Source organism: Ixodes scapularis, unplaced genomic scaffold (assembly GCF_016920785.2).
Source record: "Ixodes scapularis isolate PalLabHiFi unplaced genomic scaffold, ASM1692078v2 PGA_scaffold5__190_contigs__length_132052651, whole genome shotgun sequence".
Classification (NCBI taxonomy): Eukaryota; Metazoa; Arthropoda; class Arachnida; order Ixodida; family Ixodidae; genus Ixodes; species Ixodes scapularis.
In genome coordinates, this window is record NW_024609880.1 from 114,825,859 (window position 1) to 114,897,947 (window position 72,089).

Sequence of the window (72,089 nt, forward strand, 5' to 3'; positions counted from 1 at the left end):
TTAAAACGGACGAATGATTTAGAAGAAAAGATTTAAACTTTGACCTGCATGGTTACTGCGACCGAATCTCGGTTAGAAGCGAAGGCTGAAGCACTTCAAAATCATGTACACGCCCTAGAACAAAAGATCGACGATCTAGAAAACAGGGAACACAGAAACAACCTAATTATATATGGCTTAAAACGAAAAAGTAAACGACAATTCGGATATCCTTAGTGATGTGGTACTAAAAGAAGTATTCGAGTATAAGTTAGGGGTTACTGTAACTAATATAGAACGTGTCCGTCGCCTCGGGGAACCAAAAATTAGCTCGCAGCGTCCTGTGTTATTAAGACTTACGGATTATCGTGAAGAACAACTTATACTTCAAAATGGAAGAAAAATAAAAGGCACCCGTATCTCAATGGGGGAAGATTCTTCTTTCCATGTTCGTTTTGTCAGAAGGCTTCTCTGGAAAAGTTCACCCTCAAAAAGAAATAACGGGGAAAGAGTTTCACTATCGTACGATAAGCTAAGAATAAACAAGCTCTACATCTGGGATTTCAACGAAAATGACAAGGTTAAGTTGGGTTCGGAAAGCCAAGAGAAAAGCCATCAGGACACTAGTTCCACAGCATGACGGTTCTTGCCGGAACAAAAGGAGTTGAAACTGATATGCCTCAATGCAATGAGCGCCGCAAATAAAGCTAAACAACTTGAAGCTGTTATTTTGTCCTACGACCTACACGTCAAAATGATAACTGAAACCTGGTAACATGGTGACATTCCAAACTCAGAAGTGGTACCCCCAAACTATAGATTCATACGAAGGGACAGGCGCTGTCGCGGAGGGGGGGGGGGGGGGGGACGCTATTGTACCGTTTTATGAAATCAATCGAAGACTTTGAAAGTGTTTGGTGTCAAATAAATATTTTTAGAACATGGCTGACACTTAGAACTGCATACAGAAAACCCGGCTCGACACCGGATGATTTAAAACCTATCCTAGTATATTTGCTAGCTACTACCAACAAGTCTAGTAGAATAGTTATCGGAGGAGATTTCAGTGCACCCGACGTAAGCTGGCCGGAGGAGGGCGCGGCCTGTCCAGGAACTAAACTATCTCAAGTGCTCGTAGACATTGCATTTGGTCGGTGTCATCGTCAAACTGCCGAAGAACCTACGCGAATTGCTGAAAGACCAAGCAGCTTGCTGGATCTCCTGTTCGTTAGCAAACATTTGGATCATTGTAGTGTTACTGTACATAAGGGAATATCTGATCACAAACTGGTGTGTCTTAAGTACGATATGAATGTTTGCCAAAAGATTCAGCTCAAGTAAAGCAGTATTATGACTACGAAAGGGCAAATGACGAGTCTGTTATTGATTATCTGGAAGAGTATCTAGACGGGTTTGAAGGTCACAATAGTGTATATGAACTGTGGTTGAATTTTAAAAGTAGTACTCAGCACTGCATCCTAAACTTTATACCGAAGAAAACTAAAACGACAAAACGCCACAGTCCATGAATTACAAGAGATATTTTGCAGGCAAAACATAAACTAAAGAGGCTTGGAAAGCGTCCTTCGCCTGCTATCTGTGAGCAGAGTGACAAGTTAAAAACATTGATAAAGCTAGCCAAGGAAATATATTTTACAAATTCTGGGCCAGAATTTATTTCATACTCCCCTGGCACTATTTGGCGTTATCTCATTCCTTCACGGACTAACATACGTGAGTTACACCTTAATAACACCGTTGTGCACGACAGGGCCATAATGTCGTCTGAATTCAATCACTATTTTCAGTCTGTATGTAGGATAGATTGCACTGAATTCCGCAGCATTCCCAACGATAAAGGGTGTAACGTGAGTGGTTTTGTATCAGAATAAGGTATCGTATCCTTATTGTTATCAATTAATGCTCGAAAATAGCCGAGATAAGATACTGTACCAAATGAATTTCTAAAAAGATACGCTAAATGGGTTCCGAAATACTTAACAATTATATTCTTCATTTTACCCCGAGACTGTGTTTTACCGGACGATTGGTTATTAGAAAGAGTTGTGCGCGTGAAAGAGAGTGGTAAAAGTGGTTCAATTGATAATTATCGCCCTATTTCTTTGACCTGTACGTTATGTAAGCTACTAGAGAATATTGGAAAATAAGCAGCTTGTTTCTTTTCTGGAGGACAAAGGCATCCTAAGTTCCAATGAACATGGTTTTCGGAAAGAGTATTCAACAACAACCCAACTACTTGAATGCTATCATGAGATTTCTGGTTATATTCATAATCGTCTGCAAATGGATGCCATTTTTATAGATCTGTCTAAAGCGTTCGATTGAGTCCCACATTTTAAAATAATTTATGTTTTAATTGACTACGGTGTTCCTTCATTGATTATAGGATGGATTAGCGCAAATCTCAGTAATCGCCGGCAGTTCGTCGATATAAATGGCACCTATTTTGGTATTGTTGAAAGTATACTCAGGGGTTCCACAGGGCTCCGTGTTGGGTCCCTTGCTTTTCAAACAGTTTTTTTTTTCTTTCTGGAGTAACGGGCCCATGAAAGTAAAAATGTGTGCCGATAATTCTATTATATATGCTCAAATTTTGTCTTTTAACGATCAGATAGAAGTAAATGATATTTGATATCGTATCTCCTCATGGTGTAGTGAAAAGAATATGACAGCAAGCACCCAGAAAACGCAATACATGCACTTGAAGAATAAGAAAAATATATTTTACTTTGAGTACGAGCTTCACTCTGTCAGGCTCACTAAAGTTGACAGCTATTAATACTTAAGTGTGATTATCACTAGCGATCTCAAATAGAACAAGCATATGGATTATGCACCAATAAAGGCCACTAAAAACTGGTATTTACGAAGGAAACTGTATAAGACACCTCCCTCGGTTAAGCATGTTGCCTACGATGCTCTTGAACGATCAACACTGGAGTAGGCTTCCGAGGTGTGGGATCCCTGGCAGGCCACGCTTTCTAATAAGCTTGAAAAGGTTCGATCGCTTGCGGTGCGTACAATATTTTATAGTTTCAGGACTACGACGTCTGTAACGGAGCTAAAAAAGCAGGCAGATATGCAGCCCTTGAAAAAAAGGAGAATATGCAAACGCCTGAAATCATTTTATCAGATTTACAATCATCTTCTAAATATCGACTACTCTAAATATGTAACACCCAAAGCCACCGTTCAGAGTGCTTACATCACCCGAAAGTGCTCGAACCCGTTCCCGCCCGCATAAATATGTATAAACAATCTTTTTGTTTCTTTTTTGTGCGGGGTATAGATTTTTGGAATAAACGTCCGGGTGCTGTTGTTGCTCTCGAGTCGATTTCTGACTTCGAAAAGCTCTACGTGTGTTGTTTGAATTAAAAAAAAAGAAAAAGAAAAGATGATATACTTTTGTGTCTTTGGCTCGCCTCTCTAAGCGGATCTGTAACGCCGGCTTTTTTTATTGTGTGCGTGTGCGATGTACAGAGTTCAGTGTACATTCCTTGTTTTGTAATATCCACTCCTGATTTGGCCCTTAACAGGGCTGGCAGTACTGTGAAATAAATAAAATAAAAATAAATAAAATAAAACGTTTCAGCTAGAGATGGGCCCTCTGGATGTGCATATAGGACACCTGTGCTTCTAGGAACCATGGGTCAATGTCCCAAAGCTATCCAGCTTTTTCTGGAGTTCCACATGACTGCGTACTTGATCCGACTTTGTCCTCGTTTCATGTTAACGACATGACGCAAAACAGGAACACCCTACTTGATCATATGCAGACGACACGTCCACTGTCGCCCGCATCACTTCTCCTGACTACATCAAGGCTACATCAAGGGCGCCATTTTGTGTCCAAGTAGGAGGCCCAAAATGAAAAGATATTATGAGATTTTTTTGTTTAGTATGTTTAAACTAGAAGCTGGATATTAGCTGCAATACTTTTTTTCTTTGTTCTCATGTAACTAATAATTAAATATCATATTTTCAAATCCTTTTTTTTGCGTATTAATTCAATGACAATATTTATGGTTGATACAGAAACGGCCTTAGTGAGAGCCAGAAAAAGCAATGTGGGCAAAAGCGCTCGCCACTTCCGAAATAGCTACGAGTTCAATCGCCCTCATGTTCTCAAGATATAGAAAAATAGAAAATTAATTTTTGTTGCTCCTGAGAATTTTTTTTCTTTTTATAGATGAGGGCTCTTCATGCTTTCAACGCTCGCCTCGTGGGCGACGCACGCCGGCGTTAGCCAGCGAGGCGTTAAAGGTGTGAGACGCCGCCGCAAGATCTTCAACACTAGTTATAAAACACGTTCTATTCAGTTGCAGTGGATGTTATCCTCACTTCCATGCATCTGCATCCTCTTTATGTCACGTAATGATACTGGCGTTTTAATCTTAGGTCCGTTCACATATTTGCAACCGAGCAGGATCGGCTGAGACAAGACCTGTTGTTAAGCCTCTAGCGACGGCGTAAGAACCAATCTGCTGCTGCGGAGCGGGTGCGAAGCCGTCGCAAGATGCTTAAATGCCGATCTTGTCTCAGCTGATCCTGCTTGGTTGCAAATGTGTGAGCGGGCCATTACTCTACCTCTGCCCAGGCAACTACCGACGAACGCAGGCCTGCATCGTCTGCTTCCCGAATATGGGAATGCATACAGCGCGTCGGCCTTGTTTGTCGTATTTCGAGATAGAAGAACTATTCAAATCGGACAGCTATTCACCGATGCAAAACGATAACAGTGACTGGCAACATAAGACAGTTGCCGTCTGGTTCGTTTAAGTTTATAGGCACAAATTCTTCATGCTTTAATTTTCTTTCGGTTATTTATTGTCTGCCATTTTTTCGTCCGTGACAATATACAATTTCGCTGCTTTTTACTGCGTTAGAACTTAAACTGTAAAATTACACGAAATCATATTTTAATGAATATAAAGATGCTGGTGGAAAACATGTTTTTTTTTTCTATAAGCGAATATGCCAAATCTATGCCAAATTAAAAATTCTTTTCAATTTAAAAGGAAAATACACAAAGACAAAAATGCGTAATTACGGTTTCCATAAAAAGTATTTTTTTTGCTTCACTTGAACGTACAAACCACATAAAAGTAGAAAAGTAACTTAATGCATTTTTTATATCGAATATAAGAATCTTTCAATCATCAGGATCGGTTTAAAATCGACAGGAAATATCGCCACCTACACGCCGCGATCTTAAAATCTCATTAAATGTGTATGGTCGTGCCACGTGACCTTGTGAATGTTTAATCTATAGCCTCCTTTGTGCAAGGTGACAGCGATCTGTATCTTCGGAGTCCTATTATGCATGAAATGCGGTATTCGCGAAACAATCGTTTAAATTTCTTTAGAACAAATTAAACAGTCATTTCGGAAAATGAAAAAGAACCTAATTTTTATTAATTTCTCCGCCAAATCTAGTGGGTCAACTGAAGTGGTGTATAGGTAACGTGACGTCAATTTCCCCGTTAAATTCAGTGCGGGAAATTAATTCTTCTGTAGGTCTCATGACGTCAGGTCACGTGACATCACGTTTCCCGCTAAATTTAGCGGGGAAGCTGATTAGTGTTTAGGCCACGTTACAGGAGTTTCGCTGCTAAATTTAGCGGGAAATAGTCGGACGAACGGACGGACGGCCAAAACATTTGGCAATGGGGGTTTTCGTTAAAAAGCATTTCGTGCTATAAGATGATGCTTCAATCTCTTTAATGTCCAACATTGCGCGACGACTCAAACAATTGAGTGAGTGGGAGTTGTGCCTATAGAAGGCGTCAATCAGACGACGCCATTATCCGCATTCCACTGCTGCACCTAAATCATGTCAAGTCCAGCAACGCTAAAATACCTCAGGATTTTGGATCTCCGGAGAATCAGTTGACGTGTCTGTTTACGCACGGAATCTCGTAAACAGCAGAAGAGTTAACATGAACCAGGCGCCGTGCCTTCCATCTCCAGCTGCCGTGCGGAAGGGAAGGTTGGGCGCGGCTGCCCTCGGTTCAATCCCCACACGTTCCGGCGTATCGGCGTGCCGTCGCGTACCACTACTGCGTGAGGCACGTTAAAAACATGCGCAGCACGGGTACCGCACTGGCTAGTTTTTCATCTCCAGCGGGAATACCTCCTGGGCCGGCTTCCGATACTGAGTTTCTGCTTAAGTCCAGGCCACGGTGGAAGAAACACATTTAGGTGATGACTCTGTCCGACGTGGCGGCCACATTATGTTCGGTACACCGAGCGCGCTTCACTCGCACGGGAATAGATGGCGCTTAAGTATGGGATCTCTTTCAAGGTGTGGGATCCCACCAAGTGGCCCCGCCGATTACTACTGGATTGGCTCGGCTGCTCGGTTTAACACAATAACATGACTAGTGTCTCCCTTTCGCGAGATCCGTTGTGTCAACTCTGGCATTTGAGTGAGCCTGCGAGTCGTGCGAGCAGACACGCGGTAGTCCCAGGCATCGTCTGCTATTTCACCACCGTATATCGTCGTCTGCAATGTCAGTGAGACGCGGACACGAAAGCTGAAATTCCATCTGCTATTCTGCCCTCCTCCCAAAACTTCTGCAACGCTCCCAGGACGCGACCATGAAAGTGGCATTCAGCGTTTCATCAGGCAGAAGCTAAGGTCCAATACAGGCGTCTGTCAACTTCTGTCGATGTGCTGTAAAAAGTGATCGGAAGTAGTAAAAAAAGCAACAAAATAAAAATGCAGTCATTCCAGTTTTTCTGGTCTTGTTATTTTTTCTCTTGGCACCCGCGAGAAAGGTGATTGAGCATCATGACCAAGGAGGTGCTTAGTGCGATAAACTGACATCTCAAAGTGACCCCCAACCGGCCGCCGCCATGTTGCACATTTTTTACCACTAGACACGTGACCTTATAGTTTTGTGTCTAGGTTTTAACAAAGTACCGCGTGCAGATAATTGCTTATTGATCTTTAAGAGCAGTCCCGACGAGATAAGTTGTGTTTCTTTTGTTTTAAGTACGAAATGTGATTTTACGACTATAACTCGGGAACGCGACAGAACAGCACACGACAAAACAGCACGCGACAAAACAGCACGGTCAAAACAACACGCGTCAAAACAGCACAACGCGAAAACAGCATGGCCGCAAAACAGCGGTCGTCAAAATTGCACGCGACAAAACAGCACAGCGTCAAAACGGCAGAGCGACAAAAGAGCACGTGCCAAAACAGCACGGCGTCAAACAGCATGGCGTCAAACAGCACCGCGTCAAACAGCACAGCGGCAAAACAGCGCTCATGCTGCAACTTTGAGCGCGCTCTTCACCCTCTCTGCGCGAATAATTTCGAACCTCCTTGACCCGTTCATTTATTGTCGCTAGGTTATATAAAAAAAAAATATATATTGCCTATTTCAGTGTCTGCCAAACTCCGCAACCCTAACTGTAATATAGCGTCAAATTTGGTTCTCATGAAAGTGGTGACAAGTTTTTCTTTTCGACAAGGAAGAGTGCACTGAAAGTCAATTACCCTGCGGCGATTTTACGGATTACTACATATAGCGCATTATTTGCTTTACTTTTTTAAGAGAAAAATTATATATTTTGGTTTTGATAAAGCGGCGACCAGTTAGCCTCTTCCACAAGTTGCCCATCGACGGATAGCCCTATTACGAATTGACGTATTCGAGAAATTGGCCGTCGGCGAGTTGGCTTTCGACGAATTGGCCTAGACCCTCCATTCCTTCACAGTGCCTACCTTGACACATACATTTTTTAATTCCATACGCTATATTTAGTGTTCATCGTTTTCGGCTTAAACCGAATAAAACCGGCAAACTTACACCAAATTCATTTTTCCGAATTCGGTTTTTACTGAAAAAGGTCAGTATTTTCGAGGGCGTTTGGAGGGGTGCGTGGGTGGGTGGGGGAGGTTGGGGGGGGGGGGGGGGGTGACTCATTACTGACCGTATGACCACTTCCTTTCGCACTTTTCATCTTGTCTTCGAGGTCAGTTCGCTGTTTCAACAAAACTCCGAGGGTGCAGGTGTCTTCAGGACGAAATCTGAGTTTTTGCACCTGATAAAGATTTGTGTGCCGCATTCTTTCTTCAAAGAAGAGAGTTTAATTATTAACTGAAGAATGATGATCAAGGGCGTCCGTGAATGCCGCACATTTTTTTAACAGCTCTAGCTTTCGTCTACTAGAGGAGGGCATAAATACGATTGTTTTCTTGTCGTTTCTGTGGTCGGCGCGAATCAACCACCTCTCGCAGCCGTGAAAATGGGGAAAAAACACGCGGAGTACAATGCTTGCCAATTTCTGGATTTTTATATTTTCCTCTCCGACCGCAGTGGTGGTGAAGATCATGTCCGTCCTGTGTACAAATACGAGCACACGACGATAACGTCCGTTCACGATGGGGCCCAGTGCGTCTTGCAGAACAGATCGTGTCGGCTGCCACAAATTGCAACAAATAAAAAAAAAACAGCACGTGGTTTACTCACTATACATTTTAAACAAACGCTTTTAAAATCTATTGCATTATTGTCAGTATACTGGTTTTCGTCAATAAACCAAAAACAACCGAAAAGTGTATGGGTCTACAAATATACATCGCAATAAACTGAAAACTTCTGTTTTGAATTAGAACGAAAAAAGTACGCCGAATTTCAATATAATAAAAACCGAAAAGGCCAAACCCTAGCTATATTGTACGAGTGCTTTATTTTATTTACGAATTATCGGATGCAATTTTTCAATAAAATACTCAAAGGTAACGTGAAAATAACGACCCGTTCCACTTTTAGATATCTAAAGGGAACGCGTTCCATTTGAACCATTGGAACTTGTAACGGAAACTCGTTCCAAGACTTAGAAGGAACGAGAAACGCGCTTTCGTTCTTGTGTTGGAGGGACGTGCACAACACCAACCCCTCGGCGTTCCTTAACTTCCCAGTGCTAGTTCACTGGACGACTATAATCTGCGTCAGCTATTTTGTGCCACATTGCCAAAGCTAGCGCAGCTTCCAATGTGCAGCAGTCCCGCACTGCTGCGAGAGGAGCACGCGGCTTTGTCTTTTGCGCCTCATTTGCATGCGCTTGGGCAATTTGCTTTGAAAGCGCTGGAGCGCACTGTGGAGGCTAGGCTAGCTTTGACGATGTAGCACAAAATAGTTGACCTCGAGTATATAGACGCTTTCAGACAGCTGTGCATGGGAGCCGCAATAACCGACCTTCAGGATTAAAACGGCGAAAAAAACTATTCATACCAACTCGTCCAGGCTGCAGGTTTAGCTTCAGTTTTTGTTTTCCTCTTATTCCTTTCTCATCAGTTCATCATTGCCACAACAGGACAGGTTATTGCCACTTTAACTTCTACTGTGCCCTTCCCCCCAGCATAGGCCTTCGTGGAGTCTCGTCAACGCTCACTTCAGTGGCTCGGCATCTCGGTAAAGACAAGAGAAGGTCGGCTATGGCGGCTCAATCGGGCGCGGATATCCGTTCACCCTTAAGGTGAGACTAGGAGCTCCGCCTTCAGCCCTTGCTAACGCAAGTGTGAACGCGCAGACACGCGCAACCAAGCACTGCGGAAGCTATTCTAGTCTCAGCCCAAGGCTGAACGGAGTATAGCTGGTCACGCTTCTAAGCAGAAGCTATTGTGGCCAGTGCAAGGCGTGTTCTTGCACAGCGTGGTATTGTTTGCAACTTCGGAAGCTCACCCGTAAACAGACACATGCAGTCGGTGAGCGCGCTAAAATTCGAAACATATCAATATGTTTAAATTGCTGGGCTCAGTGCCGTAAAAGGCTGACAGCCCTTTACGGACGCGTTTTGCAGGCTGCATGGCCGAATCGGCGACCGGATATGACGTAGTCATTCACTTTCAAATGTTTGCGGCTCGCACATCAGCTGGCTAAAGAGTGATGTATCTTGTTTTGAGCCGCCTACTCAATGGACGCGGTTACGCTAAAAATTGCTAAACAACGATCGGATGAGCTTGAAAACGCCACCACCGACCGCCGTATACACCGTGCATGCGAAGCGTGTCATGTTTTATCTCTCTTTACGACAGCAATGCCACTCAAACGCAAAAAAAAAAAAGTCGGAGTTTCTATATTTAAAGTGTGAAGGGCGCGCACTTCCAAAATCACGTTAATTACGGGAAAAACAAAACAAAAACAAACAAACGCGACAGTGATTTAAGGATTAAAGCATTAAAACAGAAGAGGCATGCGTAGAAAAAACAGATCCAAAAAAGGTGCATAGACGGAAGGGGGCAGCCCTACCGGCTCCCCTTGGGACCGACCGTAAATTAGTGAAGCTTTTCGCGTCTTCGTTCATCGTCCTTCGCCCCCCCCCCCCCCCCCCCCTTTCTCTCTTTCTCTCTCTCTCTTTTTCTTCTCGATATATTGAAATTTGATATTCCAGAAGATCTTGGGACGGAAACTAACAAAATAAAGAGAGGTAAAAAAAAGTCGAAGGGATATAATGAAGGAAAATACGATAAGGAGGACGGTCATCGTCGACTGCGGCAGTGGGGAGGGCGGTCAGGCGGGCCCGAGGCGTCGTAAATCGGGAAAACGAGAGCGGGAGAGATCGACCGACGCGGCTGCGCGCTCTACGGGAAGCATGAACTGACCTGGGACGCTGTGGTCCGCCGTCCCCTGCCTCGGTCTTCGTTGATACTTCGTGCTGCCGATGTTGGAAGCGCAGAGGAAACGACAGCCCGAACAGAAATTGTGCTGCAGATACAAGTTTCATCGACGGCACTTACTGAGCAGTTGAACAAGTTGGCAGACAGTCATGATGACATTGAAAAACACTCCCGGAAAAATAATCTTATTTTCTATGGTATTCTCGAGGAGGATAATGAAACTTGGGCAATGTCAGAAAAGAAGGTTCTGCATTTGTGCGATACTGTGCTCGGCATCAAACTTGAGAATTCACATGTGGAACGCGTTCATCGTCTGGGCAGATTGAGAGCAAAAAAATGCAGGCCAATCATTGTAAATCTTTAATTGTTTAAAACGAAACGAAGTATACTATCCCTGACGTCTTAGCTAAAAGATAGCGGAATATCTATCAGAAACGAATTGGATCTTAAAACGTGCGACATGAAAGAAACTAGCTTCTAAAATTCGCCAGGACACAAAAACAGGCATTTTCAACTACGCTACAAGAAACTAATTATGTTCAACACAACATATTACTATGACCACATTAACCAGAGCGGAAAAGAAAAAAAAAACAATAATGAAGCAACAAGTTCAAACTTCCCGGATCGTGTTTAAGAAGATAACAGCTGTGAACAAACTTGATGCAGTCCTCGTGAATTTCCGTTGCATAAAAAATAAAATCAATGCCTTTGTGGCGCTTATCAATGTGACAAGGCCCAGCATTGTACTTGGCTCATAGTCATGGCTTGTCGACTCAATCAGTGATGCAGAAGTTTTTCCAACTGACTATGGTGTTGATCGACGGGAAAAGGAATGGGCATGGTGGCGGCGTATTCGTGTCAAAGAAACACACAGACAGCGCCCTGTCTGTGGGTTTCTTCGTTCTGGTCTTATGCCTTTTTTCGAGCTGTTCGCACCAAATTTAACAGTGTGTACCACCAACTAGCCCAACCAGATGCCTTGTTGATTAATGACAGTCTGCAAAGTACAGCCATGGACTTTTCGCGATTTCTGTCTGAATCTGTGTGGTGCAGGGGGATGTTTCGAAATGGTGAATTCCGCACTGTTGGATCTTTCCACAGACCGCCTGCATCTAGAGACGGTTCAATTCTTTGTTTATCAAATGCACTTTCAAGAATTTCTTATAACAACCTTGTGGTGGAGGGAGATGAACTATACAGATATTAACTGGGTTTAAGGGTTTCGAAATAGTACAACCTTATCCACGCCTTACAATACGTTTACTGACTTTGTTTTTAGCGTTTCCTGATACCAACAAGTCAAATTTCCTACACGCTTAGACTATAAAAGAAACAGCACGCCGGTCCGGATCTTTAGGTACGAACCTTCGATTATGTAATCAATTTTAGCTCTTACTGGTATCAGCGATCAGAAGTAGTAGTTGGAAAAATAATATGCACAAAGGAAGTAACAGTACGAACAAGTCGAGAAAAGTTTATTTCTACCATCAAGGTATGACTACTCGGCGGTGGCAGACGAACTCTTTGATTATTTCCCTTATTTGAAAGAATCCTGTTATCACTATGATGTGAAAACACTATGGGATATGTTCAAAACTAAATTGAAAGCTCCAATTGATATTCATATTACCTCCGAGAAATTTCAGCGATAGAAAACGAGATGACAAGCCATGGATGAATAGAAAATTACGAACAGTCATTAAGAAGAAAAGGTGTGTGTACGTAAATATAGCCGAAATGGAAAACAGAGCTCCCTGTTCCGTCTAAAGGAGCTGACAGCACCTTCCAAAAGTAAAGTGTCACACTTTAAAAATAATTTTATATCTTCTCTTGATGACAAGTTAAAACATAACCAGAAGGAATTTCGGAGATAGGCGAGAAGCTAAAAGAAAATGAAAAAAATGATGGCACAGGCATTCCATGTATCAGTGATTCAGGACGGTTAGTAGATCGTAATGCTAACAAAGCAAGCCTGTTTAATTGCTATTATGAATCCGTATTTTGGCCACCTACAGCGGGTCACCTTCCTCATACTCCCGCACGTCTAAACGACAGTATGTTGGATATCAAACTTTGTTAGGATGGAATTCTTAATTCACTCAAGAAAATTGATGTACACAAGGCTACTGGGCCTGGAGGACTACCTTGCTGTATATTAAGAGTGTTCCGGCATTTCTTTAGTTTTTTGTTCATTCCATTTGATAGTTAGTTTTGTTGTCTTGTGGAAAACTGCACGTTGTTCCAGCTCATAAAAGAGATAAAAAAGAGGGTACAAAACTACAGGCCAATCTCTCTTTTTTTTATATGTGCTAGAACGTTTCGGACATATAATCTGCAGTCACCTGATAAAACATCTCGACGGAAACAACTTTCTTATTCCTTATCAGGCTTTCGAAATAGTTTATCGTGCGATACTCAGTTGATAAACTTTTACCACGATATTTCTTCTTTTTTCGATAACGGCGTACAAGGAGACTGCTTTTTGAAGACTTTGGAGTGGTGTGGTAGTTGCATCACAACAATGCTTCAGGAAACACTGCCGTATCAGTGCCACAAGTTTTAAGCACAAATGGCACGACACCGCTTCTCCACCTCCCGTATTCACCGGACCTCGCCCCGTGTCACTTTTTTCTGCACGCCGGTATGAAGGAAGTCTTGAAAGGAAACCGTTTTGGGAATGTGGAACGTCCTCCAAATTAGACATTGCAAAAAACGAGGAATGATTTTGAAGTGCGTGGGAAAAAAAATCACAACCTGCCGCTAGATCCTCAGCAGACGGCGGCGGTATGTAAACTGACTCGGAAAGGGTGCCGCTAAGCGCTGCTAGGCGGAAGCTGGTACTACGAACGCCCCCACCCTCTTGGAACTCATTCCGGTTACTTTTGCGTCGCCTCTTATACTTTTTGTATTGTTGAAACCTTGGTTCTATGGCCCAGTATCTTGCTTGGTGTAAATCATATCCCTTTTTGTGTTATACATATTTTCAGATATTTTTAGAATGGTGAAAGGACTGCAGTGCTGCATGTCTTGATTAGGTATTATGTTTGTAATGCATACATAACATAGATTTTTGGTTAAATGTTAAAAGTTTATTGGTTTGTTTCATATTAAAAAGGTGGCAACAAGAAGGTGGGTTCGAATCCTTGCTGGTCATCGTAACGAGAGGTCTTCGATAGGGATGCCCCCTCTCCCCATTCCTCTCTACATGTTCTATATGGGTCTAGATTGCAGGAGCGCCTGATCCAGTCAAAGCTTGAATTTTCAATGACAGATATGGAAGGAGGATCAGAGGTGAGGTGGATGCTACCGGGCCTCACCTACGCTAATGACATTGTATCGAATGCGTAAGGGTCGAGCATCTTAAGAGATTCCTATGGATATGCGAGAATGAGGCGGCCACGCTGGACCTTAAAGGGGCGCGAAAATGAAATTTGGCTCTTATTTTTTTGTTTGCATATGAACTATGTTGTGGCGGCAGCACAGAAGCATTAGTGGAGACTGTTGTTTTTTGACGGCAGGCAGAAAAGTAAAGACAACTAATTTTAAAACGAATGAACAGAGATCAAGATTGCGCCAGGTTGGCGGTCTGTGAAGCTTCATTGGAATGCCGCCACGTCATCGGCCTCTAGGAAACAGCGCCAGTTCGCGGCATAACTCTTTCGTGTAGTTTTTTAGTCTTCAATCTGACCTGGCGGAGAATGCTAACGAGTCTACAAAGTTAGATATGTTAACTTGCACAGTACTTGTGCAACATGCATTCGCACCATCAGGATGGCCCTTCTTGAACCAGACGATATAATGACGCTTGAACAAGACGATATAATGATCAGTGTGTCTAGTGTGCGGCGGAGCAGACGAAATCACTCGGAACATCATACTGTCGTGCGCCGGATTGCAACCGGCTGCACCAGCGCAAGGGTGCGTCGATGCAGGAGGCACGTGCAACGCGTAGCCCTTGGGAAGATCATGGCGGCACAGCGCAGCACCACAGCACTGAGCTAGATTTCAGACGCCATGTTCTTCCCAGAAGTGGCGCGGCACGTGTCCCGAGCACTTCCACAACAATGAATGGCGCCACTTTTTCCCGGGATGGAGGGGCTTTACAGCAGATTAAACTAACCGCATAGGCTCCGCTTGCAGAGCCAGGGTATCGCGTTTTTTTTTCTTTCGCCACCAACTCTGTATTGGTGGTGAGAGCGATTTCGTGCACCGAGCTAGAACCGAAATTTGTGCAGGAAAGCGACCTTGCAGGCGCCGAGTTTCGGGCGGTTCATGTTTCTCGGTTTACGTTTGCGAAATATACATCCTACACTAAAATAGAATGAACTGGAAGGCTCCATGACCATTCACCATTATGTTTAGCTGCTGGACGCAATACAACCGGGTTGTTTTATAATGCGAGTGATGTTTTAAAACTTGTTTTCCAAGTCTGAGTAGAAGACGACACGAAGGACGATCGCGTAGCTCGCGCATCTGGGGCTTTCGCAGAAGCGACGGTCGCTTCCCGTAGTGCGGCATTGGATCCAACATGGCCGCCCGGGAAGTACCATTTCGGTACTCTGCTCCGCAAGACAGAGCACAGTTACTTTACAGCAGACTATAGAGTAACCGTATATTGCGGCGCCTTGCGGTGCAATCTATGGCTCTGCAGCAGATTAAAGCCCCTCTATCCCGGTAAACGTGGCGCCATTCATTGTTGTAGAAATGCTCGAGGCACGTGCCACGCGCCACTTCTGGGAAATTCATGGCGTTTGAAATCTAGTTCAGTTACAGTGTACTGGAATACTTGGGTAGTGTTATGACCGAAGGGGCTCGCCTGAAGCGCGTGGTATTAATCGCAACAGGTGTCGCGTCCGGCGCCTTATCCGGAAGGTCTGCGCATGCGCGGCTGCACGCGCGAAAATATGAATCTTTGGTGCCGCTTTGGTGGAGTGCACGTAGGATTTCTGATACAGCTACAACCTGCCAGCGGTCGTACCGCGGCATCAATTACGCTGCGGCACGATCGTTAGCAACATGACGCTTCAATGTATTGGACGGTACAAGCTACATTGCCCTTCTTTTACATAAAAACAATTGCGACTTTAAAGAAGTGGTTGCGGTTTGTCGGATGGTGAGCATTTTAAATGAAATGCCCATTTCCTTGGTTGCAAATGCCGAACATTAGACATTTGAAAGGGATATCTAAAACTCGGAAGCGGTTTTTTTTTTTCCTATCTTATTTTATAACGGAACGAAACGGCACATACTAAAGTTCGAGATTGTTTTAGTGTGTGTTTAGTACCCCAGGTTAACTTCTCTGTCTTCTTTTCTGCCCGTCTTCTTTTTCTTGACCTTAATCAGCTCGCTTCACTTGTCACTCATTCTTGTGTCCATTTATGTGACGAACCACCCAAGCGACGGTCGCAAAGGGGTGAGAATCTTCTATTTCTTCGTGGCTGCCACGACCATCCGAGAATCACCCGACGTTCACTTGTAAGAAATGGCTTATAAGCCGTGACTAGTTTTATCACGTGTTTTAACATTTAACTTAAGTTTAAAAACTGAGACAATGTGGGCTGAACAAGTAATGCTTTATAAGATTCAAAGAAAACAAGAAACTATTTCACATCATTTTTAGCAGAAAACATGAGCACACGTAGATCAGACAAGGAAAAAGTTGTAATAGTTTACAGCACGGCGTCGAAATAATGGCTACAATGTGCAGCGCATACATGGTTACAATATGCAGCGCATTATCCTCTTGAGGGTAAACCATCTGAAACCTACACGCTCAGAACAATACATTTAACCGACAGCTGCTTTCTGACAACCAGGTAAGTCTCGCCTGAGCTGGGTATTCGAAGGGAAACACCCATGGTTCCACAGGGGGCGTATGTGGTTCACGCAGGCAGTCAGGGTGTTTTTGTTTTATTCTTTACAGAACTTTACATATTTTACAAAAAAAGAATGTGGCAGATATGTGGATACCGTCTTTCGTTATATCTGTAGGGTTCGGTGGACAATGAATGGATGAATAACCGTTGCAATGTTTAATAATGAACCAAGATCTGTTAGTTAACTTGTTTATTAACGGCTTAATTGGCCATGGTGCAATTGCAGTTTTAAAATGAGTCATTATTAAAGGCAAATACAATTTCGACAATTCGCGAAAAGGCAACGAGGTTCGCAAAATAATCGTAAAAGTTTGCCTTTCTTCGCTTGTTTCAGAAACCGCGTTATGAAAATAATACGTAGAATAGTAACTTAGTCGTCTTGATGTGTGGCGCCGGCGAGTCCACCGAAGAAACGCTGTCGAGTTAGTGACGAGGGGACAGAAACAACCTGCGTCATTCTTCTACGCATCAATATCAGCACAACCTCATTTGCGCTTTCAGCGCGCAGTTTTTTTAATTAAGTGAAGAAAGGCAAAATTTTTGGCGATGAATATCTCAGGACAGAACGAGCGGGTTGGTAGAGATAATTAAGCTTTAGGAAGAAACGAAAATGGAGGGACAAAAACAACAAAAACGAACGCCTTGTTACTTTCACTCAAAGCTCGTTGTTTGTTCGGGAACTTTTTAAATTAAGTTGGCCTTTAATGATGGCTCCCTTTAAAGCTGCAATTGCAACATGGCCCATCAAACATTTCATTAACCCTTTGCCTACCGCAAAAATTAAAAAAAAAAAAAAAGATTTGAAAATACCAATTTTTTTTACGTGCCCTATACTCTGTTTCACCAAATACTTTACTAGGGGGAATACATTCCACTCTGCTCATTTGCATTAGACAAAACGCCTACAGCGCCGCTGACGGAGTGGAGGTCCGCGTCAGTCCACGCGCAAGTGCACGTGGATGTTCGCGGCGGTCGCGGCGGTGTCGTCTTCGATTCCACAAGCCCCTTCATGTTTCAAAAGTAGCGCCGCAAGGTGCGTCGATGCACGAGGCACGTGGAACGTGCGATCCTTGGGAAGATCATGGCGGCACAGTGCAGCAAACTATTTAGCGCACCACTGAGCTAGAGTTGAGACGCCATGTTATTCTTAGAAGTGGCGCGCGGCACGTGTCTCGCGCATTTCCACAACAATGAATTTGGTATGTAGAACATGAATATCATCGATAGCCGAGACCTCCCCGACGATAGATGGCTCTCGCCAAGCCCAGAAAACCTGTCCGCGCCGAGGCTATTGTATTTGAGAGGTGTGGAATGTATTCCCCCTAGTAAAGTATTTGGTTTCACCTTGTGTTGTACCGCAGGAAAGGCTACAAGCGCGAGCTCCTTGCTCTAGGGCACATCTTGGCGGCACGAGCTTCCGTGCACCAAGGGCAGCTACCAACGCTATGAGCTCGCGCTCCCAGCTTTCGCTACATGCACCGCTCAAAGAGAAACAAGGAAAAAAGAAAAAAACAAAAAGGCGGGCTGCGCGAGCCGGATAACTCGACTACAGCGCCGCCACGAACTGTCAATACACGCGTCCTCACGAGCTCCCGTTGCCGAGCCGCTCCGGTCCCAACACTACCCAAGTATTCTAGTACGCTGTAGTTACAGTGTTCTAGAGGGTGTAGTTGCAAGAGCGGCGCCCGCTTACAATGAAGCGCCTGAAGACGGTCGATGTAGATACCGCGAGTGGCGCTGGAGTTCTGTGCCCTAGGAGACTTAATGGCACGAGTGCGATGAACGAAGAAGACGACGAGGGTGACGCGGTACGCTTCTCCGAAATGTAGCACCGTAGAACTTCTTTCGCAGCTATTAAGCCTGCAGCCCAAGTGATAGCGTTGCTGAACGATGTGTCAGTACTGGGGAAGGGGGGGGGGGAGGGAGGAGTCGATATTAATTAAATAATCTGACTCAAAACACGTGAATATTTCCAGTAGAGGATAGCACACACTCTAGAGGCATTAGTTCAAAGGCAGAACTACAATTTACTACAAGTTCGTTTCACCTTATGTTGTACCGCAGCGAAGGCTAGAAGCGCGAGCTCATAGCGTTGGCAGCTGCTCTTAATTCACGAGAGCGTGCGCCGCCGAGATGTGCCCCAGAGCAAAGAGCTCGCGCTTGTAGCCTTTCCTGCGGTACATCATAAGGTGAAACAGAGTACACAGAACAACATTAGCAGTTGTTTCGCACCGCGAAAAGCTCCAGTCAAACCATAGTAGTAAGCGCCTAACAGCGCTGATGATGGGGCTGACGGGGGCGCGCTCCCAGGGCACCGAACAGCAGCGCCATGGTGTAGTCTACGCGCAAAATCTTCACAAAGCGGCCGCCGTTCTTGCCACTACAACCCCCTCTAGAAAACTGTACTGTAGTTCAGTGCTGCACTGTGCGCCATGATCTTCCCAAGGGCTGCACGTGGCACGTGCCTCGTGCATCGACGAACCTTGCGCTATTTTTGAAACATGAAGGGGCTTTAGAGCAGATTAGAGTTCCTGAATAGGCTCCCTACGTGAGCCAGTATTGCGTCTTTTTTCTACGTGCCGCCGCGCCGCTATTCGCCGAGATCCGATCACGTGAGGATGCGGATCAAATGCCGTGCAGGAAAGTAGACGTTGCACGCGCCCCGACAGGACGTCCCCCTGCTTTTGAGCGCGCCGCGCGAATCGAACGCGCGGCGCCGCTCTTCGCCGAATTCAGTCACGTGAGGAGCAGGATCAACATGCCGTGTAGGAAAGACGGCGCTACGGGGATGAGCGCGCACCTCTGGCTCCCGTAGGGAGCCTATGCAGGAACTCTACAGCAGATGACCCGGGAGTGCGCTCTGGCGGAGGGGCTGTGCTTTTAGCCTGCTCAGGAACAATGCAGTCTCAGCCTCTATCGGCGAAGGCAACAGTAACTAAGGTGCTGACACTCTACGCCATGCGCCAACAGAGCGTGGAGAAAATTGGGGGTGGGAATCGCCAAGAGGAAATGGAACATTGGTGGAGAAATAGTGGTCATCTAAACCCCACAGGCTAAGTCCCAAGCACCATGAAACCGCCCGTTTAAAAGGAAACAGCCGCAAACCATGATCATAATAATCCTCATGGTCTATTGCAGTGGTCTCCAAACCGAGGTCCCGGAGGCGTTCCGGCCAGCCCGAGGATGGCCGCGGTGCTGCGGTCTTTGGAGTGAAGACCGCCCCGCAGCCCGCTGTTACCAAGAAAACAAAAAAGAAGCGCACGTCAAAATGAAAGAAATTTTGTCGCGCCGACGTGCACTAAAAGCACCAAAAATGATACAAAGATAACGAAAAAAGAATAAAAACTGCACCAGAACGCGGGTTCCGCGCTATATAATTTATTGTACACCGTCACCCCTAGCTACTACCGGCCTCCCCGGGCGAGTCCATTTCCCGCAAGCTACATAAGCCCGGCACTACGAGTGGAAGGGGCTCTTGGCTGTGGAGCTACGTTCGACGGAGCATCCATGTTGTTTTACTGCTCCCCCTTTTCGTGATCCTGCCAGTTACGGCAGCGCGGACCCCCCTCCAGGCGATCCTGTCAGTTAAGGCAGCGCCAAACCTTTTTCCTCGTTTAAATCACCTCTCTTAGGCGGCCGTTTCTGGTTTGAGCGGCGCCGGCGTCGGCGTAACCGCACGGTGCATTTTAGGCCGGTGCCGAAACGTCGCGTGACGTTTCCTCACCCCGCCGAAACGTCGCTTTAGGACGCGCGTTTTGCGCGTGAAAGGAGGAGAAGGGGAGGATGAGAGGGTACGGATGAGGAGGAAGGGAATACCCTTCCCTGAGTACGCTCCCCTCCTCTTCCTTAAAAGCTGCGCTCTAGATCGGCGTTACAGGTAGTTGCAAACGTCTTTTTTTTTTGTACCGTCTACGGGCAAAGCGTGTGGAGCAAGCCAAATGAGCACGTTACACGGTATCCCTGTGTTTGGTGTGGCCTCCCGTCCACCGGAGCCTAACGGCAGTTAACGGACGGACCCGGCCATAGCCGCCAGAGCAGCGGACTACTGAGTGTTTGTTGCCTCACAGCAATCAGCAAGGTAAGCCGAAACCCAAATTTTGTAACCGGCGAGTTACGGAGGGGGTATTCGCATCACTGAGGACTTTGGGGTAAACTAGAAGCCCAGAAATGTAAACACATTGGAGTATATATTGAGATCCCACCGCGTCGCGAAAATTAGAACCCACGAATTATTCCAAAACTTCAGCTTGGACCTAAAGTCGCGAATATTGAGCCCGCGAAAAATAAGTTATATGTTGTGCTTCGTGCTCAGTGTCATAACTATTGCCTACTGTCATCATCAGATCTATTATTTTGATTACTCTTTCGGCCCGTGTAAATACGCCAAAGTTCGTATGAGCATTTAGGCCTGGTGAGTGTTTTGGGTCACAATTATTTGCAATGTCATAATTAGCAACGCCTCAAATTAAAAAAAAAAAGCATGCATGCATGTTTTTTTACCTTCCTTAGCTTTTAAAATGTCCACTCTATTTTATATTTTATATTTAAATGTCTATTTGAGTTTATTTATACATTACATATTCATTTTTAGTGTTGATTTTCTGGCCCTCGAGACTGCGACAAATCTCTAATCCGGACCTCTTAGCCAGAACATTTGGAGACCCCTGTCTATTGTCAGGGCAACGGTCAAGGATAGATGGTTCCATTAGAATCACGAAAGGTTCTATCAAGCATTGAGCGAAGTCAGGCCTGCAGACCTCACTTTATACACTAATAAAACGTGTACTGACTGACTTTCCGAGAACCATCACTTTCAAGAGAAGAAGAAGAAAGCTCTCTTGGATCGACATGCCAATGGCCGAAAGAACGTTATTCGAAGAGTCCTGAAAATGATGCAAGTGATAGATGCAAAGCAAGGCACGATGTGGCTGAAAAAGAAGGGGCGGGATTAGTCAAGGCTCAGAGCAAGTAAGAAGACATTCATATTATAATGCAATTAAATGCAAAGGTGCAAGCGAGCTGGACAAGAATGACGAAATTAATCCCTGGAGAAGGGGAACAAGGGGGACAAAGGACAAACATAAATCTCCAAACAACAGCTAGGTGACTGGTGAGCGACCGAAAAAATCCGCCTGGTCCGGGTATTGAACCCGGGACCTCTCCATTACAAGTGGAGCGCTCTACCAACTGAGCTAACCAGGGGTTAGACGTCAGTAGAGCAAACGGGTTTTATCAGCTGCCACCAGTCTAACACCAACAGAGGTGAAGCTTGCAAATTTAAGGTTATATTATAATGCAATTAAATGCAAAGGTGCAAGCGAGCTGGACAAGAATGACGAAATTAATCCCTGGAGAAGGGGAACAAGGGGGACAAAGGACAAACATAAATCTCCAAACAACAGCTAGGTGACTGGTGAGCGACCGAAAAAATCCGCCTGGTCCGGGTATTGAACCCGGGACCTCTCCATTACAAGTGGAGCGCTCTACCAACTGAGCTAACCAGGGGTTAGACGTCAGTAGAGCAAACGGGTTTTATCAGCTGCCACCAGTCTAACACCAACAGAGGTGAAGCTTGCAAATTTAAGGTTATATTATAATGCAATTAAATGCAAAGGTGCAAGCGAGCTGGACAAGAATGACGAAATTAATCCCTGGAGAAGGGGAACAAGGGGGACAAAGGACAAACATAAATCTCCAAACAACAGCTAGGTGACTGGTGAGCGACCGAAAAAATCCGCCTGGTCCGGGTATTGAACCCGGGACCTCTCCATTACAAGTGGAGCGCTCTACCAACTGATCTAACCAGGGGTTAGACGTCAGTAGAGCAAACGGGTTTTATTGGCTGTTGTTTGGAGATTTATGTTTGTCCTTTGTCCCCCTTGTTCCCCTTCTCCAGGGATTAATTTCGTCATTCTTGTCCAGCTCGCTTGCACCTTTGCATTTAATTGCATTATAATATAACCTTAAATTTGCAAGCTTCACCTCTGTTGGTGTTAGACTGGTGGCAGCTGATAAAACCCGTTTGCTCTACTGACGTCTAACCCCTGGTTAGCTCAGTTGGTAGAGCGCTCCACTTGTAATGGAGAGGTCCCGGGTTCAATACCCGGACCAGGCGGATTTTTTCGGTCGCTCACCAGTCACCTAGCTGTTGTTTGGAGATTTATGTTTGTCCTTTGTCCCCCTTGTTCCCCTTCTCCAGGGATTAATTTCGTCATTCTTGTCCAGCTCGCTTGCACCTTTGCATTTAATTGCATTATAATATAACCTTAAATTTGCAAGCTTCACCTCTGTTGGTGTTAGACTGGTGGCAGCTGATAAAACCCGTTTGCTCTACTGACGTCTAACCCCTGGTTAGCTCAGTTGGTAGAGCGCTCCACTTGTAATGGAGAGGTCCCGGGTTCAATACCCGGACCAGGCGGATTTTTTCGGTCGCTCACCAGTCACCTAGCTGTTGTTTGGAGATTTATGTTTGTCCTTTGTCCCCCTTGTTCCCCTTCTCCAGGGATTAATTTCGTCATTCTTGTCCAGCTCGCTTGCACCTTTGCATTTAATTGCATTATAATATAACCTTAAATTTGCAAGCTTCACCTCTGTTGGTGTTAGACTGGTGGCAGCTGATAAAACCCGTTTGCTCTACTGACGTCTAACCCCTGCTTAGCTCAGTTGGTAGAGCGCTCCACTTGTAATGGAGAGGTCCCGGGTTCAATACCCGGACCAGGCGGATTTTTTCGGTCGCTCACCAGTCACCTAGCTGTTGTTTGGAGATTTATGTTTGTCCTTTGTCCCCCTTGTTCCCCTTCTCCAGGGATTAATTTCGTCATTCTTGTCCAGCTCGCTTGCACCTTTGCATTTAATTGCATTATAATATAACCTTAAATTTGCAAGCTTCACCTCTGTTGGTGTTAGACTGGTGGCAGCTGATAAAACCCGTTTGCTCTACTGACGTCTAACACCTGGTTAGCTCAGTTGGTAGAGCGCTCCACTTGTAATGGAGAGGTCCCGGGTTCAATACCCGGACCAGGCGGATTTTTTCGGTCGCTCACCAGTCACCTAGCTGTTGTTTGGAGATTTATGTTTGTCCTTTGTCCCCCTTGTTCCCCTTCTCCAGGGATTAATTTCGTCATTCTTGTCCAGCTCGCTTGCACCTTTGCATTTAATTGCATTATAATATAACCTTAAATTTGCAAGCTTCACCTCTGTTGGTGTTAGACTGGTGGCAGCTGATAAAACCCGTTTGCTCTACTGACGTCTAACCCCTGGTTAGCTCAGTTGGTAGAGCGCTCCACTTGTAATGGAGAGGTCCCGGGTTCAATACCCGGACCAGGCGGATTTTTTCGGTCGCTCACCAGTCACCTAGCTGTTGTTTGGAGATTTATGTTTGTCCTTTGTCCCCCTTGTTCCCCTTCTCCAGGGATTAATTTCGTCAAGAAGACATTCGTATTTTTCAAAAGATTTCTCGCCCTGCAACGACGTTACCCTCTGTGCAAGATCTGTAGCAGTCATTGCAACAAATTTCTGAAAACGCCCAGACTCGTCTGACTGCCGCTTCCATAACAGAGTATCTCTCTGCCGTCAACATCTAGGTCAAATTAGAGCGTGTACTTTCCGAACCACTTCGACTTTTATTATAAACTGGTTTGGTGTTCATTCAAAGTTTCACTAATAAACCCGACCTCTACGTCAGCCGGCCAATGCAGCTGCCGTGGGTGATGATGCTCCTAAAAACTACCTCGCTATCGCGGAAATTCTCAGGTATTCTGAGACGTCCTGCACCCTTAAACGAACAAACTAGAGGTCACACTCGAAAGTGCGGAGTGCCAAGAACCACAAAGCAACATCATCCTCTGTATGGACAAGCTGCGGGCCAAGGGATCCGTCGAAAAGACGTTCTAACTCAAGATGACCTTCAAGGAGGTCAAAAGCTGGCCCTCCCGCCCTGGATGTCGTCTCGTCGACCTTACTTCAGGAGTGACTGCGAGAAGGCCTTCAAGGAAACCCTCCGTGGGAAGCTAAAAGAAACCACCTTTTGGGACCAGTTTCTCGACATTGGTTGCGGCGCTGGAGACCTCACCCGGAGCATCGTCAAGGTTTTCGGAGGACACCATAGGGTAGTTGTGGCGACGGAACCATCCATTAAAGTCGTCAAAGTGCTGAGAAGAAACGCCGCAGAACGAGACGTCCTCTACGAGGTCATGGACATTGAGAACGACGTCGACGAGGCCTTGAAGACGTGGGGTCGCTTCAGGAGGATCTTCTCTTTCTACCATCTCGAGAGGACCAGAAACAAGCGCCTGGCGTTGGCTAACATGCGGGAGCTTCTGATTGATAATGGGGAATTGTTTCTTCTTTTCCAAACGAGTTCTAACCTGCGTCCACTCTTCCAGGCGATCAAGGAAAGTGAGAAGTGGGCACACGTGACCATGGTAAGTGGAGCTGATATATTATTTAAGCGAGCTGTTCCTAGCGCGTGCTCAGAACTAACGCGCACCGAGAGGCCGCTAAGACCAGCAATCTTGTTGGTGTGAATCGATGTTTCAACGCAACTGTGGAAGGTCACTGTCGGCTCGATATCAGTTCTCGTTCAGCGGCTACGTACTCAGCTATGGCTACCAGCCAATATTGCCGGTCTTGGCAGCCGATTCCCGTCTCCAGTGCTGAATTGGATATTTCTGAGGACGCTCTACAAATTTGTGATTGGAACTTTTGCTCTATATTGAATATTTCAAAAGTTAATTGACTTATCTTGATAAAGTAGTTAATTGGGCAAAATACAAAAAAAGTAGCCCGACTTGCTATACACAATGAACAAACTCATTCGTTTGAATTCGTCTTCTCAAAATGCACCAAAAAATCTTTAAACCTTGGCTCGAATTACGTGGAATACCCTATATATATATATATATATATATATATATATATATATATATATATATATATATATATATATATATATATATATATATATATATATATGTATATAGATATATATATATAGGTATATATATATATTCTCGGCACTGCGAAGTTGTCGCAGTGCTGAGAAGGAACGCCGTAGAACGGGATGTCTACTCAAAAAGATTAATACGAAAAAAAAAGAAAAAAAGAAAGTCGTTTAGAAATCTTTGTAATGCGAAACTAGAGCGCAGCTCTTAACGAGGAGGAGGGAGGGGGCAGAGGGGAGGGAATGCCCTCGTCCTCCTTTCTCCTTCCCTCTTCCTCTTCCTTTCCTCCTCCTCTCCTCCTTCCACTGAATTTGTTGATGGGTGACGTGATACAAAGTCAAGTGACGTCATTTCCCCCCGCTAAATTTAGTGGGGAAATTGAATTGATGTTGAGGTTACGTGACGTCAATTTCCCCGCTAAATTTAGCGGGTAAATCGACGCCACATGATATCAACACTAATTTAGTTTCGCCACTAAATTTAGCGGTGGAAAATTATGTTACATGACTTCTTTTCACGTCACCCGTGAACAAATTCAGTTTCTCCGCTTGATTTAGCGGGAAAATTTACGTCACGTGACCTCAACACCAATTCAATATCCCGCTAAATATAGCGGCTCGGTTACACCGACGGCAACGCCGTGAAACACGGAAACGGGCGCATAAAAGCTCCGCTCTAAAAGCAAGTAATCTATACTAAACTTACCAAAAAAATGACTGACTACCTTAAGTAACATGATCACTTTCATTCGTATGCGTGCAGTGCGACTCTACAAATAGAATTTATGGTTGGGAAAGAGCTATCTATGCTCGTATGAAACTCCGATGTCCGAACCATTCAAGTCCAAGCAGAGAAACATAGAACAAGACAACGATGGTCGATATGTTATTTCCAGGGTTTCGAAGAAGATGCGTTCCCAAAGGCTGCTGGGTAGAAGCCGACCGACATTTTGAGAGAGCTTCTGCACTCTCTAGGATTCCGCGTGGCACAATGCAAGTTGATGGAGACCGACTGGGTTCTGGCTACCAGAGAAAAACTTGAGCGTAAGTTAGTTGGAAGTCGAAGCATGTTTCGAATGTAAGGATTTTTCTGCACTACAAGGCATACGTGTCCATATTTGGTGATGTAATATGGCGGCTCGCGTGATGGTTCATGATCTTGTTTGAGATGGGTCCGATGAGTTCAATGAATAGACTCAGAGCCATAGTGACTGCCGAGGTTTAATGTAGCGTCTTCAACGCGACCAGGATTCGTATCGTAAAATTAGTGCGGAGTGAAATACTAAGGAATGGCTCCGCACATTCAAAAATGCAGTTTCAATTCAGTTCAAGTTTACTGACCTACAGTCGTCGAGAACATGGCAGGAAAATAACTACACACGGTGTAGCATTTCATTTTAGAATCATCACTAGGCTGAAAAAAGTGGCATTTGTGGGTGTCAGTGCAGTTAAAAAAACAAGTACTTGTTGGTATATATATATATATATATTTTTTTTTTATTTTTTTTCCTTTAAATGCAGGCCAGCTTTGAAATACGCAGACTCAACGTTTCGGATGGAGTGTGTCGAAGGAAAAAGTTGCGAACAGCAAAATATCTGGAAAACTAAAGGTCTTACGTTACCGAGTCTTACTGAAAACTAAATGGCCCGCTTATATGATTCAAATCTTGGAAATACTTCTCAGTGCCTCTTTGAATAACGTGCCAATTTAGAGTTGCGTAGACAATGTCCTTTGATTCGCATATTGGCGCATCTGACGGAGGCTTATTTGGGAGAAGGCGCCGTGTAGCCAAGATTACGGGTGAATGTCAAAAGATTCCCCGACCGGATCACTGGTCGATGCAGATATCTCGCCCTGGTGTTAAGATAGCCGCAGGAGCAATTTTGAGGTCATGTGTGACAGGGTCCGTGAATAGAAAGTACCTAGCGTTCTACCATGTTCCGCTCAGCAGACATAAGCCCTTTGCCTGTTATTTTCCATAATTTTCCCTTAAAACTACTTTTTCTGGAAATACGTTTGCATACCAGTCCTCCTAAATTACTCGAATGCGGTTCATTTCACGTACATTTGAAGACTAACATAACTATAACGATAATATTCCCTGGAGAGGCGAACAAGGGGGACAAAGGACAAACACAGCTAGGTGCCCATACTTCGCGACAACTTTTCTTGGGAATGCAGTGGAAGCTACAAGCACGCTTTCCCTCTCCCATTTTCAGCGCTGAATAAAGCTGCGCGCTGGCTCTCCTCCTCTCCCCGAAAATGCCAAGAAAAGTTATAGCGGAGTATAGTGCCTGACTGAAATATTCCGTCTGGTCCTAGTATCGAACCAGAGACCCCTCCATTTCCAGTGGAGCGAACAACCAACTGAGCTAATCGGGCGTTAGACGTCAGTAGAGCAAAAGGTTTTACCAGCTGTCATGAGTCTAAAACCAACAACGGTAAAGAAAGGGCTTGCATTTTAAGATTATAATGAAAATGAAATTCATTCAAAGGGGCAAGCGAGCTGGACAAGATTAACGATAATGATCTCTGGAGAGGGGAAGAAGGTGGACAAAGGACAAACACGAATCTTTAAATACAACTAGGTGACTGGTGTAAGACTTAAAAAATTCGCCTGCTCCTTGTATCAAACCTGGAACCTCTCCATTTCCAGTGGTGCGCTCTACCAACGGAAGTAACCAGGAGTTAGACGTCAGTAGAGCGAACGGAAATGGAGAGGTTCCTGATTTGATACCTGAACCAGGCGGATTTTTTCAGTCGCGCACCAGTCACCTAGCTGTGATTGAAGATTTGTGTTGGTCCTTTTTCCCCTTTGTTCGTTCCTCCAGGTAATATTATCGTTATTTTAGTCCAGCTCGCACGCATCTTTGCATTAATTGAATTATCGCCCTCTTTTTGCGTGCAACATCGGACTTGGATATTCGATGCGAGGAAGAACCTAAGGCATCCATATTCCTGGAACGCTATGTACCTCTAATTTCTTGTCCCCACGGAGCCGGTAGCGCGACCTCAAAAATCCTGTTGCTGCTATTTTGGCCACTGGGAGAGATACCCCCATTCGCCAGCAAAACGGCCCAGGTGGTCGCATTCACTAGCAAACCAGCCGAGATGCTCCTCGTTGGTTTTGCCCGTAAAACCACCAAAGATGACTCTGCATATTGGCACAGATATGATCATTGCAACCTCACCGTTCCTTCTACGAGTTCCCCAAGAGAAGAGGGAAGAATTCATCCAGGACTGCACCGCACTGGCGGCCAAGTTGCTTCCCAACAACGGCGGCGTCGACTTCAAATTTTCTTACAACACCATCATGGTCCAGGCTACCCGTAGGCCGGAACCTCACAAACGACTTGACAAATCAGCGGACGACCCACACCATCAATGATAGCCCCAAGCCAACCAAGCGTTCTGACCTCCAATACTTTGCTCATACGTTCGCTTATAATCAGTTTGCCGAGAATAAAAGCAAGTTATCAAATTTAAACAACCTTTCTTTTGTATGCGAATGAGCTGGGAGACACAAAATAAAGAAAAACGAATTGTATTATAGTATATTTGACCTCGTCGTGATAGTTGAGAACTTAATTATACGGCCACCCTGACAAGCGTATACATGACATAAATACAGCTCTTAACACAGTGATTTATAATATTATGGTAAGTTGAACAAGAACCTTAATAAATTAAAATTTTTTACGTGGCCAGGAAAACAAATCCAAAGTTCTAATATTGCTTATTCGCGCTGACAGTGTCGCGCAGTATACGCACTTCATGTATTTGGATGGTTTCAAATATATTAATTGTGGGAAATCCCATCTACACCCGCCTGCAAGCCGGCTCCTACGTGGTCCGCGACTAAGCGGAAACAAATAGAGCGAAAAAATAGATACAAGAACAAGAGAGAAGAGGCGAAAGAGACAAGCCGGTTTCGTTGTGTAGTGGTTATCACGTTCGCTTTACACGCGAAAGGTCCCCGGTTCGATCCCGGGCGGAACCATGCTGTTTCTTTTTGTTCTCGCTAATGGGAACTACTTTTGAATTTGCACTGGGAGTATACGCAATAAAGTTTCAGAGAACGGATCCCAGAAGAGACTTCCAAATATAGCATCGAGGCTGGAATTCAAAATCATTCTCAACCAGTCTGCAAATCCCTTTTAAGCCAGCGCTTGTGTCGCTCGCATCTTATCTTTGTCCTTATCTGTATATTTTGTGCACTGTTTATTTACGATTGTATTATGAACCAACTCGCCTACATCGCGACATGAATCCGCGATCAACCAGAGCGGACCGGGCTCGTCCGTTCATTACGTGTTCAAAATATAAATTAAACGCATAGATGCACGGAATAGCTGAGCAGCGGAGCATTCCATTCCCATTCCATTCCCATTCTATTCCCATTCTATTCCCATTCCATTCCCATTCCATTCCCATTCCACTCCCATTCCATTCCCATTCCATTCCCATTCCATTCCCATTCCATTCCCATTCCATTCCCTCAACGTTGCCGCCATTGCATTCCCATTGCATTCCGGGGTCGAGAAAATGAGGAATGGTTCCGGAATCATTCCAACTCTGGAGTTTCAACTCCGCAACACTGGTGGAAACCCGGCCAGCGTGGCTCCCCACCTGCATTGTGCTTTCGGAGTTCGCCGGCTTTTCTTGGACGTTTTTACTTTATTTGGCTGTCTATGATGCTTACCCTTTGTGCGTTATCTTCCACTGTGAGAACCAGGGAATACCAGGGCTCGATGCCAGAACGGCCTTCGCAGGAAACGAACGAAGAGAGCGAACGTAAAGCAGCACGCGACGCAGGTAGTTCAACGTTCTTGGAGGATTATTTTCATTGAGATTATCTCCTAAAAGCTCCCCGGCTATGTTCCAGGTTTCGCGAAAAAGAGCTGATAGGGTGGGGTCCGATGTGTGGGGGACAGAAGAGACACGTTCGTTAATTTGCCTTGAAGCTGTGTAAAAAAGGAGCTCTCTTCAAATCGTGCCCCAAAACATGCCTGATTCCGTCCGATCATCATGAAGTGACTATCGTTGACACTGCATATTGGATATGCTGTGTCGTTTGAGACCTCAAATCTTGTCCGGATAACGCGGCACCATGGGGTACGTACAATATATGTTGTTCGATTGGTGAAACTCGTTGAATTTCATATTGTGGGCGGAGAATATCCATGCAGTTCGGATAGCCTGTGTGGTCTAATATTTTGGACGGTTAAAACCTTTGTAGATTGACATTGCTGAGTGTATGGTGCCGCAAAACGTTCAACATAATATGAAACAAAGGTTCCAGTTGCATTTGTTCTGTCGCGCACGGACTCACCAAAACAGCTTTCGTTTCTTTGTTTCTGTTCCCCAAAATAGTACAATGCATTCTTAAAAAATCCGGAGAAATTCTATTCGCCATAAAGCAAAAAAAAAAAAAAAAAGGAACGCGGCAATTTAGCCTTTAAAAACGTCCGGAAGTGCACCTAGGCAGGCTTCCACAGCCCACTGACTAGAGAACCCACAGCACAACTTACTCGGGCAACACAGACGTACACTCTCAAAACCTGGGACGCGCGCTGTAAATCGCTTCGTTCGAGACTGCCGCTGGAAAGGTCTAGAGAGGAGGCTATATGAGCAACACTGTCTAGAATACGAACTCAGAGCGCTCGGAGAGATTGCGTAAAACTACATCAGTGCAGACAGTCGAACGCCTAATTGCGTGAGACGTGGCCTTGAACGCAATGCGCCACCTCTTTCCTTGTAAAGTCACGCGGTCACGCCACACTGCCTAGCCAACTTATCGTTAGATCAGCAGTGTGCCGAATGCGCAGCAATCAGCGTTCGACACCCAATATTAAAAAAAAGCGCGCGTTTTTTTTTTGTTTCTGTTTTTGTTTTGACATTTTTGTTAGCTCTTTGCGTCTTGTTCACAAAATTTACGTCAAGGAGCCAATCGTGCACGCCCGTTTGCCTTAGATGTCACAACCGCATATTGATGTCGTTATGTCGTTGTAATGTTGCGTCCCTTGGTGCAAAAGTAATTACACCGGAAACCCAAACGCGACTAGCTGTGTTCCGATTTCCGAACGAGAATGATCTTCGTGATGCTTGGATATGGGCGACTCCGTGGGACAACCTCGCCATCTCGAGCCACACTAGGTTGGGAACTCCCCCGTTTTTTCTAGTCATTGTTTGCTCTTGCAGAAATCACACGATATAGAAATGTAGTCAAACAACCGTAGAAGTGAAAATGAGAGTAGCTTCTCAAAAATTAACGTTTCGATATTCGAGAAGCTTCACGTGGTTGGGTCCTCACCGAAACCAACACGCGCAACTTCATCTGCTTTGTCTATACGACTACTGCGCTTTAGCGCACTGCTATGGCGTTTCAACAGTTTTCAAAGGTTTTTCAGTTCGGTAAATGCCTAAATCTCACTACATTCACTCGTTTGTTATCTGTCGTAGCCTCTTCGATCGCACTTGCCGTTGCTTGCACGAAGGCGTTTGTATTTCCAAGGTGTGCAAGCTTAATTGCTCACACTATGAAGTGATTCGGTAGAATTCCCATGTCGACGACAATACTGGGGGCCTGTTGGCTGCGCCACTGAATTGCAAGCGCCTCAGTCCTATAGCAGTTTCGCCAAAGTTCCCGGGGTGCCCGATCAACATGTCAACTGTGAGAGAAGACCCGAACTGAAAGTGGAAGCGAATGGATTCCGCTACTTTCAAGACGCTGTTGCAGAATTGTTGTTTGGGTGTGCCTATGATTGTCATCTGTGGTTGTCTGGGATAAAATTTGCTTGCTCAAGCCTTGTGAAGTGCAGGCTACGAATACACGAGAGTTGTTCTAAAGATGAGAAATATACCCCCTATATTACTCAAGCTTCTCATGTGATTGGGAGGCAACGCGAGGAAACACACGCATAAATCTAAACAATAGAAGCCATAACCTGTTAGACCCCACAATAGAGCACCACCGCTGTACAGCCTTCTACGGTTATAAAAAAAGTCTCCTTGGAGCTGACGTCGTGCGGCAAAGCCCCTATAACGAAGACAAGCTAGGTCAATTAGAGTGGTTTTTTTTGTCGTTTCTTTCTTAAGCAGGGCATGTGTTATCCAATTTCTGCAATCCCAAATTAGTTCAAGTAACTGTAAACGGTTAGTGAGAGTTTAAAATAAATAAAGAGTGGAGTGTTTTCTTTTATAATAACGTGCAATTTTGTTGTTGAGAAAAATGACGTGCGCTTCTGTATTAAAAGCACTACTAAAATTGTGATGATAATTCTATTATATTTTGCGTCGTTTTATATAAAGTTGCCAAATAATTTGTGAAGGCATGTGTCTCTAAAATGTGTTCATTTTAACGAGATTAATTTTTTTGACATACATCTTTTTTATTTTTAATACTTTTTTTTTGCGTACTGCTGCAAAAATGTCCTAAACTAAATAGAAAAAGAAGATTACTACGGAAGAAAATTGGCTTCTCATATTGCTAAATGCTCCTCCCTAGGACATGGCTTTAACATATATTTCTGTGACATAAATATATACGAAAAAAAGACCTGCACTACTGTTGCACGATCAGACGTCGAGACAAAGTGTACTCTTTCTTAATAAGAACTAAACGAAGTCGGAATTTTCTTCGACTAATATTTTATTTCATTCTACGCACACAAGCTGGACAACAAACGCAATGGCCTATTTTCCCCGTCGTTTGCATGCCTACCAAAGTACCCACCACCATATGGGATACGCGTAAGCGTTACGATGCTCAACTCGAGGGGGTGTGATTTAGGCCTTTTTTGCTCCTGCATTCTTGCATATGCTCTTGTCGTACATCAGATCCTTTGGATATCCACATGCTGATATGAAGGCATAGCGGCAAGTGGTGGGAAGACTTCTGAATATTGCTTCTGCGGAGTTCTTTTCCTCTTCAGCTGTTGAAGCTTGTTCGCCATCACCAGCTTCCTTGGCCACTACTTTTGTAGGATTCTCTTTTTTGATATTATCGGCGCGTTCGAACACTCCTTTCAACTCTGATTCCTTTAGCCAAAAGTCGCATCCTGAAAAAAAAATGTTAATGGGATGATCATTAGTTACGAACATTTTGGGGACAGTAATGCAATACCCCCTTTGGGGCTCATAAGAGGTACTAAAAATCAATAAATAAATTAATTGCTACTGCAATAAGGACATCGAACAGGGTGTTTCAAGGAACGCTATCGAAATTGCTCCTCGCTGGCAGATCCCTATCTGCACTAAGGAAAAAAAGCTGGTATCAAAGGACTAATGGCAGCATTTCGTCCTCTGAACTGAAATTTTGCTCCCCGAAAGGACCATCTATTTTAAGCTAGGTACCTTGTGCAAACGCTGGGGACTAACTGCACTCGACTGGGACTAACCGAAAGGCGTGCGCGAGCAAAAGCAGCCATTAGTCATTCTCGGACAGGGTGCATCTGTGTCTTTTAATCCCCGAAGGCGAACGAAATGATCGCTAAGAAGACAGCTGATATTTTGCTCGTCTTGGGGATCGGCGCGACTCAGCCCAGCACGGCTGAAAGTGTTGACCAAAACTGGCGAATTTCTTTGATGTGGAACGATCGTTCAGACATTACATGGTACACTGACCTTCGAGCGTTATGGGGATGTGAGTTAACGATTGTGTTTACTCATACATTAAACTATCTCGTCACAAGTGATTGATATTTGACAGGTTCCATTGACGCAATTTGCCCCGCGCAAACATTTCAGCATTTATCCAAACAGAACACCTCTGAATACTAAACCATTAATGTTTTCGTTTCAAAATAGACAACTTCATAAAGTCTGTAGAAGACTATAAATCCTTTCAATCGATCCCAACTGTTGAGCTCAATGCGCTCTGACGTTCTCGGACTTGTTGCGGAAGGTAAAACGTCTTGACATTGGTAATGCATAAAAACATTTTTAGAGCGTACGATGGACGATTGAACATAATTTACGCTCGGAACGTGCTGAAATGACAGCTGTGACAAACTGTAAACTATTCTGCGCATAGGCACGAAAAGAAAAAAAATTGTCAACATAAGAATAGATTTTTGGCACGACGGAACGAAAGCGAATGTTTGGGAGTAGTTGTGAACTCATCCCGTTTTCGACAGTGAACGGGCTGCGATAGCGGTCATGCGTTACAGCACGACAAGCAAATTTCTAATGACTAATAAACCGCACTTTTTTTAACTGCGGAATATCGTTCAAGCATCACCGGTAACACATAGCACGTATTGCTGTGTGACACAAATCACAGTGCATCATAGTCGGCTCTCCCTTTATTTTACGACACAAGCCTTCGAACGCACTTTTACCAAACCTGAGAATTCCTTAAAGCGTCCACTGAACCCGGTAAAACAGCGGCGAGTTCTCCGAGCTGTTTCTTTATCGATTAGGCTTAACGGGTTCACCGACTCGAGATGACCAATCTGGTAAAAGCACTCGGAATACTTCTCACTTCGAGATTTTCTGCCAAGGTCACAAGCGAATGTCGTCCCGTCCCTTGTAATCCTCGCCCCGTTGAACGTATACACACTTTCAACACTTTGTGGAACCCGATATCCGTCGCCGTCATGTTTCCCCCCGCAGACCACTACCGCCGTGATGGTGAACAAAACCACGTGATACAGGTTCACGTACCACGTGGCGCCGCTCCGCACTCCGACGGTATATTAGCCCCGAGCGGGAGCGATTAGAGCGCCGCGTTCGCTCGATGATGGCGGAGGGATAAGTATCACGTGACGAGGCCGGATATTTTCTCTGTTTTGCTTTACTTTGATTGTGAGCTTCAGCTATTAGCATAAGAAACTGTTCGCTAAAGGCTGATTCGCACACTTGCGTCGAGTCCGACCGAGTACAACTGCAACGTACAGGTTGCAGTTGTACTCGAGTACAACGCAGCTGTTGCCATAGCAACCCGTGCACTCGGTCGGACTCACGCAAATGTTCCCCCCCCCCTTTCTTCCCCCAATTTTGTTAAATTTTTTTGCCACGAGAGTTTTTATGGTTGTCAGAGTACTACCCAATCAATATTTTAACACATCGTCGCGTATATTTGTAATAAAGTAAACAAACGAAACTGCTCGAAACCGAAACTGGACTGGCGAGGAAGAAGAAATATAGAGGAGGAGAAAGTTAGAAGAAATCACGTGGCTGTGCAACTTTTTTTTCTTCTTTCAGTTAACGCCTTTGCAGTTTTTAAGAAGTCACAAAAAATGGGCATCAATTTTTTCTCTTCTTGTAGTGAGTGTGTGCCTTCAATGACTTACGACTTTGATTATTTTTGGTGGTTGTGTCTACACCATAGAAAATGGCACCCGACAACGAAAAAGAGAGTGAGCGCTGCTCGAACCGGCCAGTTTTTGGATCGGCTGTCTTTGGGCGGAAAGAAAACGAGTTTCGAGCCTCGAATTGTGTTCTGTGTTGTTGGGCTCTCATATCTCATGTAAAATTAAAAACCTTGGCGAGCAGAAATACACTTTCAGTGTCTTTTTGAGTGTATTTGTTTTGCAACCACGCAAAACCTTCACAGGATGAAACCTAAAAACAAATCCGAATATGCCGAGCGAAGCGATCAGAAGTTGTGTGTAAGTTACGATGCAATCCTACAATAGCTTCATGGCCACCAGAACGGCTAGGATACTTCACAGTGGAAACAAGTGAGCATACTTCTACGTGCTCTTCACTCGTTTCCCGACTTCAAGTTGTAAAGAAAAGAAAATTCGTACTCGAAACCACAATTTTCGGCAAAAGCAGCTCGATTCACGGATTCCGGAAGCAACGACGGCAATCCCGACGACGGCCACTCAAGTCGGTTGGAAAGCCTAGCAATGTCGGTCCGAAGGACTTGCAAGGCGCTCGTTGCTCCCAGCCTTTAACGACCAGCGGCCTCGTTAAATGTATATGTTCGCGCGACCCCTTTCTTTCTACGTTGGCCGATTCTATGAATAGTTTGAGCCTTGACCTAGATCTTCCGCTTAGAAGGTGAGTGATCTCTTCGATTTCCCCTTTTCAGTTTTGGAGTGTTGTGCTGCGGTGGCGGACGTATTCATCGCAGTGATACACTAATCAATTCTATTTGCTGCTTTTTTTTACGTAAAGCTCAATTAACTACGATATTGGATACCCTCGCATCATATGGTACGTATACATTATTCTTTGTGTGTGTGTGTGTACTACGAAAAAGAAAACAACCGGCGAACGAAATGCCAAGTTCAACGCTTGCTCGGCCATCTTCGCGATTGGTTTCTATATTTGCTGTCTGTTTGCGACAGGCTGAAAAAAAAAATTGTTAGGAACTCTGCTGTCGGAATCTACGTCTTCAGTCACTTGACAAGTCACCGAAGTCACGACGACAACCTGTTTGGCCATGGTCAGTACGATTACACGAAATAGGCCGGGACGCAACTGTTGTCGCGCTGCTTGCATTTAATTTTGATGAGATGTGAAACCAAAGAATTAGACCAAAAGCAACCCGTAACTCTCGTTAAAATTAACGAAGGAAACATAAATTGTATACCATACACCTCAACCTCTTGCTAGGAACAAAGCGGAGAAGCGGTCACTCTACAACGTCAGGTGTTGCCTAGCTACTACGTCAGGAAAAGAAGCCGCCAGATGTTGCCACCCCATCTTATTGGGGAGGGGGAGGGGTTGCAGTGCAGGCGATGACAATGCCAGGTGAAGAAAGAAAGGGCGTGCACTATGAAGGCTGGATGGGTGAGGGAGCAGAGGAGGGCGAGGGAGTGGCGCCCTCGGAAAGAAACAGCCGATCAGGCCACCGCACTCTCCGCCAACAATTAGTCCGAGGGGTTTAAATGCAAGGGCTCAAAAGTTAGTCCTAGGAGTCCATCTCTGAGGGACTAACGGGAGTGGGGCAAAGGTTGCTCTCGGCCCCGTCAGTCTCCTAGCGGACCAATGGTAGTGACAGCTCGTTTATTCCCCCGAGGGACTAAATCGCGCTCCATTTATTGCTTAGAATAAAATAGCTTGATGTCATATTCGTCTCTGTCAAGGGGTGCATTTAAAAAAAAAGAGTAACGTTCAGATACGTCTTAAATTACTTGTGATCAACTGCATTCCAAATTAGTACATATCCATGTATGGTTTCAATTGGAACTTTTTTGGGCATCATCAACAACTACTAAATCAGCTCAATTCACAAGAATAAAAGGGATGCGCAGCGTTTTACAGCGTTTGAAAAGGCACTCAATTTGGACACATCGTAAGGTGGCCCGAATATTTACAAAAAAGCGTACAAGGAAACCAACCGACCTTTACAATTAAATGAACCATTGTTTTCTAAGGTCTCTACCGCGGTTGAAGGCCACAAAAACGTGTGGAAATTGCGGGGGACGTGTGCTGCGTGGGGAATGCGGTCGTTCTTTGAATTCCATCTGTCTGTGACAGATGGTATATACCAGGGGCGGCCAAGCTGACCCGGCCTATGAGCCGCAAATAAAACCATGAAACTCCCAAGAGTCGCGGGGGGGTTGGGGGGGGGGGGGGGCAAACTTTCGTCGACTTTAGAGCAATAAACGAAACTCGAACTACTTTCAATCTATCCGAGTCAAAAAGGGTCCAACTGTAAGGTAGCAGTAGCACAAGACCAAACCGCAACCTATCTTTCGATTAAAAACGCGTTCCATTTCCCTTCTTTAGGTAGTGCTTGTGTGATCGGGATGGAGGCTGGGAAGCGGAGGGGGGGGGGGGGGGGGGTTAAGGGAGGGAGCCGCAAGCCGCACTTTAACACGCGAAGAGCCGCATGCGGCTCGCGAGCCGCAGCTTGGCCACCCCTGGTATATACCATCTCTGTGGCGCTGGCAAATATATCATCTATATGGCAAACACCATCTCTCTGTGAGCGATGACACATAAACGGTTGTGCCAATAATGCTTAATCTTAGTTATGTACAAACTAGCTCAAATTCCCACTTTAGTACAGCTTAGTAGCTGCGATTTAAAATTTTTGTGTTTGTCCCCCTCTTCTTCGGTCGTCTCCGGTTTTTTTCAAGCATATGAGAAGCAAACAATTTAAATGTACCATTCAGGTTCTTTTTTTTTCTTCATTTCAGCTTGATTTTATGATGTAAAATTAATGCTCGGATTACAGGTCAGTTATGGGCACAAATATGCGAATGAAGATCAGATGCAGAGACATTAATTTAAAGCCATGAGGATGCGGTTCGGGTACCCTACAAAATCCACGTATAGGGATGGGATGCGAATGGTTAAACGGTTACCCACACAGGGATCTACTTATCTGTGTGCTCTAAAATACCGGTGGAATTATTATATATCTCGGCTTGTTTCGTTTCTGACTACCGTCAGTAAACTATCTTTGTTTTTTTCTACCTTTATGAGTACAATATTTTTGTATTAAGTATAGTTTTACCCGGCTTACCTCCTTTGAGAAAAGGAGACCTGAGAATATTGCACGACGGCTGGTTGTAGACCACATAGAAGTCAAGGTAATTAACTCCTTCCACAGGTTCCGTTGATTTAGAATCAGCATCTTGTGCGGCCTTCACTGCGTGCGGAGAAAAAGTTACAGCGCACAACCGTCCACTTTCGCAAGGCAGACACATTCACAATATTGGTAGCTCATGAAAGCTGAACTTACCCATATCCGATAGCGGTTTGCTTGAGGAATTGCAGGAGTAATCACCATACTCGATGTACATGTTGCTTCCCAGAGGGGTTGGTTTATCACTTGGAGTGCCTAGTTTTACGAGGAAAACAGAGTATATACGTGTAGATTATATTTGAAACAAATATTTGTGGTATTGTATGGGTAAAATAGCCTAGTGTCACGAATCCAAAGTGTTAATAAACAATTCCTCACCAAGAGAGTATAAGACGTAGAACGAATTGTGATGAACAACAGAGGTTTTATTTTCGACAATTCAAGCCGAGACCGCTCTATTTCAAGTGTAGAAAAATACACTTCAAAAAGCGCAGGCTCTGCTCGAAACGTCAAAAATAAAGCCTCTTCTGCTGCTCAGACTTCTTAATAGTCTCATGGAGTAAAAACCACTATTGTACTCGAAAGCCAACAAACATAACTATCTTTTTTTGTTCAGGAAACTGCGCGCTAAAACTAATGGTCGTTAATTGGATATACCGGGATCAATATGGAAAATGAAACCTGGTTTCGCGGCCCATATACACGAACCACGTATAGTAGTCTACTGAAACTCCGTCGGAATATGACGATAGCGGTGGAAATATGATGCTAAAGTTTCGAAAGACCTTACCAGGATCAGAAAATCTAAGGGAAAGTAGAAATTTCAGGATAAGCCGAAGTCCATCTAAGCCCAATTTTGTCAAAACAAGAAGTGATAAATCTGAGCGCCTGTGGCATTTCCAGTGGTAAAACAACCTTGTCAGCAAAAAAGCAAACAATATTCCCTTTCTTGTTGACAAGTTTGTTTTACAGAAATAAGTACTACAGGAATCCAAAATATTATTTCTTGTTTCGGCAAAATTAGGCTTATATGAACGTCGGCTCACGGTGGGAGTTGGAATTGTTCTTTTTTAAAATTATTGCAAACAGGTGATGTTATGCTCCCGAACTTTCGTATCCTATATCCCCATCGCTAGTGGCATAATATGAAGGAGTTCCAGCTTTCTGCAATGCGCAGTTTGTTTACGTCAGCCGGAAAACTTCGTTTTATTTTCTTTGATAATATTGGTGCGTTATTTCACAATTTCTCTAGATAACAATCAGTATTTAGTGACGCTTAATAACTGAAGTTTCTTTTCTAGACAGTATGAGAATTATGTCGTATATTATGAAAGAAAACTGAAACTCGCATAATATTGTTTTCTTCTTCTACAGCAGCCGCAAGACCTTAGGTGTAAACTGTGCGATGCACTATTTTGTTAAGCGGTTTTTTTTACGTTTACAAGTTATCAATATACTATCCACGTTTGGATTTGAAGAGGTATCACATAGACTTTAAAGTCATCTGGTTAGCATTACGTTAGTGTTGATATCTAAATTATGGCACTGCCATGAACGAAGTCTGGCAAACTGTCTTATGCCGTCTAACCACTAACACACGATGTTGAACCGGATTTACTTATTCAAAGTATGTTAAAACGTTCCTTCATAATAATTAGTTTAATATGTTAAATATGCAATATTATTGTAATATGATCTGCCCGAATACATAGACCTGGGTGGTTTTATCCAACCAGATATTTTCTCCATATACAAAGCGTCAGATAATTTTTTCTCAGTTTATATTTAGTTTATATTTAGGTAATAGCCATCAGAATACAGTCCGCTTCGGCCTAAGAGCTGTGTTGCATCAAAATGAAAGCCTAGGTTTTTTTTAAATGTTAGCTTAAGCAGGTGAGGATTATTAAAATGCTGTTTAGTATTCTTTTTGGTAAAGATTAAGATGATTTCCCGCCTCTAAAATATCCGTATTACCCTAGCTAAAAATAAACCACTGCATGAAGCGCTCATTCCAAGTAGCGACCGTCACCAAGTGTTCTGGTAACCTAACCCCTTTCAGAGACCACGAACCTACCGTAAAATTATGCGTTCTAGTCACTGAGGTCCTTCATTTGTTTGAATTGAAATCCTGCCCTTTGCATCATGTACGTACCTCCTCGGTCTTTCCTATCTTTCAAGTAAACCTACAGTGCGAGATAGCGAGATCAACTTTTACGGGTCATGTCCCTGTTCCTACACCATTGGCTTGTAGAACACGTTTTGTAATCACTCCCTCAATTCTGCTTATTTCATTATATCTCGAGTGTCTCTGTGCTTCTCTCCGTACAAGGTAAAAATGCCGTACAATACAAGGTGGAAAGAATGATTTGATTGTGAAACTCGTAAATGACTGCTCATATCTCATGTACCATAAATATATTTAGAGTAATAGTTAGTTACACTGCTCCTATTTTATCACCTTGTATGTGTCATTGTTGATATTTCGGGCAAATTATACGCAAACCGTAAAATATATTTTAGAAACATTTACCGAGATAAGTGCTTCAGAATATATTGTTTGCCACCCACGAATGAAGGACAACCCTCATGTGTGCATTCCAGTTTATTCATTACAATAGTTTCGGGAGACTGTTTTCTAAGCCTAGATTTATAAGACATAAAATATTACTTCTGCTAAAATAATATTGAATAATAAATTTTAAAGTCACATACCAGTCCAATCTGCACGTATGACATTTTCCAGTTTGTAGCCGGTTTGATTCAGAGCTCTTACTTGGTACATTAAAGTCTCGCTGAAATAGAACAATTTCCTTTTATTCTCGTACCTAAATAATTAATGCAAAAACAAAACATTATTGATTAACTACTTCAAATTTATGCCTTATATGATGCCTCAAACACGTCTTCGAAACTAGTGCTGGTCGTGTCTTTAATGTTTCTGTTCAATTGCTTTATGCCGACGTCACAATTGCGTCTTAATTTCGACTGAGAGAGAAGCTTCAGGCCGCCTGTACAGCTGTAGCATGACCAGCAGTCGGCCAATCTAGAGAAACTCAGGCACGCTTCACAGTGTTTCGTGTAACGACGTTGACGTCTTTTGTTTCCTTTGAGCTTGAAGTAAAGAACACGCTGAGATATCTCTACAAAATCTTCAAATAAGAAGCCATAAAAAATGTACCTCGCGAGACTTGCAGATACGGTTTCCTTAAAAGCCCATTTTTATTCCTGCTCAGTAACACCTCCCCTATGCCCCCTTCCACTTTTTGTAGTTTGATTCGTGTGTACGTGTGTTTTTTAATACTGCACAGAAAAAAAAAATTAGGCACGTTAAGGTTTTCGCGCGATATTTAGTTCGTTTTTAGAACATGTATTTAAGCATTTTTTTCAGTTGGGCAATTCCTTTTACCTGTAATAAGAATAATGGCGATGAGGGTCCTTTCTTCAGATGTCTTGAAGACGACATTAGGAGCCCTTTTGTGAAGACTTCAGTGCATCAAATGTATCAGTGGGAGAATTCTTTCCAGCTCTATAGTTATGCTTCCCTTGGTTAAATCCGGCTACATTCAAGTACCATTTTACTAGTGTAATGCTTGGAATGTGCGAAAATATAACAGATGTCGCTTTAGCTTCCCGTGGACCATAGGCGGGTATCATTTCGCATAAAAATGTGGATTTTGTTTTTAGAATCTATTAGTATATTCATTTTATTATTTTATTTTTAAAATATATTGGCCAAACTCTCCGTTACACAAAAAATTCTCGGTTACATTCCTAACCGATACGTCCACAAAATTGGAACTGGTGCAATATTTGTTTTTGGTGAAAATAAATGAATAGCGGCTTTTTTTTAAAGAACCACGGGTATTTTTGTTAGTATGAACAAGCTAGCAAATCATAAGGCACATCAGTGACAAATAGATGGCGTAAATCAAATTTTATTCCCCGAATGGAAAAAAAATTTCATGGCTTAGCCGCTTCAGAATTGGTTAATTATTTTATGTAGAAATTTTGCAACTGTCATGTTGTAAAGGTGAAGTTACAGTTTAGAAATCAATCAGCATTTTCCAACCACAAAACCGTCAAGAATTGGACAGTTGTTTTCTATGGCATCATCTAATCTTTTCTAAAACCAAACTTTTATGCACGACATTCCTATTCAACTAACGGTCACATGTTCTAGCGAAGCTTTTTAACATTTGAACCCTCATCAAACATGAGTTCATTAAAAATACTTACTTATTTCCAGAAGTCTTGTTGTAATATGTTCTCGTGAAATTTGCGATTTTTGATGACTCATCGTGGGGAGTTGCTGTAACTCGGACACAAGTAATACTGGGTTCGTGGTTTTTTGAGCGAAACATAAGGACAAATGGATCATCCTTTGTTTTATTAATGGCCTGAAAAATAAATGTTTTTGTTATCAAGTATAAAATATAGCTTGAGAATTGTGTTTTAGCTCTCATTGTTTATGAATGAATCCGGAATCATTATTACGCAGTCATACAACAAGATGTTCACGTGTTCCTTGAAAGCTGACCTACAGCCTTAGGTATTTCGCTGCACTCTCGTACGCCATCGTATGGCTAGCTAAATCTGCACAGACATTATAATGCAATATTTTCGTGGGAAGAACAGAAGAATGGGACTTCTCTTTTCTCTAAAGTGATGCGTTCCATAGGCTATAATTGAACGAGAGAAAAATAGTAATCTTTGTGCAATCTACTTATACTTAAAGTAAGCAATGCAACAGCGATTTCCATTTGCAATGTTTCTTTTAAGAGAAACTTGACAACGCCGTCTGGCGTAGTAATTACACTTCACAACCACGTATTTATAACCACAAAGGACGATGACATTTACTAAATTTGCACTTCTCGTGACAATTCAGGGATTCCCGAAACACATATTGCTTTAATATATGTCCTCCTGCCCTTTGCAGCAAACTTCATTCTCCAGCGGGTGTAGAGCTCGTCGAACTACTTCTGGAATGGAGTCTTTATGATTATAATCAGTTCATCTAGCGTTTTGCTCTTCATTCTCCTTCTCGAGTAATAACACCATCGATGTCGACGTGCCAGCTCATGAAAGAGGGACAAGCTGCCGGGCCAAGGGCAAAGGTGCACAATGTTTATGACGTAATGTCTGATTTTGTTCTGGCTCTACCACTTCAAAGATAGAATAGCGCCAAAAGCTACCTCTTCGAAGGTAACGATATAAACCTACTCCAATCTTACAAAGTATTATCGTCAATATTTGTGGAAGAAACGTATTTCTTTTCATCAAACAGTAGATTTTAAATACAGTGTAGCACATATTGTTCCTAGGACTTTTCCGGTGTCTGAAATTTCCTACAGTGTGTTCCACTATTGGGTGCACATCTGAGCTATTAATAATCATATTACGTTTTTTTGTGAGAATGAGCATCAGAATTGTGCACAATCCAAATGCTTTTCAAATTAGAAAAACATAATAAAAGTTATATATTCCAGAAAAATAAGCAGTGCCCCATGTTGAGCGATAAAAAACCTGACATACTGACCTTTTTCCCTGTTATCACAACCTCCTTAGAAAGAAATTTTAATATTTCAGCGCATACTTAGACAACAAAGACAATATATTGAATCAACCATGAAGAAGGTACACAAAAAAGGGACGGAGGCAGAGAACTATTCCCTGTAGGGAGTAGTCAGTGGGCAGGCAGTGAGCAGAGCCGCCTTTCCTCAAGACTGAGATAGGCGATGTAACTCCTTATACAGGCATCCCAAACCTTTCTCTGAAGACTTCAAGGCAGAACATACCGCTAGAATGTACATTTTGATTAAACACTCCACTAAGGGAAGTTGTTTTTAATTTCACAAAATTTCCTGTTGCTACCGGATTTTTGTCACTCCTAGCAGCTTCACCAGGGTTGACAAAACTCAAAAGGGCTTCACCAGAAACTTCCCTTTGCATCCATTTTGCATCAAATATGAACAACGATCACTGGAACATATGCAAAACATAAATTAAACGTCATTGAAATTAGAAACACTTCAACAAGGCATGATTAGCCATCGCTATATTATGAGCACTGTGAATTTTAACACTATTGTTTATTAGTGATTTGAAAAATAAGTCTTACTTCCCTCCCATATATCTATACTATATATATTGTTACGATGATGCTGTCGGCAGCAGAAAGGACAGGACAGTACACGATGATAGAACACACATACGATTTATGGAGGCTGAGCCGGCACGTGGGGCCTGGCGCGAGATGGTCGTGCGCGCCACTGCCCCATCGTCGTCTTCACATTCCTAACAGTACTCCCTCCGACGAAAACGGCCGACCCGGCCGGTGAATAAATGAACACATGAATCACACTTACAACGCCACACACACAGAAGAACAAAGGACAGCTGCCGACAGCGAGGGTGAGGATGAAGATAGAGACGTTGAATTTCGGCCTCTTCCGCAGTGTCACAGACCTCTGCACCAGCCACACGACGGCACGGTCCGGGCTGGGGGACTCACGTCACTGAAAAGCGTCGGAATGTCGGGGGCTGATATAGGGGCGGGGGATCGTCTGTCGGCTACGGCTGATGCGGCTTCGACTGATTCGGCTTGTCATGGCGTCTGGACAGGGGCTGGGCGACGGAGCCATGGGCTGGTGTTTGGTCTGCTGCTGCAGATGACTGCCTCAACGAGGCGGGTTCACAGGATCATAGCGGCGCCGATGTTCATTGAAGGAGATGAGGATGGCTCCGCACCTCCACCATACTGTTACGATGATGCTGTCGGCAGCAGAAAGGACAGGACAGTACACGATGATAGAACACACATACGATTTATGGAGGCTGAGCCGGCACGTGGGGCCTGGCGCGAGATGGTCGTGCGCGCCACTGCCCCATCGTCGTCTTCACATTCCTAACAATATAAATACATTTCGTTGATCACATACCTTCCAGGCGCTTTGGAGAGGTCCAAGGGCAGGATCGTTAAGCAACGGGTTGTTTTCAGGGTTTTTTATGGTCATTTGTGCCTGCCAGGCACAAGTAGTGGCGATGCAAGCGAACAAAGCTGCGTACAGGAGACCCATTGGAACGGCTGCAGCTATCACTTGAAGCTGTTGCGGGATCCCTTTCGCGCCGCTTTTATAGCTAAGATACGTAGACGTACTTCTTATTTTCCAGTTCCAAGTATTTCAAAATCGTAGGTGCGGCACGCCTTTGCTAAGGAAAAACATTATAGACTTTGCTGCTGATGTTTGTTGCTCAATTTCGCTGCTCATTTCTGCGAAACCTTACACCCACATGTGTATTGTTGTTGTTGTTGTTTCCCAGTAAAGTGAATGCTGCTGGAATTACAGCCGCACCTTCAACACTTGTACATATAAGTTTCTGCTTATTCGTGACGTCAATTGGACCATGAACGACAACGACGAGCCATCGAATCCAACCAAATGTCGCATGAGCGTCAAGTCACCTTTGGGGGGGGGGGGGGGGGGGGGGGAGTGAGTGACGAGCGGGGTGCGTATGGTCACGTGATACTTTCGCCCCGCTCGATTGGCTGGAAGGGCTTGCGGCGTCCGCTGTGGTTTGTCCTAAGGTAAAAGGTAGCGTAAAGGCTTTACCCTACGCGCTATTTTGTAGAAATCTTTGCATCGCAAAAAACACAGAACACACGTAGATTAGTGTGAAAATGAAATAAATTTTGTGTAATTCATATTCCTATATTCCTAAAATGGTTGTATAACGAACATTTTAGACGTGAACATAACTAGAGTTACTGACAAGGGTAGAACGGCAGGGATTAGCTTCGGGTGTCCGCCCTGCAGTGCGAGTTTCCAACCTTCCACAACGTTTAGGCGTCCCGTGCACCTCGATCGCGCGCTCTCAGCCAAAGCAAAGCGCAAGGCATGGACTGCATGCTGGAATATGGGCGTCCTTAAGACAGGCCCCTTTCGGTTCTCATTTTGTCTGACTATAGATTGTTGTTATTTGCGGACCCGAAGTATATCCAAGTCTGGACAGCAGGAAGTAAAAAAAAAAAAAAACAGCCCAAAAGGGAGATAAAAAGAGGAAGACGCCAGGTTTACACGATTTAGAAGAAAAACAGCACATTTGATGCGATTGATTATTTATTATTTTGAATTTTCTGCCAAGTCATGTATTATTAGACTTCACAAGCGCTGCAGCGTCGTCTGCATCGATCTTGTATAAAATAACATTATAAATAAGGTTTAAGGATGAGAAAAGTTAATTTTATTTTGCCAATTGTGGAATCCTAGAATGTATCTCCTAGTAAGAGGGGTGCTTCTCTATTTCATCCGTTTTATGTATCTCGATGTTCCTTGACAGTGTGCAACACATTTTGAAAACTTGAATCTGTGAAGAACTTCACTTTCGGTCAACGTTACTAGCACCCCTCAGTTGGGAAACTGCCATAGGGACTGCTCTGAAAAAGTGGCACCGACCCGTCCTCTCGAACCGAGCCAATGGCGATCACAACGCCGCCATTTCTCCCACAGCGGCCACTCGAGGAATCGCACGTGACTTCTGACTTCCATTTTGGCTTTAGTCGGCCAGTTTGGCGCCAAAACAGATACGGTGGAAGAGGTTTCAGGGGTACTACACCGATCTCCCCAGCGGACGCGCGCCGCGAAATATTACCAAAGTCAAAATGCGCCTAGGTCGGGACGCGCTACATGAAATCACTGCTGAGGCATGGTTGTATAAAAACAATATAATTGTGCTGGAAAAGCTTGCTAACTAAAATTTGAGAGAACATCAGCCGCCCTTATATTGAACTAAACTTCAATAAAAGTTACTACAAAAAGATTTTTTTTCCGTTGGTTTTTACGCAAAATCATGCTTTCTAAAACCTCAAGGTGACCACACTTAAGACAAATGATAAAGGCTGGCGCTGTTATCGTATTTAGCTTGGTCTCGGTGGATGCCAGTGGCCCATGTTTCGACTGAGAGTTTCCTAACTGAGTGTTTTAGTAACGTTGTTTTCGGTGCACCTGAGCTATTGTAGTCCACCCCATTTTCCTTCCCCATTTTCACAATCCGCAACTTACAACGTCAATCCGAACACAGGTACAACCCTTGTTTGGTATCTCCTACGTTAGGTAACTAAAATAATGAAATTACATCTTTTCATGCTTTGTTTTTATTTGCCTTTACAACCCTGAGATATCTTTTTACAAAATGGCCTTGCGCTCACGGAATGCACAGCGGGGAAGAAGACGCTCGCGCCTTTCTAGACATTAGGATAAGAGCAAGACGGCAGGCAATGTATCCAAACAATTTTTTAGCCACTGTTCTGCGGCCTCTCACACTGAAACTGCCACATTGCCTACCATATTTTCAATAATGCTTTATTTTTCCTGCAAAACAAATGATGAGGCCGGATAAAATCTCATACCCAGATTCAGGCTGTGTAAAATACTCCCACACAGCACATTGGTATACCTAGTGAAACAAGTAAGAAAAACTTTGTATAAAGCATCATCTTCGTCAAGCAGAATTATCATTGTACGCTCATGGCAAATATTGAATTGTATGCAAAGAAACGAACCAATTAATTTAACTATAAACTTAGGTTAAGGCCTACTGTTTTGATTTGTGTTTCACTTTAACCAAACGCGGCAGAAAGATACGACGCAGTTGCCTTAACCCATTTAGCCCAGTTCTACGCGCTACTGATTGAAGATATATTTTACGGTCGTACCTGCTCTTTTTAATCAAGACAGAATAATATACGATACGGAAAGTATTTTCTTGTTAGATGATGAATACCATTACTCATAATCAGCAAGGTTGGCAGACTGGCGTATATTCTGCATGATGGGATGTCCCTATGCTCAGAATGCCGATATGGTTAGTCACCCAGAAAAATTCTATCTACTTTGTTGGTGAGTCCGCATAATATCTTAAGAGGCTTCCAAGAGGTTAAATAATTAAAGATAGTAAGATAGTTTTGAGAGCCGGATAAATAATTATGAGACTATAACACAGTTGTAAAAAAATTAGACAGTTCAGTCCTACCTTTTCTAAATCCATGTGACGGACGCGATTGCGAAATGATACTCTAGCCAGACGAATTATCTTATCTTATATAAAACTAGAAAATGAATAAAATTGGGAATTACTTCAAACTTCTAATGATATTACAATTATATCAACTTTGAACAGAATCAGGCTATAAAAGTAAGGAATATCTGAATAAAATAAATCCGATTTACTTTAATAAAACAATTAATCAAGTTTATCTGCTTAGACTAAGTTTTTTTTCTTTCGACTTAAATCAATTTATCGCAAATTTAAATACATCTTAATTTACGCTTGATTATTCAAGTCACTATCATTTTAAACTTAATCGAGCAGTATGTTTTGGCATAACTTATTAAGTTTACTATGAGGTTGTGAAAATATTTATTAGCTACATTGCTTCAAAAAAATGAGTCACTTTGGAGTTTAGATTATAAAAATCTCTAGAAAACACCTTTCGGTCATTTTGTCACATCTTTTTTTAAAGCTTACAGCCAAACTTTCTTGAAGAAACTTCGTTCACACGTGCGCCTATTTTTGCCATTGCCTCCGATTTCAGACGATGTCATAGCGGTCTCTGAGCAGCACCAAAATTGCAAAGCGGCAAAAACAACAATCACAACGATGAAGAATTGTGACCTTTGAATACACTTTGCGAGTTGCCTATCGGTAATCATTGCAATGTTGTTTACTTGTTTTTTAGTGATAGGCGGTGGTTTGCTTCCAGATATTAGTGAAAAACATAACGGATAGTTTGAACGATGCGAGATTAATCTTTAAAGTTTCCTTTGGTCATGTGTTTTTTTATGTCTCTTTTTAGTTATATTTTTTCTGTCGTGGAAGTGGACGCAAGGAAGAAAGTTGAATTGTGCCATTTACTCAGATTTATCCAGCCTTTTGTTTGTGTTCATATTATTATAAACTTTTCTTACCTGGTGATCTTCCGATTCAAAAACAAATTAAATGACCACTAATGGTACTAAAGATTTAAGTACTGTAAAATATATTTTGGGATATTTTGCGGAAAACGTTAGATTTAAATTCATAGTAAAATTGGCGTAAAGTGATGACTTAAGTCGCGTCTTAAATAAATACATTTTATAGGCCATCCTTTGTCGGATACAGAGGACTACACATAGTAAATTAAAAGCTCTATATAATAGAAAAAATATAGTTATGTTATGACGTGCGACATATCGATGCAAAATATACTTCTCGAAGCCTGCAAAGCTAGAAAAGAAACAATTTCACCTAGTTTTTGTTTAGGTGGTACTGGAAGGTTTACTCTTCGCCTTCAAAGAAATGCGATTGCAAATCGAGTTTCAACATTTCAAAAAAAAAATAAGCATAATTTATTCGGACGTTTTGGTTTCTAAATTGTTTTCGCATTATTCACTCGTGATAGAGACGCGTGCTTAATATAACCCAACTTTATCCAAAATAGTGTGTGTGTTTTAATGAAAATAGCTAGAGGATTAATGCCATTTTTCGGTACTATGTTTTTATTCCACCAGGTGAAACTGAAATATTTATCGCAGATTTAGTTTCGGAACGTTCAGGGAAAATTTATTTGCGAAGTGTTTTTTTTCAACACAAACAAACAAACCGGGGTTACACTGCAATAGCAAAAATAAATGTTTTTTTTTTGTGAGATGATTCTTGAATGTTGAAAAGTTACAAAAAATGTGGCTTGCAATTCGGAAATTTAAAACGAGGCATGTACACGGTGTGTGCTCAACTTCCGGCCGCCGTGACACGGGTAAAGAACTACTTTTTATCCTCCTATGTTTGCCTTGCGTTCTGCTGGGTAAACGACAGCTAGCGATCAATTCCGTGAGAGCTACTCTCTACAAATGTGCCGGTGCCGTGCGTTACTTAACACAGAAAAAAAAAAAAAAACATTTAAACGAACGAAAGACAGACACTCACAGTTTTTTTCATTAGAAAGAACTGTGAGTGTCTGTCCCTCGTGTATTTAAGGGTTTTCAGTCTTTTTGCGTGAACTACAGTTTATCCAACGCGCTCTGCAACGTGTACACGCTCTTTAAAGTTTCCGACGCGTACCGGCGCGAAAAAGATGTCACAGGGGAAGTTAGTGCGACTATCTCGAGGCGATTGACAACACCGACGCCGCCAAGCATGGGTGATCGCAGTACTACGGTATTCGCAGACGGAGCTAGCTATTTCGATGTGCTGCGGGCAGATGGCGCAACGGGACAAACACGAGAATCCGGAGCCGGCGCAGTGGCGGCCGCGGTGCCTCGACTGCATACATGGGTAAATTACTTTCAAAATGTAATTTAATTACAATTACAATTACTTAGCTCCCAAAGTAGTTTAACTACAATTCCAATTACTACTACGCGAAAGTAGTTCATTGCAATTACAAATTACTTTTTAAAAGTAATTCAATTACTTTACAATTACTTATTTCTGAGAGTTACCCACCTTGGGCCATATAACTGTAAACGAGTTATATGGCCGCTGTATAAATGTCACGCATTGTACTTTCCTTTTATGAAATTTATTAAATGGATTATAGAACTTAATAGTTTGGAGTAATGAAGTCCTGATTTCTTATATTCTCAAGAAATAAAAATAAATGGCGACAAAATTCACAGGTGCGAGGTGAATCTCCTTAGAGCTTGTGCAAATGGTATCCAAGTCAAACCAACAAAAAATAAAGTTAAAAATAATACAAGGAAACAAATATGCGACAGTACTGGTATCATAAAACTCGATGATTCGCTGCCTCTCCCTGTCTGTGGACTTGTAACATGCCGGATGTGGGTAACCGAACTGCTGTCGCTTCCACAACACTAGTGTCACAATAGCAGCAACTCTCTTGCCAGGGATTCTGGGTTAATTCAGTGCACGGTAAAGGCCAGTTCACACATGCAGCGGAGCGCTAAGTTAGCGCTACGTGAGCGCTCCAAGGAGCGCTCACGTGGCGCTTCCTAGCGCGTGATGTAGCGCTCGGTTAGCGCTTTAGTAGCGCTCTGTTAGCGCTTCAGTAGCGCTCTGTTAGCGCTTCAGAAGCGCTTTGTTAGCGCTCTGTTAGCGCTAGAGAAGCGCTTTGTTAGCGCTCTGTTAGCGCTACAGAAGCGCTCTGTTAGCGCTCTGCACGCTCCTTGTGACGTGCTTGCTGCTGCGGAACAGCGCGTGCACGGCAATTCCTTTGTTGTTGTTTTTCCTTTGGCATTGAAAGAAGAGGAAGTAAAACAGCCGCTCTCCAAGCAAATGGTCGGGAGGCGACCCAGAGGCATGGACTTTGGGCGACTAATTGATTGGGTACGACCTCATCGCTTTCTATTCGATATGCGTGACCCTGGTTTCAAAGACATGCAGGTAAAAATAATCGCCTTCGAAAGAGCTCTGTGTCTCGGTCCCTCAGCCTAGAAACAAGGTTCACTAGGTATACCTGTCGGTATCTCGGTGGCGAAAGATGTAGCGCACCCAGAAGGCTCTTCTGGGCGTTAAGCTGTCCACACACATATGCACTAATCGCGTATGTAAGAGCATTGGTCGCATTTCTATTTCAGCATCCCACATTTCCGCCATTGTGCTGCTGATTCATACCCAAGCACAGGAACCGGAACCGCAGTGCACGCGCTAATCCGCAGCGCCGCGGTACAAGAAGCGCTACTAAAGCGCTAACACGGCGCTACTGAAGCGCTAACAAGGCGCTGCTGGAGCGCTAACAAGGCGTTACTGGAGCGCTAACAAGGCGCTACTGGAGCGCTAACAAAGCGCTACAGAAGCGCTAATCGCGCGCTGTGTTAGAACTAAGTCACGCGCCAGGAAGCGCCACATGAGCGCTCCTTGGAGCGCTCACGTAGCGCTAACTTAGCGCTCCGCTGTATGTGTGAACAGGCCTTAACACCCAAAAAAAAAGCCCCTGAGATATATAATAAATTTAGGATCGTCATGTCAGGCGAAGAAGCAAAGAAGCAGCAGGTCTCATTAACACGACTCACCCTGCCTTACTTCCAACTGTTGTGGCTACACTGCGCTTCTTCGCCTCGATGTTAGAGTAGCACGACCCGCTGTTAGTGGCACCAACATACGAGATAGAGGAGAAAGACGTGAAGAACTCATTAAAAAAAGAGAATAATTTTATGAACAAAAAAGTCCCCAAACTTGACTGAAATATGTAAGCCAATATGCTAGCGGCGAAGACGCGTAAGGAGAACCTCGAACCTCCCCGCCTCGACCGGATGATGTGATCTGAGCCAACCAGCTCGACTTCGACCCCCATGCCCCCGTGTGGGAATGAGAAGTAAGAAAGACCCCTAGAAACAGGAGCAACAGGAAGCGAACGAGACGAAGAGTCAGATTCAACTACGACAGGAACGAAAACGGACGCGAATGAAGCCCTCATTTATCAAATTATTTCTCAAATTCTTCATTAAATCGTTTTACAGTCTACAAAATCCTTCATTCCGTTCTATCCCAGCCTCTCTTTCCCATCCCTCTTTTCCCCTTTTTTTGAGCAGGTTGGGAGACTCTCCCTTTATTGCTTCGGTTGTGCTCTCGTCTCCGTGGCCAGGGGGAAAAGCGCCACCGCCGCAAAATCTTGCAAAAGTAATTGTAATTGTGCCTGAAATTTAGCAATTACTGACGCTAGAAAGTAATTAAATTACAATTACAATTCCTTTTAGCCAAAAGTAATTATTACAATTACAAATTACTAGGAAAAGTAATTAAATTACAGTAATTTAATTACTGTAATTGAATTACTACCCAAGTATGCTCGACTGACCCACCAACCATCTCCCTAAAACGTTGAGCCATTACGGCACGCACAAATGTAATGTGCATGGTGTCCTGGGAAATAAACTGTGAATACCGACGCAAGGAACTCAAAACTCAAGAAAATTGTGCACTACAGAGACTCGCGACGTGCTAATTCAAGCGGAATAAAAACTTTGCGCGGCGTATGTTCGGTGCCTGGGGGAGGTAGGTGCCCATCTCCGATGCTTTGCCGCTGACGAAGTGGTTGAACACGTTTAGGGATTTATAGGTTCTAAGTTGTTTTCGGCTAAAGGGACCCGACGAGTGGAATAGGTAGTCCTGAAAATGTACCTACAATACCTTCGGCAGTTTTGACATTTCCTTGAATCGATGGGTTGCTCTTTCCTTTCACCCAAGAGAAGATGAAGGGATATTAATGCCGTATGAGTAAATTCAGGGAGGTACCGAAGTTAGTCCTCGGCCTTGAGACTTGTAAAGTATGTGCTACTCACTGAGTGTCCTTAAAAATGATCAAAAACAATAGCGAACCGGAAGTAACAGACGGCCCCGGAAGTTCCGCCTTTATTTGTTTCTGTTTACTTCCGAACACCCTGCATAGGAAAGATTTTTTTCCTCTACCACGATATGATGTAAGAGGTGACTTATTAACGTTTTCCTGACCACGGGAAAAGAAGCAATCTTCAGGAGACCCGTGCAACCGCTTTGATTTTCCTAACTAATTTGTGTGACACATGACAACATGTGTCACAACATGACACATCAAAATGTGGCGAATTAGTTGTTCTTTCAAAGAAACAAGTTAGCATAATGTCGAAAAAAGACTTCAAAATTTAATACTTTTAAATTACAATGTACATGCGGGAAGCGTATAAACGCAGAAACTTCTACAGCTACGTCATATTAAACGTACAAAGTAAACAATTCAGAGTTTACAGAGTCGGCCCGGACACACGGCTATTATTTGTGAAAGTTGGTCTATTTTGAATGACATTGCTTAGTTTTGGTCTCTGGGAGAGTTAGCCCCCATAATATGTGTGATTTTCAACGAAAGAATGCCTATATTGGTGAAACAGAGACCAAAGCTCACATCCCCCGCAGAATGTTTTTCTTTGTGTTCTTCCTTGGTTTTGGCATAGCCTTGGTTGCAGTCCCTTCAGATTTGGCATTTTTGTCCGGCTTGTTGGGAACATAAAACGTGCACGCCGGCTCAGGTCAGCATTGAAAGTTATATACCAAGCACCATCTGTTACGCGACATTTATAACATAATTTAAAGTGTCCCCCAGATGTCATGAGATCTAAAAACACATGTAACAATACAGTTGAAATATGTAAAGTCCATCTTTGGCTAAAAAGACTGATGCAAGTTCTTAGCCATGATGGACACAGCAAGCACCGTTCCCAGTTTTAGGTCTTTTTCAGGAAAGGGCTGATGGGCTGTCAAAAATAGTCTTGACAAGTCACCAGCTGGGCGGCCATTGAACCTACATTGAAGGTGAAAGTACACTTTTTAGGCTATCCATGAGATCCTGGAACAGAATTCTAAACACTAAATTTAATTTCTTGACGGCGCTTGGAAACCTAGGATCAACGGAGGTCGATGGCCCTTGGGCGCGGTCAGGAAAGTTGTAATTGAAAACACGATGATGCCAAGAGACGACGTGGCCAATCAGGGAGCGCCAGCTTCGCAACTTCACTGAGTTAATCAGAATCCTTTCCTTCTGCTGCAGATGCCGCACACGCGTATCACCTACACCGCGTGAAAACATATTTTCTGTCAGCGGGTGTATTCATACGTCACATTCGGGGCAGCAGCCGTTTTATCGTCCAATTTCACATTTCACAAACATAGCTTTAAAAAAAAGTATGACGTGAGTTTAGAAAAATAAATGGTAGTATAAACAAATAATAATAAAATGTAAAGCCTCGACCAAACTGACAGCTTCGGAAACGGAGGGTGTGGCGAGCATATCATTATCGCGCCACAGTCAATGAAGCTGCGGCATTAGCCGACACCAACGCGGAGGAACCAATCACGAAGCAAGAAAAGTTAACCTAAGAAGCCACGCCCCTGGGATTGGTAAGCTCTCGGCGTTTTTAGCCACAACAGCTTCAAAACAGGGGATTGAAATGGGCAAATTAATTAGCTATGTGAAGGGGAAAATTATATATTACTGAATCGAATTTTTGAAGGCTTGGATTAACATTTTTCTCTCGAATGTCTGGGGTTTGTGTGATGATCGCCAGTTTAAAGTAAATTGAATATTTATGTGATTTTGGGAAATTAAGCTTTTATAGATTTAGATTTATAGTGAACTTTTACTTAAATTCACGCTCGCCAATGGGGTGCCATGAAAACAGGGAGAGCAATTGCATTTTCTGAATGACGCAAAATACGTCTTCCACACAACGTAGACTCATTATTCCTCTTCGTAAATATATCACACATCACTTGAAGTTCCCTTTAAAGGGATGCTTAACTAAAATTTGTATTTAAAAAAAATAAGGCCGGAGAGGCGTTGAAATAAGGCCGGAGAGGCGCTAGGAACTCCAAAACACCACTCATACATCGATATTTCAAAGGAATGGTCGTACTTTTGAAAAAGAAGGACGTGATCAAGCGAGGTCTTTGACGTCATGGTCCTCCTGTGAGATTTGGGAATAAGGGGAAGCGGTTTCGTTTCTATGCTCCTCGCTTCGGTTCACCAGCTCGGCGGGATGTGGCAAGGAGAACAGGAAATTAGAATCGTGACGTGACTTGTATTGTAGCCCTCATCGGCCGTTTGCAATAGCGCACTTCTTTTGAAAAAAAGTACGGCGATCCATTATTGCTGTATGAATTATGTTTTTGGGTCTTGCAGCGTCGCGCCTATTCGTTCAGACTCGTTTTGTGATTTTGTAATATCGGAGCAGTATCCCTTTAAGCAAAGCGCCTAAAAACTCCTCGGAAGTGATTTTTACATCTGAAGAGTTTCCGAAGAGAGGCGAAATACGCTCAGAATAAAGCGTAACGACTGGCGTCAGAAGTGGTGTTCCGTTCGGGACAACGTCTTCCGGCAAGCATGGACCCTTTTCGACAACATGAGGACGGGCTTCCGCGACCTGGAGGAGGAGCCATCCCGCCTGGATCAGTTCGTGATCCCGTTGAGCCTAACATTCAAGCCGATGCCTCGACCGCCATAGCAGCTCTGCAGGACGTCCACCACCATCGGGCTGCACAAGAGCTCAGGGAACGCAATGCGGCTCTCCTGGAGGCCATTTCAAGCTTCTTCAAGAGAACATCAGTCGAAATCGTTGAAAGCTTTCGAGCGCTAGCACAGCCAATATCTCTACCAACTGGTGAAAATGAACTTCCACCCACTGCTCTACCCACCATCGCACCGTCTGCGACGGATCTCTAGCTACGGTCGTCACAATTTGACGGCACCGGCACCTGGTCCGCCTACGTGACACAGTCGCAAATCCTCGCTGCCGCCAATCGATGGACCGACGAGCAAAAGGCACAGGCACTTGCACTAATTCTCGGAGGTCCAGCATTACAGGTTCTTCACCATTGGTCGCCAGAATCTCGTACGTCGTACACCTTTCTAGTTGAAGCGTCGGGGCAACGCTTCGGTGAAGGGCATCAACGCTACCTACACCACAGCCAACTGCGCCACCGGCGACAAAATTCGGATGTGACATTGTCTCAGCTCGCTGACGACATCGAGCGTCTTACATGCTCGTCGTTCGTGGGTTCGCCTGTAGAGACTGTAGATGCCGTTGGCACTACGGCTTTTATTGATGCAATTGCGTCAATTGGGGAGATCCAAGATGCAGTCCGCCTTTCTGGTCCTCAAACACTTCGAGCCGCGTATATTTTGGCCCTAGAAGTGGAGGCCGCCCGCAAGGCATCACGATTGGCTACGAGGCATCCGCCTGCTGCACCCGTCTCAGTCCTACCAAAGATAATCTGCTGGAACTGCCGACAAGGACACAGCCCAGATGCTATCTCCCCTTAAAACCCCAGATGCCCAACCAATACGTGCTCAAAATGCGTCACGACAGTAAATTACTTCTACTTGCTCGGTAGCTTCACCTTCAGCCATCTACCTCCAAGGTACAATGATTGCGCCGTCCCTGTGCCAGCATTGATAGCCAAAGGAGCGACAAACTCAGTCGTCCAACCCACAGTCTTCGATCAATTACATCTGTGAGCCATGCCTGTGGGACCTGATTCCAGTCTTCAGACTGCAATTGCGCTACCCATCCAGATTTGGGACAAGCCAATGTTCTCTTCCACGTTGGTGGCCTGCATACAACCCTACCCGTGATCATAGCAGAAGTCTCGGATGATTGAATACTAGGAATGTATTTCTTAAAAAGCCACAAATGCGTTCTCGAATTTGCTCAAGGGATCCTTCACCTTGGTGCCCAAGCATTTCATTTCGGCTTGGCCACTGTACTAGTGTGCTATGCGAATGGGCTGCCTTTAAATTCGCTAACACCGTGTTCCCTTGGTCTCCAAACTCACCTTATCCCTCTCTATGTTGCCGCTGATCCTCGCCTTCAAGGTGATAATGCTGTTCAACTAGAAAACTTACTATCACGTTTTTTGGCTGCATTCAGAGCTAGTGACACTGACTTCGAAAATACCAATTTGGTTATGCAGCGCATCATAACCGGTGATGCCGACCCCATTCGGCAAGCGCCTCGCAGGGTACCACTGGTGAAGCGTTCGCATATGAATGACCTCGCTAAAGAAATGCTCAGACAAGGTGTCATTGAGCCAGCCTATGAACCCCGGTCCTCCACGGAAGCTAAGTTACATCACATAGAAAGATTCTTTCTACTACACCGGACAGATAAAATCTTAGACGCGCTCGCTGGATATACTTGGTTATCTACCCTTGATCTCAAGAGCGGCTACTGGCAAGTTCCTGGACATTCATCAAACCGCGAAAAAACCGCCTTCAACACCGGCAACGCGCTCTATCAATTCGCGGTCATGGCCTTTGGGCTATGCAACGCCCCCGAAACATTCTAATGTCTAATGGAAAAAGTCCTCGAGGGACTAACCTGGTCCGCTCGCCTTGTGTATTAGACGACATTGTTGTCCTTGGAAATACGTTCACCGAACTCCTGACTAATTTAAAGTTGGTGCTCAAGTGACTTCAAGACGCAAACCTGATGTTGACCGCTAAAAATTCACCCTTCTTGCCCGGGAAATCGAATATCTAGGACACGTTATTGCAACCAGTGGCGTCTCTCCTGATCCACTGAAGTTATCAGCAAATACCGAGTGGCCAACTTCAGCATCAGGTGGTCAAGTTCTGAGCTTCCTCGTTCTGGCGAAGTACCACCGGCGCTTCGTCCCTGGTTTTTCACGAGTCACCAAGCCTCTATATGCCTTGACCAAGAAGTCAGAAATATCCAAATGGTCTACTGAATGCCAAGGCTTCTTTGAAGCACTAAAGTGTGCGCTAACGTTGCCCCCAGCGCTGGCTTACCGAAGAGACAAAGCGCTGTTCATTTTGGACACAGATGCGAGCAATACGGCAGGTGCAGTACTGCCTCAACAACGGGAAGGCCATGAACGAGTAATTGTCTATTACAGCAATGGCCATAACAAAACTATTGCACTACAAGACGTGAACTTCTCGCTATAGCCAAGGCTCTTTTCCATTTCAGTCACTAAATGTGGGGCAGGAAGTTCATAATCTGTACAGACCACGCAGCGTTGGGCCTTTTTGGTTTAAAAAAAGAACAAAAAAAACATAAGGTCAAGTTTCCCACTGGCTAGAACATCTCCAGCAGTACGACTTCGGAATTAAACATCGTGCAGGATCACAACATACTAACGTGTAGTGAGGCCTCCTCTCGACAGTGTATGAGCACGGTTCGCCGTAATTCGGGCCCGAGTCGCACCCTCTGCCCGGTTACCATCTCCAAAAGCCTATGGTCACCGCAAGAGATATAAGAGGCCCAGTCGCGTGATCCTGCTGTCAGCCTGTGCGTCCAGTGGAAACAAAACGGCCGTCGGCCACAATTTACTGAGATATCCCACGTATCTCCAGCAGCATTAAGCTATTCGGCCCAGTGGGATACACTAGAGTTACGTGACGGACTTCTGTACCGACGCTGGGAATCACACACTAATGACCGAGTCGTGTGGCAACTAGTTGCACCACCCGAATCCCGCGCCCAGATATTCCGACAGCTTTACAGCGGTCTCGAAGGAGGCCATTTCGGCGTCAACCGTACCCCACAGAAGATACGTGAGCGTTTCTACTGGTTGCAGTGCCGGAACGATGTCAAGTTGTGGTGCCGTCAGTGCGACTTGTGGGCTTCGCGTAAGGCCCCACTAAAAAAAAAGCATGCGCGCCATTGCAAGAACGCGTCAGTAGAGCAGTATTTGAACGGGTCGCCATAGGCGTTCTACGTGCCCCACCACGAACACAAGCTGGCAACAGATTTCTTCTTGTCATAGTAGACTATTTCTCAAAATGGGGGCCAGAAGCCATCGCAATTCCTGAGCAAACCGCCCCTGTCGGGGCATATATGCTTTGGTGACCCACTGGATAAAACGGTACGGCGCGCCCTTGTCATTACATTCAGACCAGGGACGGAACTTCGAGTCAAAAGTGTTCCAAAATGTAAGTCGACTGTTTAACATCACAAAAACAAGATCGGCGCCGCTGCATCCCCAGTCCAATGGCCTCGTGGAGCGTTTTAATCGAACCATGCTGCATAATTTGGCGATGTTCTTCAACAACTATGAAGAAGACTGTGGCTGGTTCGTCCCTCTGTTCGTTTAGTCTTATCGAACTGCAGTTCACGAAGACACCGGGTATACATCCGCCCTGACCCTTTTTAGGCGGGAAATTCATATGCCGCGCGATCTCGCCTTTCCAGGTTCGCCAGACCGTTCCTCTGACCCCGCGTCTTACGTTGGTAACTTGATGACGCGTCTTGAGCGGACATTCGACTTCGTTCGAGGGTGTCTGTCTATCGCTTTCTAGCGAATGAAGGCACGCTACGACGAGCACACCACGCAAGAAATATTTCGACCGGAAGACAAAGTGTGACTTTACAACACTCTACAAAAACGAGGGCTTTCGCCCAAGGTACAGCGTAGGTCGCAAGGACCATTCATTGTTGTCACTCGCTTGAACGATGTGGTATACCGCGTGCAACGAAACACTCGTTCGCGCATGCTTGTGGTTCACAGAAAGCACTTCCCGGCACGAGGACTGCTCAGCTTGAACCAAACTTATCGTCATTAACTTTTTTGTGAGGGGATAGTGTGAGAGAGGAAGCAGAATAAGAAGAAAAATAATAATAATAAGAAGAAGAAGCGGGGTTCGAATTGAAATGATAGAAAAGAACACCAAGTTGCCCATTGTTAAAATGGGGTATAAAAATGTGGTGTACTACAATTTCTCAGGTGAACAGAAATTGAAGTCCTTCACAAATTGAAGCTTTCAAAATGTGTTGTTCACTATCAAGGTTTAATAACTTTAAGATACATAAAACGCACGAAGTAGAGAAGCACCTTTCTCACTAAGAGGTACGTCATAGGATTCAACGACTAGCACAATGAAATTAATTTTTTTCAACTTTGAATTCCTTGTGTGGTTTTATTTCGTACAAGATCGACGCAGATGACCATGGAGCACCATGTAGAGTTTATCATTAAAAGACGTGGCAAAAAATCGAAGGTAATATATTATCAATCACACAAAAATGGGGGTTTACAAAACGAACCTCCGCAAACGTTCAGTATTTCTAACAATGCCGCTCTGCAGGTGTATATCGTAAGAGTGGTAATATATCTATATCTTGTAGACCCTGAGATGGGGAACCGTCTCAGGGTTTACGAGATGTCGATTAATTACCAGCTCACCTGCACTCTCTCACTGCTTACAATTATATAGCCATGTAGTGTTTTTGCGAGAAAACGACCGTCCTATGGCGCGTTTACACTTCCTGATTTGCGCACGGACCCGTCCACGCGCAAACAAATTTTGGAGCCGGGTGGCGAATTCGACTCGTAACTGGCGGAAAACTCAGATATGCGCTACCGACTGATCCAGATTTTCCTCCAGGGACAAGCCGATTTCGCCGCACGCCTAAAAAATTCGCATTCTGCCTGCGCGATTCCTCCCGCGAATCCACAAGGGTAAACACGTCTTTAAGATGCGGGATTTTATTTTTTATTATTTTTATTATACAAATTCCTCCCCCACCTCCTCCCCCTTCTTTTGGCATGAAAAATTAATTAAAGTACAGGCCACGTGATGTCAGATCCCGTGACATCAATTGAAATCACGTGGCCTAAACACCGATTCTGTTTCCCCGTTAAGTTTAGCCGGGAATGCATGGACGAACGGACGGACGGAGAGAATTTGGCGTTTAGGGGTGGCGTTAAAAAGCGTTTCCATGTTTAGAAAATAATCGTATCAGCAACCAGCTTGCACCTTAAACTGAGTGTGTACTTTGGTTGCGTCTATGTTTCTATGCACATACAAAACAGGTGCTTACGCCCACCACAACGCTATTATCCATGTGATTATTTCGTGTAACATATGACAAGATCTGAGAATTCAGTATGTCCACGAATGCATTTAGAAATCAAGGCATTCTTAACAACGCCAAAACATTAAAAAGCGGTTTCCGTTTTAACGATTTACTTTTGAGCTAGTAATGCGCCCGTGGTGAATCTCAGTAATGAGTAACGTGGCAGTTACTTTTTGAGCAAGTAACAAGTAAGTAACAATGACGTTATGTGGTTTGTTTTGATTAGCGCGTATATTTCTCACCCGGAATCGCTCCCGGGATTCTGATTCCCGCGTCATCAAATATTTCATGCCAGCTGCGTTGGCGAAAGCGTTGGTGTTCGACTATATTTTCAAGTTATTCTATCGTGTTCTTCCAATATTTTCAATTGTCTTGTTTTGTAAAGACGTGGTACCAACCACTCTTTTTATTTTATCCTAGAAGCTATTACAAAATACAAGCTTTTTACGTCCGTCCTTAAATTCCCTTACACCAAGGGGGGGGGGGGGGGTAAATGAATTAAAACTGCCTTTAGAGAAGATATATTTTGTAGGAAGCCTGTGGAGGTTGCGATGACTTCTTGTATTTATCTCCTTGCATCAGCTCTTAAATAATGCAGGGTGCGGTCGTAAGAACTGAAACAGGGGACACATGAGGGACGAAAACGGACATTGCGCAGCAGCATCCCCCTCGCCGCGCCGCGTCACCCGGACCTGCTCGTGTCAGATCAGACATGTACAAATTACTCAAAAAAGGTAGTTCAGTTAAGTTACTGAGTATCGACGCCAAAAGTAATTGGAGTAGATTAGAAATTACGGATTTGTAATAGTAATTGAATTAACTACTAACTACTGTAAAAAGTAGCGAGTTACTTTGAAGTTACTTTCGAAATTGCTTTTTTATATTTTTGTGGTAGCAAAAGGAACAGCACTTTTGAAGAATGAAAAACCCTGCGAGCCTAAAATAAATGCAGTCTATTTATGGCTTGCGTTTTCGCCAAAATAGTTTATTCGCTCGCAGAAGCAATTGATTTTCAAAGTTCTTGATAGGAACGTTTTCCCCTTTTCCTTCTAACGCCGTCCCCAGCCAAGCTAAATAGAGTTCCACCGACGGGCTGGATGAAACGGCAGCGTTGAATTTGAGAAACAGGCTGTGCAGGGTCCGGTAAGCGAGTTTCGGCATCTTAGGTGTCCATGACGAAACATGTGAGGTTTGCCTCGGGTAGAGGGTCTTTTATAACAAACTTTCCTCCTTTTTTTCTTTTATCTTCGTCAAGTTGAGATTGTTATGACTGGCCCCTCTTTATTCCGACGTCGTTCTGAGAGTACGCTGAGCGAGTGCACATGACCATCAAGGGTTCAAGTCTCGCGCCACGACGATGAGATCATCCGGACGACTGCGCGTCCCGTTGTAGTGCTAGTGCTACGGTACTGAAAAAAAAAATGTTTTGGTTTAACAGAAGATGAACCGAAGTATACTTCGCCGCTGACGCCGGTTCCAACAAATGGATCTCCCAAGGGTAAAACTCGCAATCCTCACCGGCGACTCCAATATTCTGACACGCCTGACACGCCTGACAAGTAAATCGTTTTTAACAAAGAGGAGGTCTCCCAGGCATGGATGGTCGGAAGGACGCGAAGGATTACGTGAACAAGCATCGGCGTTCGTATACAGTTGCAGCTGGAAGCGAGAACGTGCTACCATGAACGAATTATCCGTACCAGGTTTTGTGCGCGGGGGAGTCCGGCTTTGCAAAGGCGTATGCGGTGTCTACAAGGCGATCATGGGAACAGGCGCCCAGCTGCGAGGTCATTCCAGTGGCGCCTCCCGTGGAACCTACCGCTTGAGTCAGAACTCACTAAAGACAGACAACAGGAAAACAACGACAACTCTCGGAGTGTCCCCTTCTTTCGCGGTTACACCTGGAGGCGTGGCACCTGCGTGCATTACCGGATTAGGTCAATACCCGAACAAGGTCTGTTAAGCATCTCTTCCTGCGTTCGTGCGTACTGGTGTTATGTTTTGGCTGCTCGTCGCCAACTTGCCCCAAGGACGCCTTCCCGAACTAGGGGGCCCCCCCTTGTTCGGGAATGCCACTTCATCTGCCGGCGTCTTATTCATTTCTGCGCTCAAACTTTCGTGATGGGCAAAATTAGCCCTATATAATTTCGAAAGTAGTTAGTAATTTGAGTAGAAGTTGCCTGAAAAAATTAGTTAAATTAAACTACTAATTACCCAAATCAAGTTGTAACTGAAAGTTACCAAGTTACTCGAAAAAGTAGTTAAACTACAGTAGTTTGGGTAGAGTAGTTGAACTACGTCCAAGTCTGTATCAGATAATGCTGCGAAGTACGCCTGTGGTGCACCTTGCAGCGGGAGGCGAGTGCCGCGCTGTGCCCAGTTTCAGCGTTCATTTGTTCCATGCTTAACACGTTTGGAGCGCATTGCCTAATTCTAATTCCCAACGTACATATCTGAAAGCGGTCACGCAAATTTAGTTTCCAAAGAAGTTTTTTGTATATTTTTGAATGCTCAAGAGAGAGATGGCAAAATATATATAAAAAAGAGAAAAATGGTGTCTGCGAATATCCTATTCCATGTTGGTTTTCGTCGTCTGCTCACCGGTTTGTGAGCTTGCTTCCAGCTGATCATTATTTATATATATTTGGTTAAGCTTAATAATTATTGCGACTCTCTTGCTCATCGCCAGCCTGGGCTATTTGTCTTCAGCAGTTTCGCCTTCAGCAGGCCACCTGGGAGTTAGCTTATAAACCAGTGTGCAGACGACAAACAGGCTGTTACAGGACATGGGAAATACGCGGTTTCCAACATTGCGTTATTTTTAATATTTCTCTTTCTCGAAATTGATCTGAAAATAGACATAAGACGCCTGGTGAAACTACGTTTGAAGGTAAGTATGATGGACTAACCTCTGAATTCAAGAAGGGGCCTTTGCTGTCCGTGTATTGTTATCTTACGTAAGGAAAAAAAAATCTTTACTTAAGGAAATACGTCATTTTGTTTCAGAAGCCAACCTTATCCTTTCATCAGGTAAGCAACAGACAAAGGGCTCCTTCGTTCCGTAAGGTAAGGATGAAAGTGTCTTGGGTCGAAATTATCGTGAAATTCGGTCTCACCACAGGTAAAAAATACTCAAGACAAGTATTTTAGCAATTATTTTGACATCTAAAGTCCTTTAAAAAAACTTCTAAACTTGAGAATGCTGAGTTTAAGGGCATCAATAACGCGCGTGTTTTGACCACGTTTGGTCGCGTCCTGGTCTGGTGACAACATGCGATTTGCTCGCACGTTTATATTTCCCGTTATGCTACCGCTGACGTTAGAAGACAATGAATTGTGAAACTATCAGTAACAGCTACTTTGTTTTACCATAAGTATGAGCAAAGCCGATACTACAAGCACAATCATTTTGTTTTGAATTGTGCATTCACGTCACGAGCGCGCTTACATAAAAGATTCGCTCGAAGAGTTGCGCTCGCTCCTCTAGCTTCCCTACAGCTCCCGCACATAGAGACACGGTGCATTAATCAATGGTGTGATCAGTATCCAGTGGATCGGATCAGGTCAATAGATCCAACGGGTGCAGAGATTTGACTAAACAAGAGACCAAACGCGTCAGGAGATTCAATATATGTCAAGATGTGCAAGTCGAGTTTCAACGAGTCAATATATGCGACTCCAAAGATCCACTATTAAAGAGAACTATGGTTAGTTGAAACTGAACTCCACAGTGAATTTGGTTTACCTGAAACAAGCTTACAATTAGATAGGAGGTGCTAATCGGAAAGTAATATCCGCTCAAGTATTTCTGTTCTTAGAGCGCAGCTCTCAGGGGCCCGTTTCCGGCTTGAGCGGTGTTGGCGTCGGTGTCGCCGTAGGCGTAATCGGGTCACGTGACCCCCTCCCCTGAAGTCACATGACCCCTCTGACTTCACACGACCCCCCCCCCCCCACCTCATGAGGTCACGTGACCTCAAGGAGTCACCTATCCCTCAGTACGCTTCCATCCTCCTCCTCAAGAGCTGCGCTCTAACCGGCGTTGCAGGCAATTGTAAACGGCTTTCATTTTTGTTTTAGGCATCAGAAAACGTTTGCTGTAAGGCGGTCATTCTAGTCCTCGATCGGGGTTTTTGTGCTACAATGTAGTAACTGCACTCTGTCATCACGAGTCCCAGAATATACGTATGTGTGAAGTCAATATGTTTTAAAGGCGAAGAGTTCAGACGTAGTATTGGACCTCCTTACTCGTTATACTTTTTGACTCGTTGAACATGAGTCAAGATATGAAATGTGATTTGAGAGTTCCAATTAAGAGTTTAAACGAGTTAAGAAATTTACGGTGAGCCAAGATTTCAAACCAGTTAGAGGACCACAAATTAATTAAACAAAAACAAACTGTATTACGCATTTTCTTACGTTGTTTGGGGCGTGATTGCCATTAAAAGAGGGCTTTTTTAGATGTATGCAAGCAATGCAAACTGTTCCCTTCCTTGTTGTCTCTCCTTTGCTGTTAATGCTGAAAGCAGCTCGAAACTTGCATTACGTTTCGCCATGCAAGCTCATTGTGAGGTTGTGTTCATCAAAAGACCTAGTTGAGTGCCACCGCGCCCTGCTGCTATACGTTTTCTGCATCTTGTTGTCCTGGCCCTGCCACGTTTGCCACAAGCTTGCCTGGCACGAGTACCTTCGGAGCAGAAAACACCGGCGCTCAATGAAAAACTCTACCTTTTTCACATTCACTTCCCCTGTGCTAGGAGAGCGGTTGGGGGGCAAGGAGTAAAATTCTCTCCTTTGGCGTCGTGAAGCGTCCAACTCTTGTTACGCCGAGTTCTCCCTCAACGTGGCGACGCTTGCAATCGCTCATCCACAGTCAACATGAGGTTTGTCCGCGGTAAACATTGGTGCCTTCTGTGCTGGAATGAAAAATTCGTTTTTTTCTCTCTCAATTTTTTTCAAAAAGAAAGGAGCTTGAATAAGCAGGAGCGTCCGGAACATTTGCTAGACAGACTCAAGGTTAAATGTTGACATTCCTGAACTTACTCACCGTTGATACGGCGTGAATAGTCTAAAAAGTCAATTCACTATTTTTTGCAATTTTGCATTTAGGTCCGACGTTTCTTGAAATTCGCTGATGCGAAATAGCGTCGATGTACAGATCCAAATCTCACTAGTTGACGCGACGGGGCCCCAAAACTCAACTCGGCACGAGACCGAAATGAACAGCCCTCAGCGGACTCGTTGAAGGCCATACGCAAGCAATGCTGTCGTCTCTTTCGCCGCTGGTGGCAACAGCCATCACGAGACTTGTAAGTATCGAGTTAGAAGCAACTAATTACTTGTAAGAAGTTACATTTGATTCCAACTTTTTAACGTTTCAATTGCATTTTTCCCGTGGTAAAGTTCGGTGTAATTCAATCATTATTTTTCTATTATAAATTACAAGTAACCAATCATATGTTTCCGAAAGAGATAAAATATTCAGTGTGCTGACACTTAAAAAAAAAAAAAAAAAAACAAAAAAAAAAAACAGGCTCTGTTCGAAACGTTGAAAATGAAGCAACTGCTGATGCTCACTTTGGTATATACGTCTGAGCTTTTTCACGTAAATAATCGTTCTGTCTACCCGTGTGTCCGTGACAGTTGCGACTATGACTATACAGGAGTAACCAGGGAGCGCAGCCGTGGGTCGACCGATCCTTACCGCCCATCATGGACAGAGCGGCCACTACTTCGTCAAATCACCGAGGGGCTTGAGACCAATGGACTCGTAAGGGACAGCGTGTCGGAGTAGAGCAGTCCGGTGATCCTAGTTAAGAAGACGCAGAAGACAAATATCCTAGTCAAAACGAACACAAGCAAAAAAAAAAAGAAAGGAAGAAAACAGCCAATGCGGTTCTAAGACAACATGACAAACTTTAATTGACTGAGGACAGCCAGTAAGTCAGATTTGGCCGAGTATTGTCGCTTGGCGTACTGTGTGCGTTAACAATCATCATCGTGGTGTTTTTAGGAGAGCACATGAAGCCAGCACGAGACCGAACAAACATGTCTGGCTCGTGGTGCCGGTTGGGTCCCATGATGTGCAATGTATTCTTCCTTCTTTAATTATTTTCTCTTTATAAATATATTTTGTCAACTTTTAACAGTAACGACAATCGCGTTCCTGCTGATTTGATTCAACTGAACCGCAGTAATGTGCTTGACATGCTCGATCACGCCATCCTGATCAGAAAAGCCGCTCGGGCTGGTGTCCGAGGCTCGTTACAACTTTGGTTGACTCGCTTTATGGTGGGTTATACCCAACGCGTGCTTTATCCCAGGCAGCACACGTGGTCATCCGGATATCCTCAGGATGTCCCGAGGTGCTGTCTCGTTTTGCTGAGTGACTGTGCATGCCTGCTAAGTCTTTTGGTTTGCGGGGATATGGAGGCAAACCTGGGACCGACTGATCACAAAATTTTGCTCAATATAAGTGAGAATGTTGATGCTCTCTTAAAACGGAAGAATGGCCTAGAAGAAAAGATAGAAACTTTGACCTGCAAAGTTACCGCGACCGAATCGCGGTTAGAAGCGAAGGTTGAATCACTTCAAAATTATGTGCACGCCCTAGAACAAAAGATCGATGACAGGAAACACAGAAACAACCTAATTATATATCGCTTAAACGAAAAAGCAAACGACAATTCGGATATCCTTAATAATGTGGTACTAAAAGAAGTATTCGAGGATATGCTAGGGGTAACAATAACTAGTATGGAACGAGTGCGTCGCCTCGGGAAATCTAAAATGAACTCTCACCGTCCCGTGATGTTAAAAATTACGAATTACCGTGAAAAACATCTTATACTTCAAAATTGAATAAAAGTAAAAGGCACTCGTATCTCTGTAGGGAAAGATTTTTCGTTCCATGTGTGTTTTGTCAAGAGGCTTCTCTTGAAAAGGTCACTGTCAAATAGAAATAACGGGGAGAGAGTTTCACTATCGTACGATAAGCTAAGAATAAACAAGGAGCTCTACATTTGGGATTTTAACGAAAATGTCAAGGTTAAGTTGGGCTCGGAAAGCCAACAGGAAAGCCATCAGGGCACTTGTTCCACAGCAAGACAGTCCTTGCCGGAACAAAAGGAGTTGAGACTGATGTGCCTCAATGCAAGGAGAGCTGCAAATAAAGCTGAACAACTTGAAGCTGTAATTTTTTTCTACGACCCACACGTCATAATGGTAACTGAAGCCTGGTTACATGGTGACATTCAAAACTCGGAAGTGGTACCCCAAACTATAGATTCATATGAAGGGACAGGAGCTCTCGCGGAGGGGGGGGGGGGGGGGGGGGGATCGCTTTTGCATTGTTTTATGAAATCAATCGAAGACTTCGAAAGTGTTTGGTGTCAAATAAAAGTTTTTGGAACATGGATAACACTTGTAAGTGTATACAAAAAACCCGGCTCGCCCCCGGATGATATCAAACGCGTCCTAGAATATTTGCTAGCTACTACCAACAAGTTTAGTAGAATAGTTATCGGAGGAGATTTCAATGCACCCGACGTAAGCTGGTGGGAGGAGGGCGTGGCCTGTCCAGGAACTAAAGTGTCCGAAGTGCTCGTAGACATTGCATTTGGTCGGTGTCTTCGTCAAACTGCCGGAAAAACCTACGCGAATTACTGCAACATTAAGCAGCTTGCTCGATCGTGTATTCGTTAGGAAACATTTGGGTCATTCTAGCGTTACTGGTCATAAGGAAATATGTGATCAGAAATTGGTGTTTTTTATGTGCGGTATGAATGTTTGCCAAAAAGATTCAGCTCAAGTAAAGCAGCATAATGACTACGAAAGGGCAAATGACGAGTCTGTTATTGATTATCTAATAGAGCATCTAGACGGATTTGAAGGTCACACTGGTGACCTTCAAGGTTAGTTAAAGTTAAGTTAAAAACATTGATGAAGCTAGCCAAGGAAACCTATTCTACAAAGCCTTTGCCAGAATTCATTTCATACTCCCCTGGCACGTTTTGCCGTTATCTCACTCCGTCACGGACTAGCATACGTCAGTTACGCCTTAATACAGCGTTGTGCACGACAGGGCCATAATGTCGTCTGAATTCAATCACTATTTTCAGTATGTATTTAGAATAGATAGTTCTAAATTCAGCAGCATTCCACACGATAAAGGGTCTAACGTGAGTCGTTTCGTATCAAAACAGGGTATCGTATCCTTATTGTTATCAATTAATACCAGGAAATAGCCAGAATCAGATATTGTACCGAATGAATTTCTTAAAAGATACGCTGCATGGGTTGCGAAATACTCAACAATTATATTCTTCTTTTCACCCCGAGACTCTGTTTTACCGGACGATTGGTTACTACTAAGAGTTGTGCCCGTGAAAACGAGTGGGAAAAGTGATTCAATTGATAATTATCGCCCTATTTCTTTGAAGCGTACGTTATGTAATCTACTAGAGAACATTGGGAATAAGCAGCTAGTTTCTTTTATGAAGGACAAAGGCATCCTAAGTTCCAATGAACATGGTTTTCGGAAAGAGTATTCAACAACAACCCAACTACTTGAATGCTATCATGAGATTTCTGGTTATGTTCATAATCGTCTGCAAGTGGATGCCATGTTTATAGATCTGTCTAAAGCGTTCGATCGAGTCCCACATCTTAAAATAATTAATGTTTTAATTGACTACGGTGTTCCTTCATTGATTAAAGGATGGATTAGCGCATATCTCAGTAATCGCCGGCAGTTTGTCAATATAAATGGCACCTATTTGGTATTGTTGAAAGTATACTTAGGGGTTCCACAGGGCCCCGTGTTGGGTTCCTTGCTTCTCGTAATACATGTCAACAGTTTGTTTTCTACATGAAGTAACGGGCGCATGAAAGTAAAAATGTGTGCCGATAATTCTATTATATATGCTAAAATTTCGTCTTTAACGATCGGATAAAAGTAAATGATATTTGATATCGTATCTCATCATGGTGCAGTGAAAAGAATATGACAGTAAACGCCCAGAAAACGCAATACATGCACTTGATGAATAAGAAAAATATATTTTACTTTGACAACGGGCTTGGCTCTGTCAGGCCAACACCACCTAGACAGAAGGCCTCCACACGCGTCATCATAGTCAGATCGATGAAGGCGAGAGATTGGGCACGAGTTCTGCGTCAGTGTTCGGCTGCGGCTCGTGGCCAATCAGCGCGTCGAAGGTCGGGCTCGGGTCCAATAGCCGACCGAGCGCGATCCGACTGTGATGACGTTTCATAGAAGAAGAGGAAACCATGCGGAGGCCTTCTGTCTAGGTGGTGTTGGTCAGGCTTACTGAAGTTGACAGCTATAAATACTTAGGTGTGATTATCACTAGCGATCTAAAATAGAACAAACATATGGATTATGCACCAATAAAGGCCATTAAAAACTGTATTTACGAAGGAAACTGTATAAGACACCTCCCTCGGTTAAGCATGTTGCCTACGAAGCTCTTGTAAGACCAACACTGGAGTATGCTTCCGAGGTGTGAAATCCCTGGCAGGCCATGCTTTCTAATAAGCTTGAAAAGGTTCAATCACTTGTGGTGTGTACAATATATTAAAATTTCAGGACTACGACTTCTGTAACGGAGCTAAAAAAGCAGGCAGATATGGAGCCCTTGAAAAAAAGAATATGCAAACGCCTGAAATCATTTTATCAGATTTACAATCATCTTCTAAATATCGACTGCTCTAAATATGTAACACCCAAAAGCCACCATTCAGAGCGCTTACATCACACGAAAGTGCTCGAAG

The 72,089-nt window shown here is 43.9% G+C and overlaps 1 protein-coding gene and 2 non-coding genes across 3 annotated transcripts; 2 read left to right on the forward strand and 1 right to left on the reverse strand.

The window, feature by feature from the left end:
• The first annotated feature begins 23,466 nt into the window (after positions 1-23,466).
• On the forward strand, positions 23,467-23,539 carry Trnat-ugu. Its single transcript has one exon. It is a non-coding gene; the product is annotated as a tRNA-Thr (tRNA).
• A 5,845-nt stretch (positions 23,540-29,384) lies between these two features.
• On the forward strand, positions 29,385-29,457 carry Trnav-uac. The gene has a single exon. It is a non-coding gene; the product is annotated as a tRNA-Val (tRNA).
• A 3,788-nt stretch (positions 29,458-33,245) lies between these two features.
• LOC115331858 lies at positions 33,246-46,028 on the reverse strand. The gene is made up of 6 exons (XM_040214301.1): positions 45,891-46,028; positions 43,186-43,346; positions 41,662-41,741; positions 39,106-39,204; positions 38,887-39,012; positions 33,246-33,517 (listed from the first exon to the last, which is right to left on the reverse strand). The coding sequence occupies exons 1-6, from the start codon at positions 46,026-46,028 to the stop codon at positions 33,246-33,248; spliced, it is 876 nt and encodes a 291-aa protein (XP_040070235.1).
• Positions 46,029-72,089: the final 26,061 nt, after the last annotated feature.

What these genes read in the sequence shown, in the direction of transcription:
- LOC115331858 (XM_040214301.1), bottom strand. Translation starts at nt 46,028, where the DNA reads ATGGGTCTCCTGTACGCAGCTTTGTTCGCTTGCATCGCCACTACTTGT. An exon ending in CTCTCCAAAGCGCCTGGAAG is followed by an intron (nt 43,347 to 45,890) that starts GTATGTGATCAA and finishes TTTATTTTTCAG; the next exon opens with GCCATTAATAAAACAAAGGA. An exon ending in CATACGTGCAGATTGGACTG is followed by an intron (nt 39,205 to 41,661) that starts GTATGTGACTTT and finishes TCGTAAAACTAG; the next exon opens with GCACTCCAAGTGATAAACCA.